We start from the raw sequence: 67,542 nt of genomic DNA, 5'->3' as shown, positions 1-67,542 counted from the left end.
GAACTATGCCCAAAGGGCTATAAAACTGTGCATACCCTTTGACCCAGCAATACCACTTCTAGGTCTGTATCCCAAAGAGGTCATAAAAACTGGAAAAGGACCCACAGGTACAAAAATATTTATAGCAGCTCTTTTTGTGGTGGACAAGCATTGGAAATTGAGGGGATGCCCATCCATTGGGGAATGGCTGAACAAGTTGTAGTGTATGAATGTAATTGAATACTATTGTTCCATAAGAAATGATGAGCAGGCAGACTTCAGAAAAACCTGGAAAGACTTGTATGGACTGAAGCTGAGTGAAGTGAGCAGAACCAGGAGAATGTTGTACATAGTAAAAGCAATATTGTGTGATGACTAACTTTGATAGACTTAGCTCTTCTTAGCAATGCAAGGATCTAAAACAATTCCAAAAGACTCATGATGGAAAATGCTGTCCACATCCAGAGGAAGAACTATGGAGTCTAAATGCAGATAGAAACAGACTATTAGCTTTCTCTCTCTCTCTCTCTCTCTCTCTCTCTCTCTCTCTCTCTCTCTCTCTCTCTCTCTTCTGGGGGGGTTTCCTCTTTCTCGTGGTTCCTCCCATTGGTTCTAATTCCTCTTTACAACATGACTAATGTGAAAATATGTTTAATATGATTGCATATGTAAAGCCTATATCAGATTGCATGTGGTCTTGGGGTGGGCGGAGAGGAGGGAGGGGGAGAAAATTTAGAACTCAAATCTTTTGGAAGTGAATGTCAAAAACTAAAAATAAAATAATTAACTAATATTTTTAAAAGATAGGCGCAAAAAAAATTTCTTTCCAAAAGTACATAAAGAGATAAAGATGAACGTGAAATGTAAAGAAATCAGATAAGTGACAGTAGAGTAGCAAGCCTGAAATCCCATGAACTAAATCTTGCAGGAGAATTCATGTATTTTGTGTGACTAAATTGCAAAATTGGAGTTCCTTCCCTTTGTTGGTAACCATGGACTTGATTTGGGTTCACTGCATATTCTCCATCTTTCACCTTCCCTCTCCTCTTTCAGGTACAATGGGTGGAACAACTTAGGATACAGTTCCATTTCTACCATAGGCAATCCTTCTCTCCCCTCAGTAACTGAGATTTCTAAGACTGAAGCACAACAGATAACAAGGTTGAAGGGCAAGACCTTACAAGGCAATAACATAGAAATTGGTTAGAAGAGGAAACTCCAGCTTAGTTCTTTAGAAGCTTTAATTCCATGAGGAATGCAGAGAACAAATGAGTATAAAAATGATGAATCCAAGTTTAGAATAGATGTAAAAAGAAGGGAATTAGTGATTACCAAGATTAGTAATTACCAAGGTAAAGAAATCTTTTTTAAGATGAAGGTACAAGGGCAGCTAGGTGGCGCAGTGGATAGAGCACTGCCCCTGAAGTCAGGAGGACCTGAGTTCAAATACAGCCTCAAACCAAACACTTGACACTTACTAGCTGTGTGACCCTGGGCAAGTCACTTAACCCCAATTGCCTAAAAAAAAAAAATTCAAAAAGATAAAAAACACAAACAAAAAAAATCAGAGGAAAAGAGATAGAGATTTTGAATTAACTAACTGAGAGGGGAGAAATAAGAAGGGAAGCATTAGATAACTAAATAAAAGGAAGAAACAAGATGGAATCAAGAAGTTAATTGAAACTCCAAAAACTAGGGAAAAGGCTAACAAAAGGGCAAAGGAGGCATTTGAAGGGCAAAGGAAGAGAGCTTGTAGGAATAGGCTTGTGCTAAAATAGATTCAGCAAAACTAAGTCAAGAGGGGCAGCTAGATGGCGCAATGGATAGAGCACTGGCCCTGGATTCAGGAGGACCTGAGTTCAAATTCGACCTCAGACACATAACACATACTAGCTGTGTGACCCTGGGCAAGTCACTTAACCCCATTGCCTAGCCAAAAAAACAAAAACAAAAACAAAAACAAAAAACTAATTCAAGAAACAAAGTAAAGAGAAAAAGGGAAACCAAAAAAATCCAAATTCGAAAAAACTACACACACACACACACACACACACACACACGTAAATATACACATATACATATACGTGTGTGTGTATGTGACAGAAAAAGAGGAAAATATAACCCTAACTCTAACAACTTTATATGTGAATAGATCAAACAATTCAATAAGACAAAAGAGAGTGAGCGACTGGATAAGAAAACAAAATCCCACAATTTGTTGCTTACAAAGGACACATCTAAAATCAAAGCCATACACAAAATAAAAATGACAAACTGAAACAAAATTCTATACATTAGGAGAATCCAAAAATCATACTATCAGACAAAGCAAAAAAAAAATTCTAACATAAACTGAGGTAAATGAGGAAATTATATTATGTTGAAAAGAACTGATAGCAACATTAAACTTACATGTTCCAAAAATGGCAGAGTATCTGCATTCTGATGAAGAAAAAAATATTAATACTAATAATGTAGTCTGTGATGTAGGCACAAATCTGCCAGGGACCATTTTATTTAATTTTATATGCAAAAATACAAAACACATTCTATACAGACCATAATGTACCAAAAATAGTAATCAGTTCACAGATCACAAACAAAAGACACAGACCCAAATGGACACTTAATAATGAAATCCTAAATGACTGAATCAAATAACAAATCATATAAATAATTAATAATTATGTGAAAGACAAGGTTAATGATAAAACAAAATTTCTGGGATGCAGCTAAAGTAGTCCTCAGGAGAGAAAATATATCCATAAAAACACATATTAACAAAATAGGAAAGAACAGGATTGATGGACTAAATGTACATTTAAGAAATTAGAAATGCCAAAAAAAAATAAAAAAAGAAATGAGAAACCCAACAAATAAACTCCAAATAAGCACAGAAGAGGAAATCTTGAAAATTAGAGGGGTAGCAAATAAATTAGAAACTAAGAAGACTGCAGAAATGACTCTTTGAAAAGATTAATAGCAAAATTGATCAACATTTAGCCAACCTGAGGCTAAGAGAGCAGAAAGGCAAATCAACAAAATAAAAAATAAACAAGGTAAAATCAAAATCTTCTATGCACAGCTATATACCAACAAGACTGAGAACACAAAAGAGACAGAGGAATACCTTTGAAAGTATAAAATACTCAAACTAACAGAATACCAAATAGAGACCTTAAATAATCTCATCTCAGAAAAAAATACATATAAAAGTAGCTGTAAAGGAACTACAAACAAAAAACCTTGTGGTCCTGACAGATTTGCGAGAATTCTACCAAATTTTTTTTTCTCCTTTATTGACTACAACACAATAAAAATATATTCATTAAAGGGCATTTGATGAAAGGATTGAAAGTTAATTGAAAACTAAATAATCCTAAATAGCTAGCATTTACAGCTAGGTTATGATTGATGCAAACTCAAGTAATACAAAATTTGATTAAGTGCAAATTATAAAACGATACTAGGTCACATTAAAGTTGAGCCAAAATTCAATTAATGTGTTGCCTGTAAGCTAGTCAAAGGCTTTAACATCTGATTATGTCATGAGTCTTCACTTGCCTATCATCTCATGTGGATGTGATATAAATGCAGTGCTATATATATACCAACTGTCTGTAAACTGCCCTCTCCTTTTCTGCTGTGGAGTTTTAAATCGCCCAGCCTACAATAAAAGAAACTGAGGCAGAACTCCATGCCATGATCCCATCTAATGAAGTGTACCTCAGATCTTCCTCATGATCTGAGACAAACTTTTAAAGAAAAACGAAGAGCAGAAATTACTCCCCAAATGGAGAAAGACACAGCATGTTCGCAGATTCCCATTTATGAGACAAATACAACCCTAACAGTTAAACCTTGAAAGTGTAGATCACAGGAGAACTATAGACCAGTATCATAAATATTCATTACCAAAAAAAAAAAGTCTAATGAACTCCAACAAGTCATCCAAGAAATCATTCATTCTGACAGAGCTGTGCTTATATTATAGATCAAAGAACGGTTCAACATTAGGAAAACAATCAATATAATTAATCATATTAAAAACAAACACACTCCCTTACCACATGATTATCTTAATAGATGCAGCAAAAGCTTTTGACAAATTACAGCTAATTTATGCTTTAAAAAAAATAAAGTGTAGCATAGAATAGATCTTTTTTTAATGGGCAGATGGATATCACAATATGTAGAACACTGGGCCCATAGATAGGAAGACCTCGAATTCAAATCTGGCTTAAGTCACTTACTAGATGTTTGATTCTAGGCAAGTCACTTAACTGTTTGCACTGGTTTCCTCAACTGTAACTGTCAGGCACAATAACAGCACCCACCTGGCATGGTTGTTGTGAGAACCAAATGAGATAATATTTGTAAAGTGCCTGGCACCTAGTAGGTTCTACAGAAATGTTAGCTATTATTATTAATGGCATTAAAATTCTCTCTCTAAAACCAAAAATAAATGTCATATGCAATGGGAATACAACAGAAGCTTTCCCAATAAATAGAGAAGGAAAAGCAAGGATGTCCATTCTCCCTGCATCTATCTGATGTAGTTCTAGAAATGCCAGCAAAAACAACAATATAAGAGGAAGAAATCCAAAGAATAAAGATATGCAAAGAATAGAGGGAACGTATTTCTATTTGCTGATAACAATAGTTTACTTAGAGAATCGTAGAGAATAAGCAAAGAAACTAATTGAAAAAATTAATAATTTCAGCAGTCACAGACTACAAAATAAACCCACAGCATTCCTATATGATAATAACAAAATCTAAGAGGCAACAGCAGAAAGGAGAATCCTATTCCAAATAGCTAGAAAATAAACAAAATATTTTGGAATTAAGCTATCAAAGTACACTCAATACTTACCTAGATTCAATTACAAAATGCTCCTTAAATAAAATAAGAACAACTTGAACAGTTAGAGAGTGTTCGATGCTCATGGCTGTGCCATCCCAATGTAATAAAAATGGCAATATTACCAATTACAATTTACATTTTAATGCTGTAACCATCAAACTTTCAAAGTGATACCTGGAAGACATTAGTTCTTTAGAAGTTTTAATTCCATGAGGAACACAACAAGAATAAATAAGTATAGAAACTATGAATCCAAGTTTAGAACAGACATAAATAGAAGGGAATTAATGAAGTAACTGAGGTAAAGAAATCTTTTTTTAAAGAAAAAGCTACAAAAAGAGAAAAAAATAACAACAAACAGAAAAATCAGAGGAAAAGAGGGGAAAATTTTTAATTGACAACTGAGAGGGAAAAAAGAAGGGGAAATAAGAGGAGAAGCATTAGATAATTAAATAAAAGGAAGAAACAAAATGGAATCATTAAGTTAAGTAAAACTCCAAAATAAACACGTTTATCCAAGCCAACAGCCATCAGAAATTAGAGAAGTTTCGTAGATGAGAATATGTCAGACAGTACATAGCTAATGAGTTCTCCCACAGGGGATGAGATATCTCATCTCAACTAAGGGAGTGTCCTAGATCTCACCCAAGAGAAACTCCCTGAAGTCTCAAAGCTGGAAACCTGAAGACTAGGATCTCTCTTCTCCCAAGCTCTCCCACATACATGGAGGCAAGTCCTGTGCAAATGGGCTTTGAGCGGTGAGTTACATCCAAAAATATAAATTGCTTAGGAAAATACCCCCCATCTGATAAGAACTTCTGAGAACACTTGAAAGTAGTCTGGCAGAAATCAGTTTTAGAACAACGCCTTATACTGGATACCACAATAATTTTAAAATAGATAAGTGAGCTGAATATTAAAGATCATATCAAACACCTTCCACACTAATGGTTAGGAGATATATTCCTAACCAAACAAGGGATGGAGGCAAATCCAAAAGATAAAACAGATCATTTTGATTATAAGAAATTGACAAGCTTTTGCACAAAAAAAATTAATGCATTTAGGACAGGAAGCGAAGTAGTCCAAAGGGAGGGATCTGTGCATCAAATCTCTTTTTTTTTGTTGGGGGGGGGTTCCCCTTTTTTGGCTACAGTTAAGTGACTTGCCCAGGGTTACACAGCTACTAAGTGTCAAGTGTCTGAGGCCAGAGTTGAAGTCAGGTCCTCCTGACTCCAAGGCTGGAGCTCTATCCACTATACCGCCTAGCTGCCCCTGCATCAAATCCTCCTTCTCCTCCTCCTCTTCCTCTTCTCCTCCTCCTCCTTCCTCTTCCTCTTTTCCTCCTCCTTCTTCTCCTCCTCCTCCTCCCTCCTCTTCCTCTTCTTCTTCTTCTTCTTCTTCTCCTCCTCCTCCTTCTCCTTCCTCTTCCTCTTCCTCTTCTTCTTCTCCTCCTTCTCCTTCTCCTCCTCCTTCTTCTTCCAAAATGACATCACTATGTTGGAGTCAAGGTATAGTGTGTCCAACTGTGGCTGATCAGACCAACATAAGCTCAGAAGGTTCTATCACAGGTCGGGCACACATCATCCACAACATTTACAGTGACAGGATTCTGGGGTTGACCATCATGTCCAAACAGGAGCATCTGAAGCTCTAACCTGCAGTGACAGAATAACCACAACTAGAAGTCTCTGTCAATGAGGACCACACAAAAGGAAAACTGAATGAAAATAAACAAACGAACTAAGCATCCCAATGAGGCTTGAGGGAGGAGCTAAAAATCCTTCTTTGGCCTGAAGCCAAGCTTTTGCTGGCTCCTAGGTTGATGGCTCCTAGGCTGACTCCTCCTGAGGAAACTCCCTGGCCTAATGTAGATCGCAGCCATTCTGCGCCTTATGGGCCTTGAGAGCTGGGGACTTGCCTAAGGTCACACAGCTAGGAGATGTCACATATAGCATACCACATGGCCTACCACTGATATGAAGCTGTCAATATTTCCTAAATAAGTTTCATGGGTCATATTTATGTTCAATGTTAAGTTCTTTTTTAAGCATTTAAAGCACTAAAGAAATTTTCACTCTTATTTTTAAGGCTATTGGTAAGGAATTCCACCTTCAACTTGGACTCACTGTTGGATCTTCTCCATGACTTTGGTGAGCAGTTCAATCTCAGCGGCTACAAATGAGCAAACCTTCCTGTGAGTGGCCACTAGTGCTCCGGGGCGGGCCCTGCTCGCATGTCCCTCTGGCTCCACCCTGGAAGGCAGAAGATGGCAAAGTCCCTCAGCATTTTCAAAGGACATTTTGCAATTTACAGAACCCTGCCAGGTTCCCCAAGCACTTACCAGCTTGCATACTAGTACTGTAATAGTCTCACAGGTTCCTGGAACCTTCTCATTCACTGGTGAGAAGATCCTTAAGTCTTCTCTCCGTCCTCTGATCCACTTCTCCCTCTGTGGGCCAGAATCTGACCCAGACACTTATCTGGCCTACAAGGTGGGTAACAGTGTTAGTCCCGCTTTCACTAATGCAGACGAAGGTTCCAGGAAGGAAAAGGTTGGGGCCCCAAGTGGTTTCAGGCTGAGGAAAAGATGGCAGGAACCTAAAGGATTGATACAAACCTTTGGGATTCCTAACAGTCATCCTCAAAGCCCAGAGAGTGGATAACGGCCTCCAAAGTTCTGGGAGTGAGGCCAGCCCACTTCCTGGGCCTGACTTTCTCCCTCTGCCATTTCTGTAGGTGTCATATTTGAGGTCCTCCCTCCCAACTCTGATGGTTTGTGAGGCTGAAAGCTGGTCCAAGTCAATGAGTGGGCGCATCTTATTGGACTCGGCTCCAAATTCTGTCCTATGGCAGAATGAGTAAGGCGCATCCATCCACAAGAGGGGTGTTCCTATCTCTTTCTACCTTATTCAAAATAGCCTCTCTTATCATTTAACAAGATGCATCCTCTCAACAGCTGTTTGGGTTCAAGGTTTTCAAAGTATAGTAATTGCTTTGAAGGCTAGATCTGTGAATGGTAAAGAAGCTTTCCCAGGGGCATTTCCAGTTCCTTCTCCTTCCAACAGATCCACCCTGAGACAATAAGAAGGGCCCTCAGGTTCCCCCAAAACAGCTAACAAGGCCCTGGGGGTGAACTGATTAATGAGTGCTCATTAGTAAGAGCTCTGGGAGTAATCCTAAGGAGGACAGAGCCCTGGGGCAGAGCTAATTTCTTTCCATCACTTCTCTCTCTTCTACTTTATAAATACTTCAGCTGGGATGACCCTGTCCCAGAAGCCCCTGCCTGGAGCCTGGAGCCTAGAACACCGAGCCCAGTGAGTACCCATCTCACAATCTCTTCCCTTTGCTCCACGAGAACAAGAAAATCTCAGACCTGGAAGGGCCCTTTCCCATTCTTTCAGAGGGAGGAAACTGAGGGACAGAGGGGGGAAAAAGACCTTGTCAGGGTCACAGGCTGGCCACAGGGCCAGGAGCCAAAGCCAGGCAGCTTTCTTTCAGTCCCGCCCTAAATCTCCTTCTTTATTGGATTATGGCAGTTTATTGAGCCACAGAAGGGAGGGTGGAATGGCCCTCTGAAGCAGGCTACTAGAGATGAGGAAACTGAGATGAAGTGATGTGTTCAGGGTCACATAGCCAGTAAGTGGGAAAGACACAGGTTCTTCCCTTTTTTTCTGAGTCACGGATCCCTTTAGCAGTCTGGTGAAGCCTACAGACCCCTTCCCAGAATAATATTGTTAAATATCTCCAATAAAATACAGAGGATTACAAAAGAATCCAAAGGTTAACGAAAATAAAGTTTTCAAAGATGGCAGATTAGGGGCAGCCAACATTCCACTCCAAGCAACTTTAAAATAACACCTCAAAGCAGAGCCAACAAATGTCAAGTGAGACATTTTTCCCACCTAAGAACACCCAAGGTTGGCAGGAGAAGTCTGTGGCCTCAGGGTGAAGGCCTGTCAGGATCCCACACCCCAGGCAGGAGCTCTCAGCCCAGAGATGGGGTGGGGGGCGTCATACAACTGCTCAGAAAGAGGTTACAGGGGCCCCTTTGCTGGCACTAGGTACACTTGGCACTGATTGGCAACTCTACTGCCCAGACGCAGACCTGCGTCACAGTTCCAAAGCAAAAAGAGCACTAGCAGATGCCTAGGACTGGGGCCCTTCCCGGGTGAAGACCAGAGCACAGACCAAGAGAGCAGTGACCACACCTCTCCCCAGATCACACCATCTTGGAAGCACCAAAAACTTGCAGGCCCCAGAACTACCTCTGAAAACAGTGGCACACAAAAGGCCTGAAGCTTGGGACAGGACCTCGCTGCCCCCAGGGGAGCAGAGCCTAACTTTGACCCAAAGTTTATAAAGTTCAAAGTCAAAATCATAGTCACAGGCTAGAAAAATGAGTAAACAACAACAACAACAAAAGAATGTGACCCTAAAAAGCTTTGGCAGGGAAGACAAGACATAGAGACAACACTGTGAAAACAGCTCCCAAAAAGAGCCTCAATGAAAATCAAGATGGCCCCTCTCACGGAGCCCCTGAGCTCTCTCCATGGCCTCAGCCCCGGCTCTGAGGCCTCTGACTTCAAGGTCATCCACTATGCTATGATACCTCTCAAAGGCTCCAGACAGTCCTGGAATTCCAGGTTCCCCCAGCAGAGTCCTGGTGCCCAGCCTGGACCAGTCTGGGTGGGCCTGCTGGTGTACAAGACTGAAAAAGAGTGTCCAGGAGACTGTTAAATAAAAAGACCAAAGACCCGAGGGGGGGGGCGGAGACAGGGATGAAAGAACAGGAGAAAAGTAAGTACCACCTCAGAAAGGTGTGGCCTAAGGTCACGGCAGGACTAACCTGTCTATGCCCTTAGTGATGGGGGGAAACTCAGAGGCAGGAAAAGAAAGAGAAGATGGAGAAAGAAGAGTTATAAGAGAAGTGGGAGAGGAAGAGGAGAGGAGAGAAAAACAGACAGAAGAGTAAAAAAGAGAGAAAGGGGAAAAGTCAGAGACAAAGATAAAGGTGAGATAAAGAGAGAAAAGAGAGGGAGACAGAGACACAAAGAGAGAGAGAGAGAGGAGCTAGAGAAAGAGAGAGAAGAGAGGGGGGAGGTGTCCATCTGGCAGGTTCAATGCAGTTCTTCATGCATTTATTTGGTGAGTATATACAGGACACCGAGCTGGGTGGTGGGGATAGAAAGCCAGTCCCTTTTCTACTGGAAGATACAACTTATGAACAAACAAATCAATACAAGCTGACTTGGCTTTAAAGTCCAAGGCAGGAGATGGAGGAGAGAAGGGAATGAATTTGAGGTGGAGGAAACAGGAAGTAAGACCAATGTCTAGGCCAGGAAACAGGAAGTAAGCTAGTTTGGTTGAGGACAGTGAATTACTGAAGAGGACTAATATGAAAGAAATCTGGACAAAAGTCGGAGAGCACAATTGTACAGGCCAACAGCTTGTATGTTCTCAAGGCAAAGGGCTGCCAAAGATCCTCAGGCAAGGACTTGCACGGTCGGACCCGTGCTTTCAGAAGCACGTTTTTGACAACTCTGAGAGGAGGAAGTAATTGGAAGTTGGGAGACCAATCCAGGCCCTATTACAATAGTCCAGGCCAGGGCTGACCGGAGCCTGGACTAGAACACGGTGGCCAGGGGATATACAGAAGGAAACAGTTGGAAAAGACATCCGGAGGCAGAATTGAGGGACTTGGCTAACTGGTTACAAAAACCCAGTCAGAGAATAGGTTCTGGATTGCAAGGATCCAGATTGCAGTACAGGAATAATGGGCTCCTGGCCAGGGACAGAATGCAACTTTAAAGGGCTGCAGGAAATGTGTTTACCTGAAATCTTGAAAATCTCACAGAAAGAGCTTTAAATTGAAAAGGGAAATGAAACAAGGAAACTATCTCTGGAGAGCTACCAAGCTAAGAACCTGGCACAGTGGCTATGAGGGAGGAAAAGGAAAAGTAGAGAAGACCAGAAATTCTTAGGAGACTAAATCCAAGAAAAGAGCCCAAAAACAATGACAACCACCCAACCATAGCCTTAGCTATTGGTCCACGAGTACGCCAAGCATGGGGTTTGAATGCAAGGGGGCAAACAGGGATTCCCAAATCTCACTGAGACCTGGCAGCAGGAGGACCCATAACTGGGCATATGGCTCTAGAAGGAGGTGCAAGGGATCCAAAGAGAAAGACTTTGTATTGGATATTAAGAAGATGTGCTCATGTTAGGAATTCTAGGAAGCAGATAAAGGGGGAAAACCGACAGAGGGGGATACAGAAGTCACAGAACAAAAATGATTAGCAAGGGTCAGAGGCAAGATAAGTGAGGAAACCATTAAAGAAAAAAAAGTCCTTGGCCCAGAGGAACCACACCCTTGGGTCCCGAGAGAACTGGCAGCCGTGACTGCTGAGCCTCTGGCAGGGATACCTGAGAGAGCCTGGAAGAGGGGACAGATGCTGCAGGAGCGGAGAAGGACAAATGTTGTCCCAATTTCCAAAAAGGGAAGACAGTAGAGCCTGTTGAGCTTGACTTTGATACTTGGGAAGATTCTAGAACTGATCAATAAAGAGGTCAGTAAACCTCAGGAAAGGGAAGCAATAATTACAGAGGGCCAGCATGGTGGCTGCCTCAAGAACGGATCATGCTAGACCAACCTCATTCCTTTTTTTGGACAGGATTACTAAACCAGTGAGAGGAAACCATGGCATAGTGGACAGAGAGCTGGCCTTAGAGTCAGGAAAATCTGGGTTTGAGCTCCTGACACCTACTGGCTGTGTGACCCTGGACAAGTCACTTAACCTCTCTGTGTTCCAGACAATTCTCTAAGACTAGAAGTTGCAGAGAGGGTGCCAACCTGCACTAGTAGAGGGAGTTTCCTCATCTGGGAGGGTCCTATATCAATGAAATCCTAGGTCTGGTCCCTATCTCTATCTCTATATAACCTAGCAGATGAGGGGGATTCTATGGCTATGGCTGGGGCAGAGCACTAGATAAAGTATTTCATACTATTCTTATGCAGAAGATGGAGAGATAAGGACTAGATACTAATACGATAATATGAGTTCCAAACAAGTTGTGAGTAGTTCAATGTCTCCATCGAGATGTCCCAGGGATCTCAGCTTGACCCTGTTTCCTATTTTTATCGGTGACTTGGAGAAAGGCACCCATAGTCTGCTCGTCAGATTTTCCAACAATCCCAAGCTGGACAGATTTGGGGTCCAAAAGAAGCTTGACAGTCTAGCATTGAGCTAAATCTAATTTAATAGGAATAAATGTAGTCTCACACATGGGCAAAAAAATCAACATAAGATGTGGGAGGTCTGGCTGGGCAGAAGTTTTTCGGAAATCAATCTGCAGGTTACAGTAGACTACAAGCTTAAGATGAGTCGACAGTGTAAGGTGGCAGCCAAAAATGGCCATGCCATCTGGGGCTGCATTAAGTAATGATCGGGCTGCCTGGAATAAGAAGGAGACAACCCCTCTGTCATCTGCCCTTGTCAGACATCAGCTAGAGGACTGGGTTCAACTCTGAGCACCATGGTTGAAGAAGGATATTGATAAACTACAGAGTGTCCAGAAGAGGGCGACCATGATGCTGAAGGTCACTGAGTCCAGGCCATATAAGGATCAGGCATAGGAACCAGGAATATTTGGTCTGGAGAAGAGAAGACCCATAAGAGCTGTCTTCAAGTATCTGAAGCCCTGACATGTGGATTAGGGATTGAACTGGCTGCCTTGGGAGGCGACCCCCCTCCAACTGTTGGTTAGGGTGGAAATTCCTTCTAGGCATTTGGTGGACTAGATGGCAGCTTCCAATCCTCCAATTCTGTGATTCTGAGTATACTAGAGGCTACCTGGACAGAAAGAAGAAATGGATGAAGATAGATGAAGAAATAGGGAAGGGAACAAGCATTTCTCAAGTCAGTCTGAGGAAGATGCCACAGGACAACTATGCGGACATGGCCAGTGGCCAGTCAGCAATTCTGGACCAAAGACTAGGACTGCCTATACACATCAGACAATCATCTGCATAGAAAAGACAGTTGAACCCATGGCAGCTAGGTGGCGCTGCAGTGAATACAGAGCTGGCCCTGGAGCCAGGAAGACCGGCGTTCAAATGGGACCTCAAACACTCACTAGCTGTGTAACCCTGAGCAAGTCACTTAACCTCTGTCTGCCTCAGTATCCTCAATCGTAAAATGAGGGTTCTGGTTGACAAATGAGATCATGTCTGTAGAGCACTTAGCACAGTGCCTGGTCCATAGCAGAGCTATATAAAGGCGCCCTCCCTTCCTCTCCCTTCCCTCTCACGGAAGATGATAAAGCAGCAAAAGAGAGACTAGAGAGAAGGGGGGAGGGCCCAGGATGAAGCCTTGGGGGGAAGTGGGGCAGGGATGAGAGTCCTACAAGGGTGCTCAGAAGGAGCAGCTCGAGCCCAAGAGCCAAAGAAAGAGAAGGACTGGGCAATCGACCAGGAGAAGGAAGCCAGGGTTAAAAAAGCCTACTGGATGTATTGTGAAGAACCGATCGGCAGCCTGGGGGGAGGAAGCTGTAGCCGCAGAGTGATGAGAATGAGGAAGCAAATGGGAGTGCAGGCAGCAAATGAGGAGGACTCTTTCTAGGAGTTTGACTGAGAAAAGGAAAAGAAATGAAGGGTCGAAAGTATTGTAGGACCAACTTCACATCTAAGGAGCAGAGCACTGAGTCACCCCTCTCGGGACCTCACTCCCGAACAGATAAGCTCCACCTTTCCTCACTGGCTTTCTCACCTTCGCAGATGGTTCCACCATCACGCCCCATAAGTCCCCTCACTGGCCCTTCTTCCCATTGGTCACATCCCCCAGGAACCTCCATTTGCAGGGAGAGTGTGGGCCAGCCCCGTTACTCCTTCCTTCCTCTCTCGGCTCCAGTCCTCACCTGGCCCCATATAGGTATTTTTTTCTCTCCCTTCCACTTTTCAGCTTCCTTTAATATGTTCTCTTCCCCCAGCAGAATTTAAGGAAGCTTCTTGAAGGTAGGGACTCTCTTTTGGTTTGTATTTGCACTCCTAGCCCTTAACACAGTAAGCACTGAATGAAGGCTTCTTGACTTGTCTTACATGCTCGGAGACAGAGGAGAAGAAGCGGATGGACATGAAAAAAATATTGAAGAGGAGAGAGATGCTGAGCATGCTTCACGCCCTTCCCTCTCCATCTGTCTCTATCTCTGTCTCTGTCTCTGTGTTACACACTCACTTAGCCACATTCTCCAGTAGCTCCATGTCACCTTTAAGATCAAACGCAAACTTCTCTCTTTGGCTTTTGAAGGCTTTCCCTCCTCTCCTCTGCAATCTAACCATCGTGGCTTCTTCCCACTGTTCCCCACATACTCTTATCTCCTGTCTCCACACCTCTGTACTGTAGGTCATTTGTGTTTGCAATGTAGTTCTTCCTACCCTCTGGATAGGAAGGGACTCTTTATATCCTGGATTTCCCTCTAGATTCAATTCAAATGCCACCTTCTACTGGATGCCTTTCTGGATCTCTCTGCTGTCAGTGTACATCCTCCCATAACCACCCTGTCTTCATTTTCTATTTGTTCTGTGCATATATGTATACAAATGAAGAATATAAGCTCCTCGAGTGCAAGGTCTACTTCCCTTTTGGCTTTATGGCTCCAGAACTCTGCATAGAGTAAGCATTCAGTAAATGCTTGCTGATCATTGCCTGAACGGTCAACAGGAAGAGTTCCCAGAAGAGAGGGATAGGAATGAGATCAAGAGCAGAAGTCCGGGACAAAAAATGTGGGCCCCGCTGGCTGCACAAGCAGTCCGGTTAAACAGACCAAGGGCCCAGCAGCCTTGTCCCTCTTCACTGACTGCACTTCTTGATTTCCCGTCATGATTGTCAGTCCCGCCTGTAGGCATATGCTGTGAATTGGCCAGATGTGCGGATGGCTCGATTAAAGGGAAGTGTTCATGAGCAAATGAGTCCCTGGGCTCAGGTGAGTCAAGCTGGGGCTCTGGAGGTCTGCTCAGCTCATTTACCAAGAACAGACATTGGTGTGGTGCCTCCAAATCATCTGCCCCCAGCAGGAAGCCGAGCTGAAGCCACAAGCCCCTCGGGATACAGGAAGACCCCTGAGCTGCTGCGGCTTAGCACCTTCTCTGCAGTGGACCGTCTCTGAACATCTTGTGCAGCACAGAGAAGGAGGTGACTCGCCCAGGATCACCTGGCCAGCCAGTCTGTGTCAGAATCCAGGGCAGCTCCCTGATTCTGCTGTCAGGATTCTTTCTAGCTGCTAAGCCACACTGAAAGCATGGGTAAATCCCATTGCTTCACTGTGTCTGCAAAGCTGGGCCTGCTTTCCACTCTGATACTCCACATTTCTAGTGAAGGGGGTACCTCCTTGTACTTGGGACTTTTTTTTCTTGTTATGGCTGAGGAGTAAGAAGCCTGGACACGACTAATAGGAACCTGCAAGTCCATGCTCAGAAAATTCCCACTCTGATGCCTTCAAGTTTTGGAAAGAAAGTTTCATAAGCTTCTATGTCAAAATCAGAGCCACCAAGGACAATCAACCAGGGGTGTTGTGCAAAGCTCAGAAAATGTTTTTCGAACAGTCTTCTATATTTTTCTATATATATCTATCTATTTATTATATAATAATATATTATAATAATATATATTCTATATATTTCTATTTTTTTTCTGTCTTCTCCCTAGTTTTCTATTTCACTCCCTTGTGAAACAAAACTAATTTCTCCCCATACCTATTTGGATCTGACAGCAATCTGGCACTCCCTGGCTTCTTTTGAAGATGAGACGTTGGGTGGAAACCAGCCAGGCTGATTCTTGATTTCACTAAGACATGAGTAGACTCTGCATTCTCACCTAGGCAGAAGATTCCAAGGGGATCTACAGTTGATGAAGAGCATGTTATTGAAAAGAGAGAGCAAAACACACACGCACGCACGCACACACGCACGCACACACACACACACACACGCAGGTACACATACCACATTGTTCATACCAGAAGGGGTGAGGAGGGATTTCCTAGCAAGGACAGGTTGGGTGGAGGAGACTAGAAGTTGGAGGGACATCACATAGTCCAAGCAAAGGGTCAAGGAGTGTTGGGTGAGACCATGGTTAGACCTAAAGAGGTAGAGACAGATGGCTGAGATATCAGATCTTTAATTTTAATTTTTTTTTTTAATTTTTAGGCAGTTGGGGTTAAGTGACTTGCCCAGGGTCACACAGCTAGTAAGTGTCAAGTGTTTGGTCTGAGGCCAGATTTGAACTGAGGTCCTCCTGACTTCAAGGCCAGTGCTCTATCCACTGAGATATCAGATCTTGATGACCAACTGAATCTGATGGATGGGAAATGTGAGAAGCAGAGATGCTGTTGAGAGCTCAAGCTTGTGGGGGGAGGGAGACGATGGGGCCCCAACTCTGAGCTAACAATTCTATTCTATTGTGGCTTCTACCTCAGCCAACTTCACCTTCAGCCATCTTGCTACTGGCCAAGGAGAGCCCACCCATGGACCTCCAACCTAGATATAATGTGACAGCTGTGACCAAGTTCATCTTACTGGGGCTGACAGAGAGGTGGGAACTGCAGCCAATCCTTTTGCCATCTTTCTCTTGGCCTATGTGGCCACAGTTGGTGGCAACCTGGGCATCTTGGCTGCCATCTCGGTGGAGCCTAAGCCGCATACGCCAATGTACTTCTTTCTGGGGAATTTGTCACTGCTAGATATTGGGTGTGTCAGTGTCACAGTGCCCCCAATGCTGGTGCAACTCCTATCCCGAGAGCAAGCTGTCCCCTTTGTTGCCTGCCTCTCTCAGCTCTTCTTCTTCCACCTGCTCGTTAGGGTTGACTGCTTCCTGCTGACTGCCATGGCCTATGATAGCTTCCTGGCCATCTGCTGCCCTCTCACCTATACAACTCACATGGGCCAAGGAGTCCAGGGAGTGCTGGTGGGTGCATCTTGGGCCTGCACACTTGGAAATGCATTGACCCATATGGTGGCACTATCCACTCTTGATTTCTGTGGCCCCAATGTGGTAAACCACTTCTACTGTGACCTCCCCCTACTCTTTCACCTTGCCTGCTCCAGTACTCACCTCAATTAGCTGCTGTTCTTTGCTCTGGGTGTCATCATGGCAGGAGACCCCATGATCCTCATTGTCACCTCCTACTTGCAGGTAGCAGCTGCTGTGCTGCAGATCCAATCAGCAGCGGGTCGGAGAAAGGCCTTCTCCACCTGCAGCTCACACCTGGCTATTGTGGGCATCTTCTATGAGGCTGGTATCTTCAGCTACATGTGCCTGGGTTCCATTGAGGCCTTAGACCAGAGCAAAGGGGTTGGAATCCTCAACACTGTCCTCAGCCCCATGCTCAATACACTCATCTACAGCCTCTGGAACCCAGAAGTGCAAGGAACCCTGTGGTGGGTTTTTACAGGGCAGAAAGTCTCAGCCTGAGGTGACCTAGGCCCTTGCTCCCACTGGTTTTAAGGTCTTTACTAGGTTCCCAGCGGTCTCCCAGCTCTCTCCTTGGCCTAATGACAACAGGTGGCATCTACTACCCTTTAGCCTCCAGCAGCCTAGGCCCTCATTCTTAGTGGCACTCCATGCCTTTCAGAGGGCATCAGGAGTCTCATAAGTCTTATCTTAGCCTGAAAATTATAGGAATGAGTACTGTTCCTTGGCCTGAGGTAATCCTGAGGCTAAGGCTCCCTTCCTCAGAGATCTCTGCTTATGGGGACCTTTGTAGTCAGTCCCCCATTTTTCTTCTCTCTTTGGCTGAGAGCTGACAGGGATGGATCTCAACTGGAGGTGACTTTTTTCCTCAGTGCTTTTCCAGATATCTCACTGTTTCAGCAGGCTCCTCACTTTCCTTGGCTGGACTATGACAAAATGAAAAGCATAGCTCAGCCTGAGGTATCCAAGTGCTCAGGCTTTTATCATTGGTGAGCCCTTTCTTCTGAAAGGCCCCTGGTCTAAAGTGATAGGTATCTTGAGCTCTCTTCCTTCGGGATTTCAAAACTCTCTCTCTTTCTCTTTCTCTCCCCCCCCCCCATTTCTCTCCTCGAATTAATGCTGACAAGGACGGGTGACAGACAGAGCTTGACCTGAGGTGACCATATCTTCCCAGGGAAACATCTAGGGAGCTGGGGGACTAAGAGAGAGAGAGAGAGAAAGGAAGGAGAGAAAGGCAGAGACAAGAGAAAGAGACAGAAACAAGCAAAGGGGGAGGGGAGGGGAAAGGGAATGATGGGAAGACAGTCTGTTTGCTCTAAGATCCTTTCCTGGGACAGATCACTCAAAAGCACTCATCCAGCCACATTCTTCACCCCTCTGGCGGGCTGCAGCATCACGCCCGCACCACCCACCTCTCAATCAAGTCTTCCCCCCCCCCCACTCCCCCTTCTCCTGGTCGGCTTAAGGAGCCAAAACCGACAGCAAGACTTAGGCTGCCAATGAGAGTGCACCAGCAGAGAGTGGGAGGAGGAAGAGGAGCAAGACGCCCTGACCAATGACTGCGGGCCTAGGAGGGGTGGGGAGAGAAACATCTAATGAACATTCGACCGAGGTGGGGGCTCCCAGGATTGAGAAGGTGGCCCTCGCAGCCAATGAACTGAAGAAAAATTGCGGCAGAAGTGACCAATAAGCGCTCGGGAGAGGCGGGGCTCCAGGAGAGTGAAGGATTGAAAGGAAAGAGGTAAACCCCAGAGTGACCAATCAGCGCCGTCGGCGTAAGAAGGGGGAAGCGACCGCCAATGAGCATGAAATTCTGGAGGAGCGGCGGCTCCTATGGTCAATGAGATTGTGGGTAGGGGCTTCACCGAAGCTGAAGCGGCCAATGGGATCTCGATGGGGGCAGGCCTGACGGAACCGGGGCCTTGGGGCGGCCGTGGCCGGTTCCACCCTCCGGGAGAGGAAAGACGGGCTCCAAGATGGAGGAGGCCACTGTGGCAGCACCGTGACAGGTAAGGTGACGCCAGGCTGAAGCCACGGTGGCCGTTCCGTATTACTTCCTGTCTTGTCCCGTGCGCCCCCCCCTTCACGGAAAAAGAATGGAATCTCCCGTCTCTGGGAGGGGTAGCTGGACGCAACGCGCAGGCGCAAAAGGAAGGGGGAGGGGCACGGGAATTGGTTACTTTAAACTGTCTGGCTGCTGGCGCCTGCGCACAGGGCCCCCCAGGGTGGGGTCATTTCTCTTCCCCCCCTCCCCCGATCTTTCCATTCCACCTCCCTCTCCCCTTTTCTGGCGCTTGGAAATCCCCAGCCACTGTCGGGAGCTTCGTTTTCCCTAGTGATGAGAGCTTCCTGGTAATGGCTCTGGAGATCTCCGGCTAACCCCAACATCTAGGTCATGCGAAGGGTTTTCTGAGATTTTCGGGCCCCACCCCCTTCGGCCGTGCCTCGCCCCTCCCGCTCCCCGAGTCCACGTCTCTTCGAAGTGAAGGCCCAGGGACACCTGGAGCACCTCTCGATTGTCTCTGGCTCGTTGTCCCCACCCATCTGGAGTCTGGGAACCACTTGAGTAGCCACTGGCTCCCCTTATAAGTACTCAGGCTCACAAGGCTGACCACAGAATCACGGAAATTTCACACACACATACAGTCACTCATAAAGAGGAACGCACAGTGCACACGCCCCTCCCCCCATCCCAAAACAGTGTGTTTGACTTATGATACTCCCCTGGGTGGGGCTCCAGCCAGAGTAATAATGCCAGGGTTTGCTCTTCCTAACCACTCTGCTCAACAGGTGGTGGTTGTTTCTCCAAGACCCACTAGCTGTCCACCATAGCTCCACCTCTGTGTTCCTTTGCTGATGTCCATAGTTCTACCATTCTACATCAGATGGCACTTGTTGCTTCCCCAGGGGCCCGGCTGTAAACACTGATCTATATGGAGTGACCACTCTGAAGTCCCTGCTTTACTCAACTGTGTTTACAGCTGAAAACATGTGTAAAGAACTGTGGGAGGGTCAGGATACCTTTGAAAACTTTTTTTTTTTAAATTCTTGGATCCCACAGCCCCTGCCTTGGCACAACAAAAAGGCTCTTAGGGTGCTGTGGAAATGTTCCTTCCTTGCATTGTTCAAACACGTCTCTATCTGCAACCCCATACCAAGTTCTGCTGACTTTCCTTGCCAGCACCCAGGCTGTGCTGCTCCTGCTTCTTTCTGTGGCAGCCCCACTCCCACCTCAGAGTTTTCCCTGGCATCATGTAAACGCCTTCACAGAAGATCCCTAAGGATTAGAATTAGGGCTGGAATTTGAGGATGGGATGGATGGCACCAGCTGTTGGGGGCAGGATTCATAGTCTCCTATCCCATCATCCTTGGCCCTCTAACAATGCTCAGAGATTGCTATCTCCAACTCCATCAACCTCCTTCATGGGAACTAAAGCTTTCCTGACTCCCCCCCAAGAGTTCGAGGTCTTCAGCTCTTCCCCTGCCCCAGATATTTTAACCCCATAAATGGTAATGAGGGATCTTAGGCCATCCCAGCATCATTATCATTCTAATGGTGCTTGGACATCACAGGGGCCATAGAGCTAGAACTGGACAGGAAGAACCTTATCATTTGACCAAAGGAGGAAACTGAGGCAAGCAGAGGTGAAGGGACTTGCCCAAGGTCATCCAGCTAGTAAATGGCAGAGTCAAGATTTGAACACAAGGGGCAGCTAGGTGGCACAGTGGAGAGAGCACCGGCCCCGGATTCAGGAGGACCCGAGTTCAAATCTGGCCTCAGACACATGACACTAGCTTGCTGTGTGACCCTGGGCAAGTCACTTAACCCCCTTGCCTAGCTTAAAAAAAAAAAAAGATTTGAACCCAAGGCTTCCAAGTCCAAAGTCAGCACCCTTCCTGCCGCACCAGTTTCCTCATCACCTCAGTAATGTAGAGAGATTTACAGCCTACCCCATCATCTTTGTCGCCCAACAGCGTCCATCCTCACCTTTCAGGTCGCCTTTGGATGTGGGGGGGACAAGATGAGACGAGGCCCGACTGCCACCCCAGTGGAACCCTCCAGGGGCCTAACCCCGCCTGAGGATTCTGATGCCATCCCTCCCACCAGCAGTCGGGTTGGGGGCACTGTGAAGGTCTATCTGCCCAACCAGCAGCGCACAGTGGTGAGCAACCCAGCAGGGAAGGAAGATCAGGGTCCTTGCCCAGGGAAGGGTGAGATTCCGAATCTGGGGAGCTGGGACGAGAAGGGAGACTTGGGAAGAAGTAAATCACAAGCATCTGGGGGAATCGGGGCCTGGTAGGTAACTGCGCGGGATGGCATGACCGTCTCCGACTCGTTGGACAAGGCACTGAAGGTGCGGGGACTGAACCAAGACTGCTGCGCTGTCTACCGCCTCGTGCAGGGGTGAGCTCCCTGTCTGCCCTCCCTTCTCCCAGCCCCCCTAGCCTGTCTCCTCCTCCTTGGCCATCACTGATCCTTTCCACCCCATATGTCTCATCCTCTCGGGTCCCTTAGACGGAAGACCGCAACAGCCTGGGACGCAGCCATTGCTCCCTTGCACGGGGAAGAACTGACGGTCGAGGTCCGGGCTGATGTTCCGCTCGCGGCTGCCCATAACTTTGCCCGGAAGACATTCCTGGCTCTCACCTTCTGTGACTTCTGCCGCCGCTTCCTCTTCCATGGTTTCCGTTGCCAGACATGTGGTTACAAGTTCCACCAACACTGCAGTGCCCGCGTCCCCACTGTCTGCGTTGACATGGCCACCGCCCGCCAACCGTGAGGCCTGTGGTCCTTTCCCAAGCCCCTGGGATCTCCTCTCTGGGGTGGGGAGGGATCTCCCTCATCCCAGCTGGCCTTTCCGGGGGCTCCCCATCCTCCCCAGCCTTCCTAGGGTCTCTTTTTTCTCTTCTGGCTCCAGTTTCTACCGCAGTGTCCAGGACTTGACTGGAGGCCCTGGTGCTCATGAGCCCCAGCCTGGCAGGCAGACCCTATGTGAGCCCCTCGCCCCAAAGAGCCCCAGGTAAGACCAGCAGGAGGGAGATGGAGGGGGAGGTCATAGGTCATCTTGCCCCAGGGTCTTCCACCTCCTCCTCCTCTTCCCCATTCCTTCCCCCCCAGGACACAAACACAGGCCTCCCATGGGGAGACTTTTGCTTTCCCTGGGCCTGGAGGCCCACCCCTTCAGAGGATCCGCTCTACATCCACACCCAATGTGCACATGATCAGCACGACATTGCCTGTGGACAGCAGGCTCATACAGGTAGGGCAATCAAGAACTGCCCTCCCTTGATCGTGACCCAGTAAGAACTCCCCAGGGGCAGCTAGGTGGCACAGTGGATAGAGCACCAGCCCTGGATTCAGGAGGACCCGAGTTCAAATCCAGCCTTAGACACATAACACTCACTAGCTGTGTGACCCTGGGCAAGTCACTTAACCCCCACTGCCCAACCAAAAAAAAACAAACAAAAAAAACCAATAAGAACTCCCCAAGGAGGTAGTCTGGGGGAATTGGGTTAGAAACATAGGAGGCAAAGGAAGATCTGGAGGGTCAGGGACAGGGACTTGGGATGGTGAGACCAGAATGAGGCCCCTGGCCTGAGGGAGCTAGGAAGGTCAGGGAATCCCTGACAGAGGCTCCAGGAGTTCAAAGACAAGGCTGACCTCTGCTCCTGCTCTTTCTTCCCACAGCAGGCAGCCCAGGCCGTTGCTGCTGAAGGTGAGTGTCTGATTTCCTTGACCCCAGGCCCTGCTGCCCCCCTCCCCTCATACTCTGGCCTTCCATTGCTCTCTGGTTTCTTATCTGTGTTCTTGCCTCTCCCAGGAACAGTGGGGGAGAAGACCCCCCAAGGCAGTCCTGGCCCCAGCCTCGTGTCCTCCCCTGGAAGGAAATCCCCACACCCCAAGTTCTCATCAGAGCCCCCTGAGCGCAAGCCCCTTAGCTTCAGCTGATGATAAGAAGAAAGTGGTGAGCTGGGGAACACACACACACTCTCACACACTCTCACTCACTCTCTCTCTCTCTCTCTCTCTCTCTCTCTCTCTCTCTCTCACTCACTCATTCAAGAAGAGGGGAATAATGGGGGAGATGCTGGGGGAATGGGCAGCTCACTGTCCCCCCTGTCCTCCCAGAAGTCTCTGGGCTACCGAGACTCAGGCTACTATTGGGAGGTAGCCCCAGGGGAGGTGCAACTGCTGAAGAGGATCGGGACAGGCTCATTTGGGACTGTGTTCCGTGGGCGATGGCATGGGGATGTGGCTGTGAAGGTGTTAAAGGTGGCGCAGCCCACAGCTGAGCAGGCCCAGGCCTTCAAGAATGAGATGCAGGTCCTCAGGTGAGCATGTGCACTCCTGCCAGCATAGAGCATGAGCCAGCTCTGGGCAAGCCTGAGCTAACCACCACCCTCCCCACCTTGGGCAGGAAGACTCGCCATGTGAATATCCTCTTGTTCATGGGATTCATGACAAGGCCCGCCTTTGCCATCATCACCCAGTGGTGTGAGGGTTCCAGCCTCTACCACCACTTGCACGTGGCTGAGACTCACTTTGATATGGTACAACTCATCGATGTGGCCCGGCAGACAGCTCAGGGCATGGAGTGAGTTCCTCTGAAGCCCTCTGCATGCACTGTTCACACGTGGCTCAGCTCAGAGCTATTCCACAAGTACCCCCCCCCAGCCCACGTGCTACAAACAGCTCTTCCTAACTCATATTCCCTTTCCTTCCAGTTATCTCCATGCCAAGAACATCATTCACCGAGATCTCAAATCCAACAGTATCCCCCTGGCACTCCCTTGAGGAGAGACTGCAAAGAGAGGGCATGTGTTTTCCAAGGGGAGTGGGGGTGGGAAATGCAATGTGTACTCAGGGGTTTTGAGGTAGGAAGATATAGGGAGGGTAGAGTGCCCAGAGAGTGCCGTCTGTGGCCCTTGACAAGGATGTAGATATCTTTCTGCACGAGGGGCTGACAGTGAAGATTGGAGACTTTGGGCTGGCCACAGTGAAGACCCGATGGAGCGGTGCCCAGCAAGTAGAGCAGCCCACTGGCTCTGTGCTCTGGATGGTGAGGCGCGGAGGGGGGGGGGTGTGAACACAGATGACAGGATAGGATGGGGGAGCAGGCCAGTGTTCAGTAACTGGCCAGCCAGCTCACCTAGGCTCCTGGACCTCACAGGCCTCAGAGGTGATCCGAATGCAGGACAAGAATCCCTACAGCTTCCAGTCGGATGTCTATGCCTACGGGGTGGTCTTGTATGAGCTCATGAGTGGCAGTCTTCCCTATAGCCACATCAACAACAGAGATCAGGTGGACACTCTTTCTTCTTCCTTCCTCTCTCCCTACCCCTGACCACTCTTCTGGCCTGACTGACCCTCCACACTCCGGTTTTCCCTTGGCCTGAGAGCCTCCTTCCAGGCCCCTACCAGGGGTGGCGCTGTCCCTAGTGATCTGATGCTCACCCCCTGCTCTGGTTCCAGATCATCTTCATGGTAGGACGAGGTTATCTGTCGCCAGACCTCACCAAGGTCTCCAACAACTGTCCTAAAGCCATGAAGAGACTGCTGGCAGACTGTCTCCGTTTCCAGCGGGAGGAACGGCCCTTGTTCCCCGAGGTCAGAAGACCCCCTCCGGGCGGGTGTAGAGCTGGAGCAGGCCCCGGGAAGGCTCAGGCCCCAAGGCTTGCTTCTTTTCTTCCCTCTAGATCCTGGTCACCATTGAGCTGCTGCAGCGAGTGCTGCCTAAGATTGAGCGCAGCGCGTCAGAGCCCTCGCTGCACCGGGCCCAGACCGAGGAACTGCCTTCCTCCTTGCTGGGAGCCCTGCGCCTCTTCGGGCCCTAGTGGCTCCGGCCAGCCCTGGGGCAGTGAGCCAGGGGCCCCACGTTGCGTTTCCCAATGACTCCAGTTTCCCCAGAAGCAGGCGGCCTGGGGTGGGGGATGACGGGTTCAAAGGCCAGAGGGGAGGAAGGGCGCCCACCCCCACCCCCCACTCCTGCGCCTGCTTTCTCTCTCCTCCCACCCCCCCACCCCCAAGAAGCACAGGAGGCTGCCCAGCTCTCGCTTTGATCACTTAATTACGTTTCTTGACTCTTCTCTGGTCAGAGTAACAGATTGGGGCAGGGCGGGGAGGGGCCACTATAGCTTCACTGCACGCATCACAGGCTTCACAAGAAATTCCAATACACGCCAAGCGGCGGCACGAGGGTCACGGGCAGGCACACGGACGGCACACTTACACGCACGCGCACAAGGGGGGGGAGAGAGGGAGGAGCGCCCCGGCCCCGCCCGAGGGCACGGGAAACGCTCGGTGATTTGCATATTTAAAGACACAGCCATCCCGGGTGCTGGGGGCCTCGGAGGCCTGGGGGGAGGTCACACCTGGGGGGGAAGTCGGGGAGGGGGGAATCAGTCGGAGAAGAGGCTCGCGAAGGATTTCCTCAGGCTGCGGATGGTCTCCGCCTTCACCTCGTCCTGGCTAAGGCTGGGCCGGGGTGGGGCCGGGGCCGGGTCTGGAAGGTTGAAGGTATTGGTCAGAGACTGGGATTTGCTGAAGAGAAACAAGGCGGGCGGGCGGGCGGGCGGAGGAAAGGAGGACGGGGCGGGGGCGGGACGAGACCAGGAGGAGGAGGAGGGAGAGAAACGCAGAGTTACCGCGGGGCGGGGCCCAGGCGGCCCCGCTCCGTCCGATGCCCCGCCCCCTGCCCGAGGCCCCGCCCTTACTTCAGCTGCGGGGCAGCGGCCGGCGCGTCCTGGCTCGGCTTCTGGGCTAGCTGGGACTTGGGCTGCCCAGGCCCGGCGGGAGCACGGCCCTGGCCCTGGGTGCTGGGCCGTGGCTGCTGTGTGGTGGGCGGCCCGGAGGCCGGGCCCGGGCGGCCCGCCTGGCTCAGCTGCCGCGTGGGGCCTGCCGGAGGTCCGGGCGGCGCTCGCTGTGGAGCTCTTTGCGGGCCCCCGGCCGCCTGGCCCCGGGCGGGCCCGGCCTGGCGCGGCTGCGGCTGCGGGGATTGACTGCCCTGGCGCGGGCCCTGCGCCGCAGCCGGCTGCGGAGGAGGAGGCTGTGGCTGCTGCGGGGGGGGCTGCGGCTGCGGGGGTTGCGGCTGCGGGGGGCCGCGCGCCTGTAGGCCGGCCCCCGAGCCCGATGGACGTGGCTGGCGGCCGGAACCCGACGGTGCCTGCCCGCTAGGGCTGGGGAGGCGCGGCTGCGCGGCCACGGCCGCCTGGGGGCCCAGGCCCTGGAGCGGCTGGCCCTGAGGCGGGGGGCGCTGCTGGGAAGGGGGGCCGTGGCGCTGAGGTCCCGGCCCAGGCTGCTGGGGGCCCCCTGCGAGTGAAACAGACGCGCGCGTGCGCATTTAGATAGAGCTGCCTGACCCTCACCTCCCCTCCTCTCCGCAAAGAGGCCAGCCCTTACACTGGGCATCTCCAGTCTTGGATGCTCATCTCCCTCAACCAGAATCCCTTCCCCTCCATAAAGTCGTCCAACCACCAGGAAGGCCCTTGCTTACCCTGTGGTGGGGGGCGCTGCTGAGCTGGAGGCCCCATCTGGCGACCCCCAGCCTGTGCCCCTGGTGAAGGAGCCTGGGTAAAGAGTGGGATGAACACGGTGTTCAGACTCTTGATGTGACCCCCCCCCCCCAGCCACTTTCCCTTCCCATCTTAGTGGAAGAACTGCTGGGGCCTAACCTGCGAGTGGGATCCGCGGCCAGGAGAGGCTTCCCGGGGCCCGGGCAGGGCCAAGCCCATCTTGTTAACCACAAGCTCCACAATGAGCTGCTTGTCCTCATCCTGATGATCCCCGATGAGTGGCATGGAGGAGCCGACCACCTAGGGGCAAGGGAGAGGTTGGAAAGGCCTGCTCTGGGGACAAGGAGGCCGGCCAGATTCACATGGGGGGGGGTTGGGAGGAGGAGCACTGACCTCGATGATGTGGTCACGCCCATCCTTGCCATGCAGGGCCTCCACAGCACAGATGTCCAGGCCCCCAAAGATTTCGGAACATGTGTCCACCCACAGCTTGTACCTGTGAACAGAGGTGATCAAGGCTGTGCCAGAACGTCTCAGAAAAGTAGACAGCTGGTCACTCTACTGAGGCAACTCACTGCACTTTGGGACTGCTCCCAGGCTTCCAAAGTTTTGCTTTTCACCAGGTTTAACTTTGCCTCTGTGCTTTCTCCCACCCCACCCCCACCCCCAAGCACTGCCAAGCAGATCCAGTCTCTTCAACATAGGAATTGGGTTCAACACACTTGAAGGGCCGGCCTATCTCCCTAAAAGCTTGTCCAGGCTAAATATCCCTGGTTTCTGTGTGGACCGGGTTGAGCTTCAGTGTACTAGCTGTCTTCCTAACACTGCCGCTCCTCCCTGGCCCCCTTCCCGCGCCGGCCCCACCTGTCAGACATGGCGATTTGCTCCAGCATGGCTGAGCTTGTGTTGGTTTTCCAGTTCCCGGACACTGAGGTTCTCCTGGGAGGGAGCAGAGAAGCGTTTCAGGGAGCGTTCTGTTAAGCCAGTTTGGGGGGGGGGGAAGAGTAGCAGATTCAGGAGAAGGACACTGAGGGGAGGGGCTCCCATGTAAGTTAGGACTGTGGAGAAAAGTAAAGGGCCAGGAGTTAAGGCGGTGATGAGACCAACCCAGGGCATAACTTAGCACAGGAGCCACCCCCCTGCACATCTAAGGAGGACATGAGGAGACAAGCTGAGGCCCACCCCACCGAGCTCCAGCAGTCTCACATGTAGGCCTTATAGCTGCGGCCGATCTTCTGCACCCGGACATCATACTTGGCATCAATGAAGGGCTCTGCTGTGGCATAGGTCTTGGTCAGCGCCACCACACTAGCAATGTCCTGGAAGTCATACTGATTCTCTACTTTCACCTGGAGGCCAAGGTTGAGAGACCAGGGTCAGGGTTTCCTGGACTATTTGGCACGGGGCCTGTTGGTATACCAGGGCCCATGAGCAGAAACTCAAGTATGGAAGAGAGCTCAGAGCCCTCAGCTGTGATATCCCCGAAAAGGATTCAACCAGTCTCCAATTAGAGTCCTCTGGGAAGAGGAGAATCCTGGCCTTTCGAGGCATCCCAGTGAACTTTGGACAGTCTCATTATTAGGGTTATTAGGCTTCAGGGGGCCACCAGTTCTCAGTGACGGACGGGGAGGGAGACTCACCTTTCCCATGCCTGAGTGAGCATGGCCCATCTTCACCACTACAGGGTATCTGGCTGTGGTGAGCTGGCAGACAAGGACAATGGTAACAGTTAGTCTTGTCCTGGTCCTAAGCCCAGAGCTGCCCTGCTCCTTCCTCCCCCAACCAGCTAACACTCAGCCTTCCCTCACTCTAGTGAATTCAGGGTCTACTCTGTAACTTGGTGCTTTTATGAACCTGGGCAAGTCCCTCTCTGGGCCTCCAGCTTCCCCATCTGTACAATAAGGGGGTGGATTGGATGGTCCTTCTGGTTCCAGGTCATCGATGACCCATTTCAGACTGTGTCTCTGACCCTGGCTCCTCCCTCTCCCCTCCCCTTGGACCTGCATGCTGATTCTCCTAATTCCTGGCAGACCCAGGAAGATGGAACCCAGCACCCCGTTCACCAGGCTTTGGGGGAGGGTCGGTGGCCAAGGGGAGTCCACCAGTCCGACTAAGTTTGTGAGGAGGAAGAAGAACAGAGGTGATAGAAACCTTCACATCATAGACTCAGAGGGCACAAAGTGACCTTGGCATTGACAAGGGGGGGAACTGAGGGGGGCCCAGGAGGGGAAAGAGTTCACTCATGACCACACACAGCTAGTAAGCAGCAGAACCCAGGTCCTCTGCCTCTACATCCCAGAAAGGATGGACTTTGCCCAAGGTCACACCCACTAACTCAGTGGCTTAGATGGGACTCAACCCAACATCTGGATACCACCCACACCCAAGCTTTTCCAGCTCTCCAAGTAGGGGAGGGGGGTGACTTCCAGAAAAGAGAAAGTTGATTTTCCCATAGAGGAAGCCAGTAAGTGAGTGAGTGAGTGGCTGCCTACATCCTGGCTCTGACTTGACCCCAGCTCAGCCACAAAGAAAAATGCAAGAATCCGCCAGGAGCTGAGGCCAGAACCTGCCCCACCCAGCAGCTGAGACAACAAGCCTTGCATCACAGATGTCCACCAACACACATACCCAGGCAAGAGTAAGCACACGCACACACGCACCCATCTCCTCAAATGTGCAAAAGAGGAAAGCTGGCGCCCTCCTGCCTTCCCATCAGAAGTGCCCCGGCCCTCCCTCGGTCTCCTCCGAGGCAGGAAGGAACACGAGGACACTTGAAGAAAGTGACATCTTGTTTTTGTCCCACTTGTCTCACTCGGCCATATTTGCCTTCCAGGAATCACGTCCTGGACTTGGACACTGCTGATGTGATCTTGGGCAAGGGCCATCCCTTCTGGGCTCATGTGTGGTCGTGGGCAAGCTCTTTCCCCTCTCTGGGCCCCTTCAGTTTCTCCATTTGTCAAATGAAGGTGCTGGACTACATCAATGCCAGGGTCCTGTTGTTCCCTTTAAGCGGCTAATGTGAAGGTTACTTTCACTAGCCTGTCCCCAGACTCTGGCCTTTGAAAGCTCTCCCAGGACTGACAGGGGAAGGGCCCTATGGGATCCTCTAGTCCGTGCACATTATTTTCCTATCTGGGGTCCCTCTTCGCCCTTCTGTGTTTCCACAGCATTTAGCAAAGGGCCTGGCACCCAATAAATGAGTAATACATGCTTATTGGATGACTGAAGCCCACAGAGGTGGGGTCAGTTGCCCGAGGCCACATAGCTCGTTAGAAGCAGGATTCAAGCCCAGGTTCCCTGGCCCTGATGTCTCTTGTGCCCAGTGTGGTTTGGAGGCCCGTTTGACATTAATCTTTTGTTTAAGGCATACATGCATATATGTACATATGCGGACATGTGCTGTTCAAGCTAGGGGAGGAAATTACTTCATTTGGTCTACCTTCATCTTACAAAGGAGTAAACTGAGGAACAAGAGGTGTGATGACTTGTCCAAGGTCTTTTGTTTAGGGCTCTTAAGCTTTTTTGTGCCAGGCTGGGGAAGAAGCCTATGGACCCCTTCCTAGACTAAGACTTGTGGCCTACATTCCTAATGAAAGGAAATATGTCAATTTCAGTTGGAGGTTAGTAAAAAGAAAGATGCCTGGTTTGGTTCGGTTTGGTTTTTCCATAGAAGTTCACGGACCCTCTGAAATCTATCCACTAGCCTCAGGTAAAGGAGCTCACTTTAGCAGGAGGGGCCCTAGCCTCGGAGTCAGGAGAGACCCAGCTTTGAGCTCGGGCATTTGCTGGCTCTATGAGCCTGGGCCTCCCAGAATCTCAGTTCCCTTCTCTGAAGAATGCTTGAATCTGCTTCCCAGGAAAATGCTCTAGGAATAGCAGGTGCTGATTTATCAGAAGAGGTAACACTAAGAGAAAAAATGGGAGCGTGGGGGGGGTGGATGGAGTTCTGAAAGACTACTAGTTTTGGAGTCAAGGCACCTGGATTCAAATCCCAGCTCTGTCATTCACTAGCCCTATGACTTGGTTTCTCTGGGCTTCCTTGGTTTCCTTCTTTTGAAAATGAGCATATTGGACTAGATGGATGCCTTCTAAGGTCCCTCCAGGCTTTAAATCTATGATCCCATGAGACAGCGATGGAAGAGGAGGAAGGGAAGAGACATTGGGGTAAAAAGAATAACATGAGAGGATTCAGAGGAAGGAGGGGACACAGGAATAAGAGAAGAGGTGAAAGGAAAGACAACAGAAGTGCAAGGAGAAAAGACTCTGGAGTGAGAAACTCCAGTGAAGGGAGAGGAAGAGGAGAGGGGGAAAGAGGGCAGGAGATGAAAGGAGAGGAGAAAAGAGGGCAGGAGATGAAAAGGGGAGAAGAGAAGAAAAGAGGGGAGATGAAAAGAGAAGAGAAAAGAGGTCAGGAGATGAAAAGAGAGGAGAAAAGAGGGCAGGAGATGAAAAGAGGAGAAAAGAGGGCAGGAGATGAAAAGGGGAGAAGAGAAGAAAAGAGGGCAGGAGATGAAAAGAGAAGAGAAAAGAGGGCAGGAGATGAAAAGAGAGGAGAAAAGAGGGCAGGAGATGAAAAGAGAGGAGAAAAGAGGGCAGGAGATAATGAAAAGAGGGGAGGAGAGGAGCCGGGGTGAGACTTGAAGAAGACACTAGCCTGAGGCAAGGCAAAGGCAAGGGCGGGGGTGGGAGAAGGGAGGCTAGAGCTGGAGGCGGGGAAGTTGTTCCCATCACTGCGTCAATGTGATGCAGCTTGCTGGCTGACTGGAAAGTTCCCCTTTCCTTTCCTTGGGCCCCCTCTTCCCTCTCCCTTACAGCCTGACACCTGAGTCCCAAGAGTCTTTCCCTGGAGTCCAAGGGCCTGAATTTGAATCCCGGCTCTGTGACCTTGGAACTAAGAATGGGGCTGCCTTTGTCCATTATCTCTGAGCTGGAGGGTCTGACAGATGTGAAAACTGAGGAGATGGGATCAAACCCAGGTCACCTCAATGCCCTCACAGCACATTCTCCCTCCATGGACCTCAGTTTCCTCTTCTGTCAAATGAAGGGGTTGGACCAAATGATCTCTAAAGCCAGGATCCAGGATCTGCAGTCATTCTGGGCAGGATTTCTCCCTTTGGCTCTGACTACGCTTCTATGATGCTCTCTAGGCTTTGTGCCCCTAAGCCTAAATCTTAGCTTCCATGCCAGTTTTGAGCGGGGACAGACCTTAGAGACCACTGGGGGAGAAAGGAAGAAACTGGATCCAGGGAAGGATAGGAAGTAGTCCAAGACCACACAAGGAGTAAGGGGCAGAACCAGGATCTGAACCTGGGTCTTTGGACTGAACCAAATCCAGTGTTCATGACATGACAACAACCTTTTCCATTCCACAGTACATAAGTGACTGGCCAGACAAGACTACAGCCTGAAATGAAGCTTGGGTCTCTCTGACAGCAGGGTTCAAGTCCTGCCTCTGCCGGTGACTAGGGACCCTCAAGTTACTTTGCTTCTCAAGGCTCCAGGCAAGTCTCTCAGAGTGTAGCTTGCTGAGACCTGCACTGATGGAGGAAGATTCCTCACCTGAGAGTTCCCCACACCAAGGAAATCCCAGGTCTAGGCCTTGTCTCTAGAGATATAATAATAACAATAATAGTCATAGTAATAATAAATCAAATTAATTGTAAAGCACTTAGCGAAGTACCTGGCATGTAGTAGCACTTATTCCCTTTTCTCCCCTCCCCACCATAATAACTAACTTTTCTATAGTGCCAGAATATTGGCAAAGTACTGGACAATGGGGGCTTCCTACTCCAGGAGCTCCTGTGATGCCACTGGGTCCATCTCTGGGGGCTGCTCTCAACCTACTCCAGATTTGGGTCTGCCCTCTGGAAGAGGTCAAGTCCAAGGGTGCAGCTCACATGCAACCAGGACAGGGGCACTTGTTTACACCCCATCAAGTTCCAGATGTGGCACTAGTGGGGGTGTCAATGCCCTATATTGGGAAACACCTGTTGAAGTCGCACCCTAAATCCACCTTGCCAGCTCTGACCATGGATGGTTTCCCAGCTTGGACAAGTTCTCTCTCTCTCTCTCTCTCTCTCTCTCTCTCTCTCTTCTCTCTCTCTCTCTCTCTCTCTCTCTCTCTCTCTCTCTCTCTCTCTCTCTCTCTCTTCCCTTAGCTCTGCCTCCTAGAATCCCAGGGTTTCTCCAAAGCAGTTGACCACCTCCTCCAGGAGGCCTCGGTAGCCTTAGGACCTGGTCCATACCAGCCACTTCTAAGCACTCCTCCTGGTTACATCCTCAGCAGTTATCCAGAAACCCTGGGTGGTCTCAGGAGAAACCCCTCATTGGAGGGCAGAGCCTCCACCTCTGCCTCTTGCTCTAAGTCAGCTACTTTGACACGGTCCACAAGCAATCAAAATGAGGGGTATCAATTGACTGTGTGATTGTGAAGATTGGAGGTCAGGAGAGTCAGAATAATATAGCGCTCCAGGGTGTGCCTCATGCCTCCCACCCTTCTGGGCTGGCTGGGTGACCTGTGCCAAGCTATTTGACTCCACACAGCCCTTTCCTTATCTGTGCAATGGAGGGAATAAATACCAACTAGAGCACTTTCCCTCCCCCCACCCTCCAGATCAGGCTGTTGTGGAGATCAAAGCAGATCAGAGCTGTCCCTACAACTCTTGGCAAACCTTCCAGTTCCATCTAATACAAATATTCCTTACTGTTCCCCCTTTTTTTTTGTCCTATCCAAATGAGTCTCCATTTGCCAAAGTCTCCATGACCCCTTCTCATGTTTTCCACGGCCAGAAGCGCAGAATCTGAGAGCTGGAAGGGTTGGACCTTTCTCGCTATGAAGTCGAACTCAGATCCTAAGAAATGGTTACCCAGCCTCAGCATGGAGCCTCCAAGGGGAGGCAGAGCACCCCCTCCACTGGCAGCACATTCCACTCTGGGACAGCTCTCCAGTTAGCCAGCTCGCCCAGCCTTCTGGCCTCAACCTTCAGGCTCCAAAGGCTCTACCCTCGGGGTCCAGCAGAACCAGCAATCCATCCTACTCTGGACAGGCCTTCAAGGACCTGAGGCCCCTCTCCGGGTCCTCAGGGCTTCTCTTCCTCAGGCTAAACATGCAGAAATCCTACAACCAAAGCTCACTTCGGCTACTCTCCAGCTCACCTGTGTCCTTAAGAGCTGATCTATGTACATGCCCCAGCCAATAGCCCGAGGCCATCTGGGGGATTGGCATTGTGGACAGGACAGTAAGTGCTAGCAGGTTTTACAGGCTCGGATTGTAGACTGCTAAGCCTCTCATGTTGTAAGTAGCACAGCTGGGATTTGAACCCAGAGCCTCCAACTCTACCCTGCTGCCTTCCCTAGCTTTCTGAGTGACAAGGAGCTTTCTGGGGCAGAGCCACTGGACCTGAGCCAGGAGGCCCTGTCTGCACAACCTGAGGAAAAAGAAGGCGCTCAGCAGACAGGTGGGAAAGATCTCTGCTTGCTCACACACACAACTTGGAGTGCATACGTGTGTGCGCACACATGTGTGAGTGCATACACAGGTACACACACACACACACAACTAGGCACGAGCCCATTCACACACATGGTCGTTCCATCAGAAGTTTATGCCAAGCTTGGCCTCCTCCTCCTCCTGCCCAGGTCACCAAATGGGCTCCCATAGGGTGCTGGCTGAGAAGAATGCTATGACCCTAAGGCCAAGGGGAGCCCTGAGGCAGAGGAGTCAAGGCCACTGCTCCAAGGGGGAGCAGAGGGAAAGTCCTGGGACTGATTCAGCCACCAGAGACGTCAGAGTCTCAGGCGTTGCTCCACAGTAAGAGGCCAGTCAGGGGTCACTGTCCCACCGGTGACCCTTCTGACCCCAGGGCAGCCCCTCAGTTCTCCCTTGGACCCCCAGGGCTTCCAGTGGCCCTCCCTCTTCCCCACTGACTGGAGCTCAGTCCACGTTTGGACTGTGTGGGATCAGGCTGAGCTAGGGTGGGGGGTGGGGAGTGACAAGCCCCCAACTGCAGCCTAGACTAGCCCTACTGGGCTGCCACAGGGGTGTGAGTAAGCGGAAATGGGGGGGGCCCTCTGCCTGTGGTTTCCCGCCCCCGGCCTGCCCGCTGCCCCGCCCCTCCACCCCCTTCCTCGCAGCTGGGTTAAATAGGAGCCCGGAGGCCAGGCAGCAGCAGGGCTCTCCTCTCCCAGACTTGGACCTGCTGCGGTTCCTGCTGCTGCTGCTGCCTCCAAGTCCAGGTAAGGGGAGATCGGCCTGCCATGCTGGCAGGCCTTGGAGCAGCTGGCCCCCTCCTGGGCCCAGCACTCAGTCCCAGCTCTGCCAGCCTGGCAGCCCTGGCTGAGCCCCACAGAGGAGCAGGCAGAGCTGGCTCTGTCTTGGGACCAGAGCAGAGGGTGGGGCGGTAACCTTTTCCCTGAAAGACTGAACAGAGAGAGCTGCAGTACTCCACTCCATCCCCTTCTTCCATGCACAGGCTCCCTGAACATCCTGGAAATGGGTATGTCTGCTCTCTTTCTGGCCTTGACCTTCCTACTCCTGGCCACTACAAGGCAGCCTGTGAAGGCCTGCAGCTGTGGCCCTCGGCATCCTCAAGAGGATTTCTGTAGGTCAGATGTGGGTGAGTAGGACACTCCAGGTTCCCTGGGACAGGGACACACACATACACACACTGTCCCCCAGGCCTCTCCTCCAGCTTCAGGGCACATGGCTGAACTGGGGGTGGGGGAGGGAAGAGGGGAGTCGGAGTAGGGGTGGTGCCTAGGCTCACTAACCCTTTCCTTTGCCCCGCCAGTTGTCACGGCCAAATTCCTGTCAGTCCCCCAGCTCAACCACACCCTCCATCATCTGCAGTATAAGATCAAGGTTATCAAGGTATTACAATGCTGCCCTCCCCTGCCCCTCCCCAGCCATACTACCTCTAGCCTCTCAACCCTCCACTGAAATTCCTCCTCCTTGATCTATAATTCCGTCCAGAAGTTCAAAGGCTTTGACGCTGTGGGAGGCATTACGCTGGTCCCGAAGTTCCTTACCACCCCAGCCGAGGAGAGCCTCTGTGGCTACAGGCACAAAGCCCTGTCTAAGAACCAGGAATATCTGGTTGCAGGTAAGAATCATGCTTAACACCTACCCTGGCTGTATCGTTTTGTACATGAGGCAAGTGGGGGAGGTAGATGTACAGAGACTCCTCCAAGGTCACACAGCTCACACTTGAACCCAGGCCTGTGAAGGGATCCTTCTTTCCTAGTCACATGATCCTATTTGCTGGAATCTCTCTAGACCATGATGTAGGTATTATGATGTTACAAATCAGGGAATGGAGGCTTGGAGAGGTCACACAGCCAGAGGTGGGAATCAAGCTCACTGTGCCCTTCTGTTGCTTGAAAATACTGAGTAGGAGGGGCAACTAGGCAGCGCAGTGGATAGAGCACCGGCCCTGGATTCAGGAGGAGCTGAGTTCAAATCCAGCCTCAGACACATAACACTTACTAGCTGTGTGACCCTGGGCAAGTCACTTAACCCCATTGCCTAGCTTAAATTAAAAAAAAATACTGAATAGGAAACTGATCCCAACCTCCTCATTTTACAGAGCCCAGGAAGAGGCAGGAACACTGCAAAATCCTCTGATTCCAAACCCAGTGCCCCTTCCTAGGGAAAGATATACAATATTCTTCTAACTGAATCCAATAGAAAGGGACACACCCCAGCAGCCCCTTAGCTTATCTGAGCTACAGAAAATACCAGACCCCTCCTCCTTCTCTTGCCTTCTGGTTGCTTAGTAACAGGGCAAGGGGTGGCTGAAGAGAGATGGAGCGACCCAATCATCTCCCAGGCTAGCACCATCCTGTCTGCTGGGTTGCTTAGGAACAAGGAGGGACCTGGTCTGGGAGGGGGGAATTAAACGCACTGCGGCTGAGCCCAGCCAATCAGGAGACACTCTGCCCCATTCTTCCCCTACCCACCCCCCCCCTCCCTAGCCCGCCTACTGGAAGGCCAGCTCTACGTCACCACCTGCAGCTTCGTGAGGCCCTGGAGTAGCCTGAGCCCAGCCCAGCAACTGGGCTTCAATCAGACCTATGCTACTGGCTGTAGCTGCCAAGTGAGTATTCTCTGGGAGACCCGGCAGGGGAAGCTCCAGGCTGGCAGCCCTACTGACTTGTCACTTCCTCCTCCAGGTGCAGCACTGCCTGAGTGTCCCCTGCAGTGTGGAGAGCGACACTAACTGCCTGTGGACAGATTCCCTGACGTCCTCCCCAGGCGAGGGCTCCCAGAGCCTCCACATGGCCTGCCTGCCGAGCAAGAGCAGCTTGTGCTCCTGGAAATCTCTGGGCACTGAGGCACCAGAGCTAACAATGTGAGCTGGCCCAGAGCTCCATCCTCTCCATCTAAGAAATCATGGCCAGTAAAATACATAGAAACCAGACCAGTGGCTCTGTGTGTATGTGTGTGTGTGTGTGTGTGTGTGTGTGTGAGTGAGACAGAGAGAAAGAGAGAGAGAGCATGAGCAAGTGTGTCCACAACAGTCCTGCTGCTTTGGGTGAGGTGCCATTGGGGTACAGTATTGTTATTCCCATTTTAAGGACAAGGGGACTGACGCTCACAGAAATGATGACTTGTCCGTGGTTATCCAACTTTAAATTTGGTCTCCCCTGACTCCAAAGACACACACCTTGTGACCTTGGGTGAGACTCTCCTTTCCTCCGTCCGCTATCAGGAGGCTTAGGAGCTAGAAGGGCCATTTTAGAGGTAAGGAGAAGCTTTGACCAAGCCAGGCTTCCAACTTATGTCATCATAACACAATCTCATGTCAAAGTGAGAAAGGACACTAGAGAGCATCTAATCTGATCCTCTCATTTTACAGAGGATGAAAATGAGGCTGAGAGAAGTGACCAAGCTCACACAGCTTAGCCTTTGATTTGAATCCTGCTTCTTTGACTCCAATACATCACAGTTGCCTCCAACTGACTTTGACAGAGTCACAAACGTGACCACATGAACTCCCCAGGTCAGATCAAGTAAACCTCCTTACCCTGACATTCAAAGCCTTCCACAAATCTTGTTCCCACCTCCCTTTCTGGCCCAAATTTCTTTTTGCTCACATTTATGAACTCTAGGTTCCAGCTAGACCAGCTTCCTAGCTGTTCCCCAAACTGAACATCCTATCTCCCATCTGCATACATTTGCTGAGCCTACACCCCTTGCCTGGAATGCCTCTTCCAATTCCCCAGCTGTCAATTCTCTTCCTCCTCCGAATTTATTTCTTGGTGCACGTGCTGGGCTTCCCAGTGCACGACAGGGGCTGTTTCATTTTGCTCTTTGTAGCCCCAGGACCCTGAATCCAGGTGTGGAAACTGAGGTCCCAAGTGGGGAAGTAACTTGCCCATCCTGGCACCAATAGTGATGCCAGAGCTAGGACTTAACCCTCAGTGCTTTGGCCTTGGCCTCATAGAGCCCATTCTTGAGCCAGCTTCTCCCCCAACACACTCACCATCTCCTTGTGGTTGGGATAGTAGGTCTGGTCAATGAGGGGAAACTCCTCAGCTCCCAGTTTCTTGTGCAGCCGAACCATCTGGGCAAACTAGGTATGGGAAAGGGAGAAAGAAAGGGCAGTGAGGAGGAGAAGGCCCTTCCTGGCAGCCCCACTGTTCCCCAAGGATGGGGACACTCACCACCCATGGCTTGTCGCAGAAGTTGTATACTGAGTGCAAGGAATTGACGCTGGGGATGCCTGCATACTGCAACCCAATGACCAGGCTTCGATAGTCTCCATTTCGGGCCATGCTGAAGGCATGCTGTCGGATCAGTACGAAGTCTGGCTTCAGGGACCTACAGGAGGGGGTGGAGAAGAGGAGGAGGAAGGGGGGAGGGAGGAGGGAGAAGAGGAGGGGGAGAAGGAAAAAGAGAGACAGGAGGGAGGGGAGGAGGGGAGGAAGAGGAAGGGGAAGAGAAGAGGAAAGGGAGGGAGAGGGAGAGGAAGAGGAAGAGAGGGGAGAAGGAAGAGGAGGGGGAGAGAGGAGGGAAGGAGGGAAGGAGGGGAAGGGAGAGGGAGGGAGAGGAGGGAGGGAGGGAATGTAGAGGAGGAAGAAGAGGAGGAGGAGGAGGAGGAGGGAGGGGAAGAGGAGAGTTAAATGGCATCAAGCTTGAACTTACTCTCTGTGTTCCTAAAGGCCTTCTATCCCCCACATTCATCCTTCCCCCCACAGTATGCTCCTTGATGGCATGCTTCTATGCTGTTTAGTATTAAACCTAAGGAAAAAAAACTCCCCCCACCCAAGGGTTGCCCCCAGCCTGGGCCACTCACCGAACCACCTTCACTCCATTCCGAATCACCTCCATGTCCACAGAGAAGCTGCCATTAGCGTGAGCCACCAGGTTCAGGTGGGAGAACTCAGCCTGGGAGGCAAGAAGAGGGCGGGGCTCAGCCAATCTGTAACTGGACTCAACCCCACCCAACACCTGCTGCTATCCCTCCCCACTCCACCAGCATGGCATGGTGAAAACCTTGCTGGACAGGGAGGCAGGCCAGACCTGGGTTCACTTCCCAACCTTGTCGCTCATTTGTACTGGGAAAGGTCCTCAGTGAATGACAGCCTCCCTGCTCCATGGCCATCCTGGGGAAGGAAGCCCAAGGCCCTGACCATGACTGCCTTCGGGCCAGATACACAGAAGGCGCACCTGCTCCACCTTGATGTCAATCTCCCCGTGAATCTTCTTGCCCTTGAAGTACCTGGCCCTGGAGAAGGAGGGATGAGATATGGGGAGCGGTCAGCTCTGGGTGAGGCCCAGGAAAGAGAAGTCTGAGCCCTTCCTTCTTCATCACACCTGATCTGGGAGGGAAACAGAGCACTCCCAGCCAGGGGCTTGTTCTTTTTTGCCCTCAGATGGGAGGGCTAGAGGTTCTGAGGATTTGGCAAAGCTGGGGAAACAAAAGTCCCCTCACTTGCTCCTTCGTCCTTCTACGTGATGATTCCCATGCAGGAGGGGGGTGGGGGGTGGAGGGATCGAGGAGCCAGGTTCTAGTGTAAAGGCACCTGCCTGCCCCTGCCAGAAGGTCAGCATCTTGAGGGCAGGGGGTGGTTCAGATATCAACTTCTTCCCTCCCCCCTCAAAGCGCTGGACTCATGCAGAGATGAGCAGATTGGGAAGGGGAGTGGAGGAATCTTCCTTGCCCTGGGCCAGGCTGAGTGCCATGGCCAAATGGCAGGGCCCCTCTCCCCCTCCCCTCCAACTCATCTTCGATGACAGAAGCCATCATAGTGCCAGGGCTGCTGGGTGCAACCTTTGCTGTGAGCATGCTTTTATGAGGCTTGGGGTGCTGGTGGTTTTGCATGTTGTGGGCTGGCCCCTGTGCTGATGGCATCTGGGTGTATGTATTCAAAGAAACCCCTTGGGGAGGGGAATCCTGGGCTTGGGAGGGGGATGGGGAGGAGGAGGAGGGGGATCCCAGGCTCCAGAGAGGTGAGGGGGATTCTGGGCTTCAGGAGGGGGAGGGGAATGAAGGAGATGACGAAGCAGTTTCCTCTCTGCGGCCTCTCCACCCCCGCTGGGAAGCCTGATGCAATCCAGCCTCCCCCCTGCCCAAACACAGCAGTCCTAGGTAAGGTAGAACAAACAGGGAGCTGAGTTTCTTGGCAGCTCTCTAGGTGAGGGCAGGAACCCTGGCTAGGCTGCACTCTCTTTCCCACCACAACCTCTGCACAGAGTAGCAGGAAAAGGATAAGGACTGGGCATGGAATTTTATTGGTATGGAGAGTTCCCAGGTGAGGAACCTCCCTCTACCAAGGCAGGTTGGCATCTTCTGCACAACCTCTAATCTGAGGTCAAATGACTTAGCCTGGGTCACATGGCCTGGCCTGTCAGAGGTGCGGCGCTTGCTAAATGCGGGGCCCTGGGCTCGAGACACAGTAAGAGACGTGTACGCCTCACGAAGCAAGAGCTGAAGGGCGGGGGACGCCTCCGAGCTAGGCTGCAGTATGTGCTAACCACTGAGCCCTCGGGCCCAGCCCTGCTCTCAGCCGCCTCTTCATCCTCCCCTGACTCAGAATAAACTGCGAACCGGCACCTTCGGGTCAGGGCCGCACAAGGGAAGGCACTAGCTTCTGGGGCGAAGGTGTGACCCGTAAAAGATCCTGGACAGGGAGCGGGGCGGGGCCCCGCAGGGTAGCACAGAGGGCCTGGGCGGGAGAAGCGCCTCACCAGTCCGTGGGTCCCTCGTCGATTACCAGCAGGGTCTTGCTGCCCCGGCTGGAGCCCCCGGAGCCCCCGGCCACGCCCCCCACCTGCTCGCTGAAGGTGGCTGCAGCCGCCGCGGTGGTCTGCTTCACTGCGTTGGACAGCGACGAGAAGAAGCCGCCTGCGCCGCCCCCGCCCAGCCCCGAGCCAGAGCCGGGGCCTGGGCCGGGGCCGGGGCCGGGGCCGGGGCCAGGGCCGGGGCTGGGCGCGGCCGCAGGCAGGGGCCGCTCGGCAGGCGACACGCTGCCCGAGCCTCCCGAAGGGGGCGCTGGGCCACCGGGTGGGGGCGGGGGCGGCTGAGGCCTCTGCAGATCCGTCATGTAGCCGTTGGGTAGGTTGGCCATGAAGTTGCTGTCGGACAGGCGACGCCGGAGGTAATTCATGGCGCCGGCCGCCGGAGGAGACAGCAGGGGCCGCCTCACTGACCCACAGCGGGAGGCAGGGAGGAAGGCGGGGAGGGATGCGGGGAGGGGTGAAGGCGGGGATGCGGGGAGGGATGCGGGGAGGGATGCGGGCGAGGATGCAGGCGGGGATGCGGGGCGGGGTGCAGGCGGGGAGGGATGGAAGCAGGCTTCCTGCCCGCCAGCTCCGGGGCTCCGAGGCTGAGGCTAGCAGCTATCCGACCCTCTGCCTAGCGAGAGAGGCAAGGCAGCGTCGGGGGCTCCGGCGCAGCAGCCAGTGCAGTGGCTACCGCCGAGCCCTGGAGCCGACTGAGCGCAGCGCCGCAGCATCGACGCACTGCCTGCGCTCCCGCTTGCTCCCTCCTTCCCTGCCGCCCGCCACCCCACGCGTGTGGTTCCGCCCAGCGCAGCCAGTCGAGGCTCCCCCTTCTTCGCAGCGCGTGGCTCGCGCCATCACGGCCCTAGGCGGCTCGGAGCAGCCCATTTTGGCTGGGAGCAGGGGGAAGGGGGAGGGGGGACGTGTTCCTCCCCACTCCCTTTCCCTGAGCCTAAGGCGATGATTCCGACGGGTGGGGGCTGCGGGGGTGGCGCTGGCCCTGGTGCTGATGAGGTCTCCGCCAAAGCTTTCTGGGCTGCACTGGGACCAGGGAGAAAGGGCGCGGCCCGGCCCGGCCCAGCCCAGCCCAGTGCCGCAGCCCCAAGTCTCAACCTTCACCCCGCCATGTCCCTCCATGCCTCCCGTTGTCTGTCTCTGGCCTTTCTGTCTGTATCTGTGTGTCTATAGGTCTCTTTCTTTGTCTCTGTTTCTGTTTTTCTGTCTCTGTGTCTCTCCTATCTTCCCCACCTCTCTGTCTGTCTGTCTGTCTGTCCGTCTCTCTCTCTTTCTCTCTCTCTCTCTCTCACACACACACACACACACACACACACACACACACTCCCTATTTTGATTTTATGTGAGCATTTATTCTGTGTGAGACATAGTGCTAGGAGCTGGGGATACAGACACAAAAATGAAACATTCTGCTGGGGGAAAACATGTTCCCAGATAAAGAAATACCATAGATATAGATATAGATATATATAGATATAGATATAGATATAGATATAGATATAGATATAGATATAGATGTAGATGTAGATATAGATATACACATACACATACACACATATACATATACATATATACATACATATATACATATATACATACATGCATATACATATATATACATGTATGTATACATACATATACATATACACTGAATAAATCGCAATTATGATATGGGGGGAGAACACTGGTAGCAGTGGGCTAGGAAGCAAGATGAACCTCCAGGAGGAGATGATCCTTGAGCCAATGATGGAGTCCAAGAGGCCCGGGTGAGGAGAGAGAGCATTTGTGGCTGGTGCAACAGCCAAGAAAGGAGACTGGAAAGTCACCAGAATGTGACAGTGCAGAAGTCTGGATTTTATCCAAGTGGCAAGAGCTTGTGGAGCCGGGGAGTGGCATGACCAGGCCTGTCCTTCCAATAGTGTAGGTGAGAGGTCAGGGAGACCTGAACTCGTCTCAGAGGCAGTGGCCGTGTGGGTGGAGAGAAGGGAACCCAGGTTTGAGTGATGTGGTAGAAACAGAACTACAAGACTGGATGTGGAGGATGAGGGAGAGAGGAGAGTCAAGGATGGAAACGAGGTTATGGAAGGACATTAGTGGCCTTGACAAGAATCAGAGATTTTATGGAGAATGAAATGACAAGATTTGGTAACTGATTGGACATGGTGGGGCGGGGAAAGGGGGAGGCTGTAGAGAAGACAAGGATGACAGCAAACTGCCAACCTGGATGACTGGAAGATGGTGGTACCCTTGATGATCATAGAGAAGAGGGGAGGGTTTAGGGGAGCAAGATAACAAGTTCAGTTTCAAATATGGTGAATTTGAGATGCCTACTGGACATCCAGTTGGAAATGCCTAATAAGCAGAGGCCAATTCAAGACTAGAGCTCAGGAGAGAGACTAGGACTGGATATCTAGGCCTACAGAGAAATGATAGTTGAATTTATAAGCGCTGATGAGCTAACCAAGAGAGTGTGTGAAGAAAGAAGCCATGAGGACCCAGGAAAGAAGCACAGGACACCTACAGCAAGGGAAACACGGATGATGATCCAGCAAAGGAAAGTGAGGAGTGGCTAGACAAGTAAAAGAAGCAAGGGAGAGCGTGACACAGACAAATGGATGGGCAACAACGTTCAACACTGTAGAGAGGCCGAAGAGAGTAGAGACTGAAAAAAGGCTAGCCTTGAGGAGAGCTCTTTCAAGTGAGTGCCGAGGTTGTAAATTCAGCCGGAAATGAGGGCAGCAAAGAGAGATCATTTCCCCAGAAGTTTGGCTCTGAAAAGGTGGAGAGATATGGAATGATATCTTGAGGGGATATCAGAATTAAGGGAAAGTATTTTATAGGTAGGAGAAACGTAGACATATTTGCACAGGCAGCATGGAAGGTGATGATGGGATCAAGGACACGAGTGCAAGGGAGGAGAGGACAGGACATGAGGCCAAAGGGTTTGGAAGCGAAACCAAGAACAACTAAGAAAGTGCTTTACAGACATCATCTTGCTTGATCCTCACAACAACCCAGTGAAGTAATTTTTATAATTATCTCCATTTTACAAATGAGGAAGTGGAAGGTGAAAGAATGGCTTGCCCTGGTCACGCAACAAAGAAGTATCTCAGGCAGCATTTGAATTCAAGGCTTCCTGACTCCAGATCCACAGTGCTGTCCACTACACCAACCATACAGGATGGAGAAAAATGTATATGTTCTGTTTTGAAATGGTCATTGCTATCTTGTGTTTTCCACCATGTTCATTTCTGAATACTATACCCCTTCCCTCTTGCTTGTAACAAAGAATAAAAAAAGACTCAGGATAAAAGCCAGTGCAGCAAAACAAGCCCATGCAACCATTAAGTCTGGTGGTCTCCCCAGTGTTCCACTGCCCTAGTCCCTCATCTGTTTCTCTGAGTTCATGTGCATCATTTATGACCCAGCAATACTCCATATGTACCATATTTGTTCAGCTATTCTTTAATCGGTGGGCACCCATTTTGTTTCCAGTTCTTTGCTATTAATATGTCGGTGCCTATGAGGCCTTTCTTTTTGTCCCTGACCTCCTCGGGCTCTGTACCTAGGGCACAGTGATTTCTGCATTAAAGGGGAGGGCCAGCCTTTTAGTTTCCCTTACTTTATTTTTTACCATAATTCCAGGTTGCTTTCCAGAATGGTTCCTGCAACACTGGCTAGTCTCTTCAATTTGCAGGATGTACAGGGAAATCTTATGGTTGATTTGATTTGTGTTTGTTTTTTTTTTTATCATTAAGGATTTGGAGCATCCTTCCCTACGCTTGTTAATAGTTACTAATTTGTCTTTTGAGAACTTTCAGTTCATATCTTTTGACCACTCATTGAATGGCTCTGGTTGGTGAGCATTTCACTTTATCTTATCTGATCTCCAGCCACCAGATCACTTGCTATCACCATCCATCCAGGACCACCACCATCTTCCTTGTCCAAAACATTCCTCCTTTATCTGTGTTGTTTTCACCTCTTGAAATGGAAGCTCTTGGAAGGCAGGGATTATTTTCTGGCTTGTATTTGTGTCCCTGGCATTTAACTTAGCACAGGTCCTAGCACAGGGTAGGGCAGCTAAGTGGCACCATAGTGCGCAGAGCACCGGGCCTGGAGTCAAGAAGATTCATCTTCCTGAGGTCAAATCCAGCCTCAGACACTTCCTAGTTATCTCACTTCACCCTGTTTGCCTCAATTTCCTCATCTGTAAAATGAGCTAAACACCAATAGGGATAAATGAAAAGTCTTATGGGTGGGTTCAGAAAACCAACTGTATGAGAGGTGGCAAGACAAGTTCACATGAAAAGATGTTGGGGTTTTTGGTGGACAGCAAACTCACTACAAGGAATCCAGCAGCCCCAGAGGTGCACTGTGTGATCTGGCTCCAGCCAAACAAACTCACCCAACTCCCATTGCTGCAATCCCTCCAGGAGCTGCTGTGGCTGAAAAATTCATCTCCCTGCAGGGTTCTAGTGATGAGGCTCTGAGGTCCTTGGTTACTCTGCTGGACTAATCTTCACAAACCCAGGGTCTGACCAATCTCTTGGAGGTCTCAGTGGAGGACTAGAGTGGAATCTCTGGCTGTCTTAATAGAACCAGGACCTGAAATAGAATAGAAACAGGGCCCAAACAGGCCAAGTTAGGGTAGCATCACGCTGTTCCCCTTGACCAGGGTAGATATGGCACACCAGGCCCAGTTGTGGGCACCCATCTTAGGAAAGACATTGGAGAAGGGAAGGAAAGGAAGGGAATGAGCATTTATAAATGCCTCCGATGAGGCAGGCACTGTGATGAAAGCTTTACAGATAGTTCATTTGATCCTCACAATCTTGAGATGTAGGTGCTATTTTGATCCCCATTTTAGAGCTGAGGAAACTGAGAAACAGAGGAGAAACTACTTGCCCAGAGTCACACAGCTAGGAGGTGTCTGAGGCTGTATTTGAACTCAGGCCTTCTTGACTCCAAGCCCAGTGCCGTCTCTAATCCTAACCCAGTGCTCTATCTGCTTTACCACCTGGACTGCCTTGGGGGTGAGGGGAACAGCTAGGTTTGACTGCAGTGGTTAGAGCACCAGCCCTGGAGTCAGGAGGACCTCAGTTCATATCTGTCCTCAGACACTTACTAGCTGTGTGACCCTGGGCAAGTCACTTCACTCTGATTGCTTCAAAATACAAACAAACAAACAAAAAAGAATTCATCCAAGGAAATGATAGGGAAAAGGGTAGGAGGCAGAGCTGTCTCAGCTCACTGACTCCTTGGCCTGGCTTCTTCTCAGAGGCCATCGCCTCTTCCTGTCCTCTTCTCCCCACTGCCTAGGTGGGGGATCTTGGCTTTGGAAACACTACCAGGTGTGGGGAACCCGCAGCCTTGAGGCAGCACGTGGCCCTCTAGGTCCTCAAGTGAGGCCCTTGGGCTAAATCCAAACTTCACAGAACTAATCCCCTTAACAAAAGGGTTTGTTCTGTAAAACTTGGACTCAGTCAGAAGGCCAGCACCTGAGGACCTAGAAGGCCACAGGTGGCCTCAACATGTTCCCCACCCCTATACACTCTCTTACTACTCTAACCCAAACTCTTCTGCCCAAGGAACCCTTCAGACTCCCTTGAGGATTTCCTTTGCTTCCAAGGCTCCATCATCACCTTTCTTCCATGCTTCAGCTGTTCATCTCTGATGGCCTACAAAGGACCATTGCAGCTAGATGTCCCTCGAGGACCTCCTGTTCAACAAGTCCACAAGAGTGGCAGCTTTCTGCTGCTTCCAGGATCTCCCCAGTCCAGTCCATCCTCCTCCCCTCCCCAAGCAGCCAAAGTGATCTTCCCAAAGCACAGGTCCCATCATGTCACTCCCCTGCTCAGTCTGCTCCAGTTTGTCTCCCTCTTGTCTCCAGAAGCAAATACAAAAGGCTCTGCCTGACTTCCAAAGCCCTTCACAATTAGGCTCCAGCCTCTTTCTACATAGATCTCACATTCTTCCCCCTCCCAAGTTGTATGCCCCATCTCTAACTATCTTTCCCTCAGCCAGTGAAGGTCAGAAGGGGGCAAAGATGGAGACATTGAAATGGAATTAAGGTCAAGGTCAGGGACGTATCCTGGAGCTGCAATAGCAGTGGGCCCACCCAGCCAGTAAGCTTTGCTTTATTCCCACCTTGGCCTTGGATGGCTGTGCTGTCTGGCTACATGAGAAAAGGCCTTCCCCAGACTTGACCTCTAGGGCTCAGCTTCAAGCACTTAGTTCCCAAGAGTTCCCAAGGACTCTGGTTGCAGTTCCTCCTTACTGTCTTTTTTAATGTTTGTTTGGGTTTTTTTGAGGCAGAGTGAAGTGACTCGCCCAGGATCACACAGCTAGTGGGTGTTATGTGTCTGAGTCTGGATTTGAACTCAGGTCCTCCTGACTCCAGGGCCAGGGCTCTATCCACTGAGCCACCTAGCTGCCTCCCTCCTTAACTCTGGCCAGTTCAGGCTTTTGGAACCCCGTTGTTCCCCGGCCTCACTGCCAGGCAAACACCCCACATAATGGAGCACCCAATCTCAGGCCAGGCCCCAGGAGACTCTCCCTCATAGAAATGGGTTGGGCTGATGGCCCAGAATACTGTCCCCAAGAGACCTTAGAGATCTTCTCTTTTGGGGAAATACTCTCATTTTATATGGGCCCAGACAGGAGAAGGGACTCAAGGTCACAGAATATTAGAGAGAGAAAGGACCTTAGAGAGCAAATCTATTTTGCAGATTAAGAAACTGAGTCACCTATAAGTTAAATGACTTGTCCAAAATCACACAGATAATAAGGGGCAGAATTTGAACCTGGGCCTCATGACCTTACAGCTAGTGCTCTTACCACTGAGAGAAATGATTATTTCTCTCTCACATTAATAACTAAGGTTCCCCCCCCCCTTTTCTATTTCCTCTTTCTTATTGAGCTAGCATCTGAAGGACATTGCTGATAATGAGATGAGATTTAACTTTATCCTCAATCTTATTCAGACCCCACCCAACTGGGCAAGTTTAGAGCTGATCAAAAGGTCCGGAGAGTTGAGTCTGGATGAACTCCAGCCCACTGGGTTCTACTCAGGCTCTGTCTAGATGGGCCCAGGCTGGGTCGGGGATGAGGGTTGGGGTTCTAGGAGTGAGAATGACCTAATCAAAGGCCCATTCTCCAGCTCCACCTTCATTAGAATGTTTGTACTTCTCATTAACTGTTAATCAATTAGAGGTCAGAAATACTCACTCTTTTTGGCTTGTAATTCATCGTTCTTTCCACTATGCCAGACAGTTCACTATTAAGAAGCTATCAGTCCTTTTTTTTTTTTTTAAAGGCAATTGGGGTTAAGTGACTTGCCCAGGGTCACACAGCTAGTAAGTGTCAAGTGTCTGGTTTGAGGCCAGATTTGAACTCAGATCCTCCTGACTCCAGGCCTGGTGCTCTATCCACTGCGTCACCTAGCTGCCAGGAATACTCACTCTTCCAAGGGCATATAGGTGTCAATAGGCTGTCATGATCCATTTTTGGATCATGAGAGAAGGCCAAATGACCATCCTTTTATTAATTATTCACTAGTGATAATTAATAAAAATGACTAATTCCCCAGAAATTATCTCTCCAACTTTTGATATGTCACACCACTGCACCATCATTTTGCAGAGGAAGAAACTGAGGTCAGGAGAGCTAAAATAGTTGGAATAACCTTAGGTATCACATTAACCTCAGTCACTCTACAGGGTCAGCTGGTCCAATCCCCTCACTTCACAGAAGCCAAAGCTGGGGCCTAGGGAGGGCAATGAATGTCCAAGTCTAAATTCAGATCCATCTGCTCCATCTAGAACCTTCTTGTTCATCTCTGACCCCCCCACACACAGTGGATATTCAATAAGTGGTGACTTTGGAAAATCATTTTTATTGAGATCTTTTGTTTTACCTCACCAGAATTTCTCCCAGTATCCCTTCACTCCCAGAGAACTATCCCATATAACAAATAATATGTTTTAAAGAAAAAGAAGCAAAACCAATCAATATATCCAAACCATCGATGATGTATGCAATGCTGCATACCCATGGACTGCCCCACCCCCCGCCCTGCCCCCACTTCTTCTCACTTTCGGTTGTTCCATGCTTGTCCTGTCTGCTGAAGTTGTTCTAGTCGTTGTGTACGTTGTCTTCTGGCCTCTGCTTCCTTGCCTCTGCATCAGTTCATGTAAGTCTCCTCACGCTTCTCTGTGTTCCTCACCCACATCCTTTCTTACTCTGCGGTGATATTCTGAGAATCACGTACCCCCATTTGTTTAGCCACGCCCAAGTCAATGGGCACAGATCACAAAAGGTGCTGCTATAAATATTTTGGAGTATGTGAGAACTTTCTACTTCTCTATGGATCCTTAGGGTATAATCTCGGGGTCCAAAAGGGACACTTTTTAGTCACTTGATTTACATAATTCCAAATTCCTTTCCAGAATGGTTGTGCTGAGTCACAGCTCCGCCAACAATGCACTTGTGTGCCTGTTTTTACAACCCCTCCCACATTGACTATTCCCATCTTTTGGCATTTTTTGCCAATTTGCTAGGTGTGACATGAAACCCCCGAGGTGCTTCAGCGTGCATTTCTCCCATTATTAGTGATGTGGAACGTTCTTTCCTATGGTTGTTAACACTTTGCAATTACTCCCTTGAGTTTGTCCGTTTGTATTTTTGGACCACTGATTTGAGCTTGGCAAGGCATCAGTAGTGACAGAACTAGGGGCCTAGAGATTCAAGAAGAAAGTAGACTGTGTCCCTGAATGTCCTGGGATTGGAAAGGGAAGGAAAGACACACATATAAACACTCTGAATACAAACCTCCTGCAGGCAGGCTCGTGGGGATCCAAGTGTTTAGAGCTACAAAAGCCCTCAGAGATCTAGTCCAACCCAATGGTTTTGTTCATGAGGAAACCTGGGAAGTCTAGAAGGAAAGGGGCAAAGCCAGGATGCTTCCAATCCAAAACTCTTCCCGGCTGCATTCTCTCCTGTTCCCCAGTGTGTTTCCCCAGGTTGGTGACAGGCCTCAGAGGAATCATCCTAAAGAGACCACAACTTGCCACCAAAAGATCTCTGAGTCCTGGGTCTGGATGACCATGACCACGTCCCATCTCCTTCAGTTTCCTCACTTGTAAAATGAGGAGAATGATGCTAGCCCCAGCACAGTGCACCGAACAGAGTCCTGGGAGCTACAGAGGTCACTTAAGGGTTGGACTAAGTGGTATCCAACTAAGGACCCTTCCAGTTCTAAATATGAGCCTTTGAGCCCTCATCAGCACCCACAGGTGCTGGTGGGCAGCCACAAGCTCTCATTTGAGCACCATTTGCCACCCCTGGGCCAGAGCACTGGAGAACACCAGGGTCAATTGTTTGATTTGACAGTGGGGGAAACTGAGGCTCAGAAAGGGTGTGGACTTACCCAGGGTCCCAGAGTCAGATTCAAGTCTCATGACTCCAAACTCAACGCCTGAAGATGGATCATGCCCATCCGTGGGTCCCTCCTCCTCACTAGCAGACTTTGTATTTGTGAGGGATGAAAAGTGAAGGGAAAGACGAGTGGGAAGGAGGAAGGGCAGAGGGAGAGGGGAATGAAAAGGAGGAAGTATAGATGGGGGAACAAACTGGTTCCATGTCAACTGGGACTTCCACATATCAAGGACATACCCTTTATTCCGCTCTCCACAGCAGCTGTTGAAGACCTTCTCTTCTCTCCTCAGGCCTGGCACCCTCTCACTAAGGACCTTTAACCTCCCTACTCTCTTGAGGAAATAGCCATTCAACATCCCTCCTCTCCCCCATGCTCCATGGCACAAGCTCTTGACATCACCCCCCACCCCAGCAGCCACTGGCTCCTCCTTTCCTTCAGGTTCTAGGTTCTAGTGAAGGGATGGGATGGCCATCCCACTTGGGCCTTTGTTCCTACGCCCTTCCATCACTTCAGGAAGCTTGCCTAATTGCATCTCTGTTTTCTTTCATTTTCAACCTAACTCTGGCTACTGGCACTTTCCCTGCTGCCCTCAGAAAAACCTCACTAGACCTTCCCACCCCCACAAACTCTCATTCTCTACTGAGCCTCCTTTAACAACAAACAGCCAGAAAGGCCTTGACTCTCATTTCCTCTACTGTCACTCACTTTCCAAGCTCTTGGGATCTGCTCTCTCATCCTACCACCTGAATCAAAGTCTCCCAAGTTGGCAGGCAGCGCTTCAGGACCAAAGCCAATGGCCTTTTCTCAATCCTCATCCTGTCCTCCTGCTTCTTCCTGCTCCCAGGCTACCTTTGCTGGCTCACTGTCCATGTCCCAGTCCTGAGGGGGAGGGTAGCCCCAGGTTCCATCCGAAGCATGGCCAAATATGGGTCATTTCCAACTATCTCTTACAAGCAGCCCAAAGCTACCTCCACAAGTGCCATTTTGGACTATCACAGTTCTCGTAATATATGCTGAATGTCCCCCCCTCGAGAGCAGGAAGAGAGGATTCTGACTTTGTCTCCAGATCCCTGGTCCCCAGCACATCATGGGGGTTAATAAATGCTATTTGACTGACCCAGTGTGGGTGTGCAGACTTTCCTTAGTAAGCCATTGCCTATGGCCCAAGCCTGGGAGTGATCGTACATCACTCCTCCCTGCCCCATCCCCCCCCCCACATGCACTCCACATGCACTCCACACACACAGACACACACAGACACGCACAGACATGCACAAACACACACATGCTGCCCCTCTGCAGCACCACTCCCCTCAAAAGTCAGACTTTCAGCTGAGAGAGCTCAGTTTATTGGGGGTGGGGCTTAGCAAGCCTCGGTTCTCTGGGGCCTCTTCCCGTCCTCCCTTCCCCAGGATGCTAGGTCAGGCTCCCTCCGCCAGGGGGTCCATGCAGGGTGGAGGGTGCAGGCAGGCCTTCTTCTCCTCCACCTTCCCCCTTTGGCCCTGCAGCTCGGAGCAGCGAGGCCTGGGGCTTCCCCAGAATGTCACGTTCTTCTTTCCCTGGCCTTCCACCATGGTCACCGTGGGCCTAGATCAGATATGGGCAATGGTTCTGAGCCCCCTAATCTTTATCAGCCTGAGCCCTAACTGTCCTTCCACCCTGGAGGTCATGAGCCCATGCCAGCTGGGCAGTACAGTGAGGCTCCTAGGCAGGCCCCAGCTTCTTGGCCCTGTTGCCCCAAGAAGGCCCCTCACCCTCTCCTCTCCTTGAGTCCCGAGCTCCCCTAGGAGGACCCCTTCCTCCTTCTTGAGGTGGGTCCCTCACTCACGGGTAAGCAGGCAACTTGGCAGTGCAGTGACGCTGTCGGGAACGGGTGGGAAAGGGCCCACAGGGGGGCATGCAGAGACCCCAGGGCCCCCAGGCTGCCCAGTAGCCATCCACTGAGGGAGAAAAAGGAGGACAGGGCACAGTGAGAACCTTGTAAGATAGGCCCGCCCATCCCCTCCAGGAAGGGGGCACTTACAGGGGCACAGGTGGATGTTGTAACAATGGCGAGTCTCCTGGAAGCGGCCTGTGCAACGCCGGCCATTGTGGAGCCGACCCTCACACACTCGAGAGCGCTGCTGCTGGCCTGGCTTATCCTGACACGCGATGCTGGAGATTGCGAGCCGGGTACAGGTCTCCCAGGCCCCCCAGGGACCCCAGTGACCATCAACTGGGCAAGGCTGGCCTGTGATACACAGGCCATCCCGGGTTGCATCTCCACCACAGGGCGCACCTCCATGCTGAGGTGGGGGGTTGTTGCACAGACGCTGTTCCCGGGTCCGACCCAGGCCACAGGTCACTGAGCAAGGGCTAGTAGGCCCCCAGGGGCCCCAGCCACCCTCCACTGTAGAGACAGGAGCAGAGAGGATAAGCCTAGACCCAGGGAGAAGGGGCAAGGTGGGGGGGTGGGGGGGACAGGAGGGAGAGGAAAATGATGGAAAAGCGGAGAAAATGATGGAAAAGAGGGGTGTGGGAAGGAAGGGCTGGGCCCAACCCTGAAGGACCCTAATTCCCTTCAGTACATACCAGGGCATGGTGGGAGGCTTTTACAACCGTGCTGCTCATAGGCCTGCCCAGAACAGGGGTTCCCTGGGGGCTGGACTGAGGGGGCCGGAGAAGAGCATGTTCTGGTTCTACGTTGGGTAGGGGCCTGGGGTCCTCCATGACAAGAGGCTGAGCAGGGTCCCCAAGGCCCCCAGGCTGCCCAGACCCCATGTACTGAAACAAAAAGGAGGGCGTCATGTAGAGCCTGTACTCCCCAGGCCCGGGTCTAGGGCAGGGCAGGTCAGAGCACTCACTGGGACAGAGGGTCTCTGTGTCACATGGCTTAGTCTCAGTTTCCCCACCAGAGCAGCTGCCCCCACACTTTGGGACTGGCTGGTCACAGGCCCTTCTGCGGCTCCGCACACCCCGGGCACAAGATACGGAGCATGCACTCCATGGTCCCCAGTCAGACCAACCACCAGCCTCTGAGAGATAGACACACAAGGGACCTGGGATCAGAAGCCAGGCTCCATTCCCCTATCCCTTCCCACCAGTGGCTTCCCTGGGCCTCACTTACCTGGGCAACAGTCCTGGTCCTGACATGCCTGTAGCTCCCAACGAAGGCTCCCAGGCTGCCCCTCCCCAGGGCACAGGCCTCCCTGGCCCAGGCAGCGTTGATGACGCAGCTGGGAACCCTCCGTGCAGGACACCGAACACGGGGACCAAGCAGACCAAGGTGACCAGCGAGGGGCCCTGGGGTGTGAAGGTGAGGTCACTGGGGTGACTGGGTCACCAAGCTTCATTGCCATCTGCATTTCTAGCTCTGCCTTCTGGTTGTCTGGTTGCTGGGCCATGCTCCTCTTCCCGCCCTTTCCTTTCCCCTCCCACCCCCCTGCACTGCCCATATACTCCCACAAAGAAGCTGGTGGAATCCTGGCCCAGACAGCCCCTCACCCGCAAGCCTGGCAGGTTGGGCTCCCTGGGATCTGGAAGCCGTGGGCAGCGTTGAGGCAGCAGGCATCCTTGCTGACACCCTCGCCCAGGAGCCCTTGGCATTGGCTGGAAGCCTCCTCAAAGTTGGAGAAGCAGTGCACAGACTCCCCGCCTACACCAAAGAACATAGCACACATGTCACCTACATTGCGGGGAGTTGAGGAGACTGGACTGAAAGGGTACGGGAATGCAGTGCCAGTCAGGGAATGTGGGCAGAGAGGAAGAAGAAGCAGACAGGGTCTATGCCAGGGACAGAGTCCAGGTTACCTGCCCTGTGGGGTGAGAGGAGAAGGACGAGGAGGAGGAGCTGCAGCAGCATGAGCCATGGACAGATGGGGCTGAAGGCCATGGTGACCGGTTGGAAGAGAAGGAGGGAGCTCCCAGGTTTTAAAGCTCTGCCTCCATCCCCTTTGCCCCCATCTCTGGGTCAGCCCCCTGACTCAGCAGAGAAAGAGGAAGTCAAGTCTCAAAGAGGAAGGAACTAGAGGAAGAAGGCTCGAATTGGCCCTTTCCCCAATGGGGCCCTGAGCTTCTGCCCAGCCCTGGTCCACTCTCAGTGCTCTCTCTATGTTCTATCTGTCTCTCTGTCTCCCTTCTCTCTTGCTGGGATGGAAGCCGCATTGACTGTCTCCTTCGGGCTTCCTCCCACAAGGTCAGCCTGTTTGAAAGGTTCCCAAGAGTGACCAGGTCAACAGCCTCAGCCACAAGGGAAGTGTTCTGGGGGATGGGAAAAGGGAAAAGTTGGGAAAGGGTCCCCCAGAGCCCTGAGCAGACTCTCCCTTTCAGCCCCTCTAGCCCCGCGTGTCTCCCCATAAAAGCTGGGCTCAAGGGCTCAGGCCAGAGCCACGAATCAATTCCAGAAACATTTGTGAAGTGCCAATAGGGGCGAGGCCCTGCACGAAGGTCTGAGGGGGTTACCAAAACAAGACCAAGAATCAATTCAGGTTCAGCTGAGGGGCCTGAGAACACCAGCAAGTGGAGAGATCAAGGGAGGTTTCCCAGGGGAACTGAACTGAGCCTCGTAGCTGAGGAGAGGAGGAGCACCTGGCCGGGGGCGGGGGGGGGGGGGGGGGGGGGGAGCATCAAGTCAACTGGCCAGCTGTGAAGAGGAGGAAGGCAACATAAAACATGAAAAAATGTTGGATGGAGGGCCTGAGAAATGAGGCTGAGGCCTTCACAGTTGATCCCAGAGACAGTCCTGGGCCTTCAGGAAATTCTTTTGGGAACTAGATGGAGGACAGATTGAGAGGCTATTAGAAAAGGCATGAGTGGAGAGAAGGGGATAGTCTCTTTGGGACCTGTTGAGACTGAGATGCAGATGAGCTGCCTGAGTGAGGTCCAGCAGGCCTGGAGCTCAAGAAAGACAATGAGGGTTAGGGTTTGAAAGATTTGTGAGTCATCTGTAAAGATGAGATGGAGTCCATAGGAGAGGGTCTCCCAAAGTGGGAAGACAAGAGAGCATGAGCCAGTACAGAGCCTGCAAAGGAGATAAGACAGGGCAGCACCAACCCAAGGTCAGGGGTCACTGGACTGTCTCATTGGGGTGTCGGCTCAGAAGCCACAAGGCAAAGGACTGAGGAGCTGGGGAAGCATAGGGCAGTGACTACAGATGACTTTCCCTAGGATTTGAGCTGGGAAAGAGAAAAGGCATGGGATAGTAGCTAGAGGGGATGGAAGGGCCAAGTGAAACTTGCTTTTGTTTTAACTCTGGGGGAGACTTGGACTCTTGGTAGGCTCCAGGAGGCACAAGGAGCCAAGATCAGAGACAGGGAGATGCATGGCCCACTGGAGAAAGAGGGGAAAGCATCAGGCTGAAGAAGACAGAGGTCTGATAGAGAATTAAGTCAAATTTATAAGAATACAAGTCATTCCCCAATTGATAAATGATCAAAGGATCTATAGTCATATGGAAAAATGCTCTAAATCACTATTGATTAAAGAAATGCAAATCAAAACGACTCTGAGGTACCATATCACACCTATCAGATTGGCCAACATGACAAAACAGGAAAATGATAAATGTTGGAGAGGATGTGGGAAAATTGGAACACTAATGCATTGTTGGGAGTTGTGAAATGATCCAACCATTTTGGAGAACAATTTGGAACTATGCCCAAAAGGCTATAAAAATGTGCATACCCTTTGACGCAGCAATAGCACTTCTAGGGCTATATCCTAAAGAGATCATACAAATGGGAAAAGGACCCACATGTACTAAAATATTTATAGCAGACCTTTCTGTGGTGGCAAAGAACTGGAAATTGGGGGGATGCCCATCCATTGGGGAATGGCTGAGCAAGTTGTGGTATATATGAATGTAATGGAATACTATTGTGCTATAAGAAATGACGAGCAAGCAGACTTCAGAAAAACCTGGAAAGACTTGTATGGTCTGATGCTGAGGGAAGTGAGCAGAACCAGAAGAACATTGTACACAGTAACAGCCACTTTGTGTGATGACTATCGTTGATAGACTTGGCTCTTCTCAGCAATACAAGGATCTAAGACATCACCAAAAGCCTCATGATGGAAAATGCTGTCCACACCCAAAGAGAGAACTATGGCGTTTGAATGCAGATCGAAGCAGACTATTTGCTATTTTTTTTATCTTCTGTTGAGTTTTGTTTCCTCTTTCTGGTGGTTCCTTCTATTCATTCTAATTCTTCCTTACAACATGACTAATGTAAAAATGTGTTTAATAGGAATGTAAATGTATAGCCTATATCAGATTGTGCACCGTCTTGGGGAGGGTGGTGGGGAGGAAGGGGGAGAAAAATTTAAAGTCAGAAGCTTCTGGAAGTGATTGTTGATAAAGCAAAATAAATTAATTAAAAAAAAATTTTTTTAAAGCAGAGGCCTGGAGAAGGCACTGAGGCTGGCAACTGAAGGACTGGCCTTGGGTAGTTGAAGCCACCTCTTCCTGCAACAGTGGGGGAGATAGAGATGAATGAGATGAATGTTGTCTGTAAAGGAAGAGATTCCATCCTCTGCCAAGGAGGAGGAGGAGGAAGTGGGATTGGTGCAGGCTCACCCTCATTGACATGCGAAAACAGGAATTTGTAGGAGACCTAGAGTCCAAAGCATTGTGTAACTAATTTCCTGCACTGATCAGCAGCTTGAGAGCTGGGCAGCAGCCAGATGGTGAGTGAGACCCAAGGCTCATGCCTGACTGGCATGAGCATCCCATGGACACAGGGTCAAGGGAAGACAATGCATCCTTGGAAGTGGAGAGCCATGGGATCTGCAGTGAAGGGAAGGGAGGCACACTGACCAAAACGGGAGTGAGGAGGAAGAGAGACTTAGGCTTGAGGTAGACAGAAAGAAGGTAGAAATACAGATTGTCATCAGAGAATTAGAAAGGTCTGAGGGTTTAGATGACCACGAGGGCTACAGTGCTTAGGTAGAGGTTAGGTTAGGCTGGGTATAGATGGAGTCAGGGATGAGACCGAGCCTGGACTCAGGCTTTGGAGTTTCGTCAAAGATCACGGCTCTGTGTCAGTGGGGTCATGGTTCCTTGTGGGACCAGGATCAGAAGCAAGGTTTGATCTGGGGTGAAGGCTCAATCTTGGATGAGGGTTGGGGCATCTAGGCCAGGCCTTACTAGGGTCAGTTCTTAACTCCCAAACCAAACCTCAGGGCTGAGTGGGGTGTCATTCTGGGGTTTGGCCTCAGTCCAGGGCAAAGGTCAGGGAATGTCTGAGGGGAGGTCTGGCCTCTAGTCTGCTGCCAGGGCTGAGCCTGTGGCTCAGATCAGGCTTTATGTGGCACCAGGAGATCCTTATACTTGGGATCAAGAATTCCATTTCCATTATACAAGCCCCTTATGACTATCACCAAGGTCACCAGGAGTCAATAGTGTGACATAGAAAAGCAGAGTGTGGGAGGGGGCGGGGGGTGACAGGCCCTAGGGGAGGACTGGCTACACTTCTGGGCACCACCTTTTGGGGTAGCCATTGAGGAAGCTGGAGAAAATGCAGAGGACAACCAGGAGGGTGACAAGCCACAAGGAGCAGCTGAAAGCGGTGCAGAGTAGGTTGATGTGGGGGGGGGGGAACGAGGTGGGATACCAATGGGCAGAATGAGTGGGGTTCAGGGTGCTTGCAAAGGCACAGATTTAGGCCAGCCATAGGGCAAGACTTGCCAACAATGAGACCCAGCCCAACAGGAATGGGCTGCCTCTGGAGAGAGAGCAGGCAGTCCTTCCCTCACTGGGAGCCTTCAAGCAGAAGCTAGAATACTTGGCAGGCACCTTGGACTAGATGCCTTGGATACGAGGTGTCAGGGCTCAGCTGAGGATCGGCTCTCCATGTGAGGCAGGTAAGGGCTAGAAGCAGGGTGCTGGTGGGTGCCCAGTTTGGGGCACTGTCTAGGGTGTGGAGGAGAGCCGGGTTGGAGACCAGGACTTTGTATGGTGGTGGTAGAGAGAGGGGCCTACTCTGAGGCTGGGCTCAGGGTCTGCTATTATTATGGCTGTGACTGAGGTTCAGTGGAAGACCATACTCAGACCTTTCTTAGGCCTCAGCTTGCAGTTGGGGCCTGGGTGAGGCCTCATTCTAGGACTAGGGTTGGCTGGCAGTTAGGGGCTAGGGGATTGTCTGGGTTTGAGGTCTAATACATTCAAGTCTCAGGATAAGGCTAAGTTCAAGGCTCAGTGCACACATCAGTACTGAGTGGTGTAAGAGATAGAGCCCTAGGCTGAGAGTCAGGAGGACCTGAGTTCAAATCTGACCTCAGACACTTATTACCTGTTTGACCCTGGGCAAATCATTTCCACTCTGTAAATCAGGGATAATAGTACCTCCCTCCCAGGGTTGTTGTCAGGGTCAAATGGGGGAATAATTGTAAAGCACTTATGTGCCTGGAATATAGTAAGTGCTATGTAAACGTTAGCTATCACATCTATATACAGGGATGTATGTGCATGTGTGCATATATATATGTATAGAAAATGTGTGTATGCATATGGTCACACCCAGAACTGCCACCACCTCCCCCCCAAACACCCTGGTGAAGGAGGGGGGACAAGAATTCAAAGCAACATCCCACCAGATCCCAGGTCCTTGGTATAAAAGAGAAACCCTCAGTGGGCTACCTGGTGAGAAGGGAAGACCCTTGGCCATGAACATGTGAAGAACCTTGTTCACAAAGCTACTGCCTCAAGTGGTAGCCCCACAGCTCAAGGCTGGCCTGTGGGGGCTGGCTCCCTGGCCAGGGCATCTATTCCAGTGAGCCCAGGCGGCAGATCAGAGGCCTCTCTCTGCCATCAGAAGGAAAACTTGGCCCGACTTTCACTCCCAATCACCAAGTCCAGGCTTAAAAAGGGAGAGGACAGCTCCTGACCACACCCAGGATAAGAGTCTGCCCTTCTGATCAAAGGAATGGACCTTGTCTTTCCATAGTCAAAGCAGTTCCTTCTGTTCAATATTTCCTGGACAGTAGCTGACCTTCTTTCCTTTCCTGGAAGTCAAGGCAGGGACATCACCCCATTCCTATGGGGGCGGGGAGAAGAGGGAAGACATTCTTCTACCGTCGGTTGTTCCCCTATAGTTTCGTTTGGTTTGGCTTGGGGTTTTTGTCAATGTGTTAGGCGTTTTAAAAGAAAAAAAGGAAAAAGCAGAGGGAGCTCCTAGCGGCTCCCCTCTGGGGTGAGTGGCTGGCTGGGGCCAAAGAAAGGGATGCTGGGGTTGGATCTTCCTCCTTTCCACTCCGCAAATCTGGGCCTCGGGGCACCTGAAAATAAAGAAACGCCCCTCCCCCACCTTCTACCTCCCTGCATTAAAATGGCCCTGGAAGAAAGCCAGTCGTGTTCAGGAGCAAGTGGGGTTAGGCAGCCAGGGGGCGCCACAGTGCGCAGAGCGCCGAGCCTGGGGGCAGAAAGCCCAGAGTTCAAATGTGACCTCAGGCACTTCCTAGCTGCGTGACCCTGGGTAAGTCACTTCACCTCTGCCTGCCTCGGTTTCCTCATCTGTAAAATGGGGATAAAAACAACACCTACCTCTCAGGGTTGTTGGGAGGATCAAATGAGATCATATTTGTAAAAGGGCTTAGAACAGTGCCTGGAGCATAATAGGTGCTCAATAACTGTTTATCCCCTCCCCTCCCCCCTATCCCGCTCCGGGCCATCCAGGGACCCACAGTCCTCCTTTGAATTAAAGCAGTCTTTTAAGTCCCTGGGAAAGAAAGAGTCATGGCTTCTGGGGACCTGGGGAGAGGACCACAGGGGTGGAGAGGCCGTCCATGCTGAGTGTGGGGACAGACACATGTGCCTGGGAGCTGCTGCTGCTGCTGCTGCTGCTGGCCGGAAACTGGGAGGAGAGAAAGACAGAGACAGAGACAGAGAGGAGAGTGAAAGAAAGAGTGAGTGTGAGAGAATGAGAGAGACGAGTGAGAGAATGAGAATGAGTAAAGACTGAGAGAGCCCGGAGATGAGAAGAGACAGACAGACAGACGGACGGACGGACGGACGGACTGACAGACCAGAGCCCACCAGAGGAAGCCGTGAGGAACAGACACACATAGACCTGGGTGGGGAGAAGTCGAGAAGACAAGAATTGACACGCCCCTCCAGGGGCCGCACCTGGAAGGAGAGGCGGGCAGGGCTGCGGGGCGCGATGGGGCTCAGGGTGCTCCAGAAGTGGATGCTGGGGGGCAGCGCACTGGGCGTCAGAAGCACCGGGGTCTGCGGTGGACGGGAGGAGGGCAAGGGACGCTGGAGCAAGCCCACTTAAGCCCCTCCCAGACCCACCGCCCCCCGGACCCGCCGCCCACCCCCCCGGCCCCCCGCCCCCCAACCCCACGCCCGACGGCTTCTCCGACTTACCAGGGCGTGGGAGGTGAGCAAAGAAGGCGTGAGTGCCTGGCCGAGGCCGGAAACCGCGGCCGGCTCGGGGCTCGGCCCCAGCGGCAACTCCAAATCGCGGGGTTTGCGACCCTTGGAGGGGGCTGGGGGGTGGGCCTTGGATTCTGGGGTCGGCGCGGGGGCGGGGCCCGGCGACTCGACGACCTCCAAGCCAGTCTCCATGACGACAGCAGTCCCCTCCTCCAGAGGCCGCTCCCCCTTCGATTCGGATGGAAGAATCAGAGATGCGGCTGTGGTCGAAGCCTCGGGCTCCCCGGCCTCCGCAACGCCTTCGGCAGGGGCCATTAGGATGACCTGACGGCGGAGAAGGAGAGGAAGCTTAGGACTGGCCGAGGGTCACCCTCCTCCCCGCCCCCCACCGGCTCCGGAGTCAAAGCCCCCCTCACACACACACCCCGCCCCCAGACAGCGACACACAAACACACATGCTAACCTGCAATGGCATTCGGGCCTCTGGGGCCTCAAGGCTGGCTGGGCTAAGTGGCTCCGGTACTGGCCGAGCAGGCCGGACTGGGCTTAGCTGCTGCAGGGACTGGATGGTGAAGGTGGAGTAGAGCCCAGAACGCATGTACTCATTCCGGCTGCTGCGCACAGGGGTGGGGGCAGAGGACCCAATGCTCCCTAGAGAGGCCTTCAGCGGCCGCAGGGGCTCTGGAGATATCTCAGCCCGGACCTGGCCCTCCTCCCCTTCGTGGCCTGGCCCCTCCGGGAAGGATACGAATTTGTAGACGAACTTCTGCCCACTCACCTTACGGATGATATTCTGGGAAAAGCGGGAATTTGGGGGGCAGAAGTGTTCAAGGGTAGGCCCAGCCCCTCCTCCCCCACCCCACAAAACCCCTCTCCCAGTGAGCAGGCCTTCCCAGGGTAAGCCAGGGCCCCCCTGAGCCAGGCCAGGCCGGGGGAAGCACACCTTGTCATAGTAGTACCGAAGCGCCCTGCTCAGCTTGTCGTAGTTCATGTTGGTCTTATTCTTTCGCAGACCCCAGAGCCGTGCCACTTCCTCAGCGTCTACCAGTTTGAATTCCCCGTCGCTAGATGTCCAGGCTATTAGGTGCCCATTACTCTGCTCCTTCAACAGCTGCAGCAGGAACTGCCACAGGGTCACAGATGGGTCCATCACTCCAGACACAAGGTCATGGGCCAGCCAGCTGGTTATCACGAAGGTGGGGAGAGAGAGAGGGCTATGGATGGTTCCAACACAACAATGAGGCAAAGTATAGGGGGAGCTGTGGGCCACTAGCCATCCCATGACTCCAAAGGGAGAAAGAGGGGCATGAAGACACAGGGGAAGAAGACACAAAGTACGGATATAGGGGTGAAATTGTCTGGGAGCACGGACATGGGGGTGAAACTAGGCCTATCCTGGTAGGGAGGGGATATGGGGAATTGGCACAGAATCAGGGCTTCACCCCTTATTACAGGTGCCACAAATAGAGCCATTAATTTGAAGATTAAGATGAAGGTACAGCCATGAGTTAGGCTTATTACTGTGGGTGGACAGCTTGGCCCACAGTCACAGACAGCCATAACGATAGAAAGACTTGGAGGATAGTCATTGAATGTTGAAGTTACAGGAGCACAGGACCACATAACCTGGTCCATCACTGCGAGAGGGGGCGGGGCGGATGGCACCATTACTGCAGAAAGGGCAACGTGAAGGACAGGATGTCTGGGGCGGCCTATTAGCATACAGGGGCAGGCGCCATGCAGAGGGACTACAGGATAGGGACAGAGGAGGTGGGTCCCTAACTCCTAAGGAATAAAAGCCGCAGCTACGGCCATTGCTGCCTACGGGTCGCATAGAAGGCCACAAATGGGTCCGTTCTCGGGCTATTACAGGCGCTAGGGGCCTCCAGGCCAGCCCTGTCTCCCTCCCCGCACAAATCACGCCCCCCCAAAAAAAATACAGAGAAGGCTCGCCCTTCCCCTGCAGATGCCCTCCCAATTCCCAGACTGTCCCTGCCTCACCTGTGAGCAACCCGATGGCAGCTCCGGGGAGCGAGGGCTCCATGGGGGAGTCCCAGCCCGGTAGCAGCCACCCTCCCGCCCCTAGCTCCTCCTTCTTCTGCTGACACCGATCCCCGGCCCCTGGCCACTCTGTAGCCTGTTATCCAGGCCCGGCCTGGCTTACACCCCCTCCCTCACTCCCCCTGCGATCTAAGCCTGCCCGGCCCAGAGCAGCCCGGAGCCAGCCCAGAACACCACCGGGATAGGAGAGCCGGGGCCTGGCTGACGTTAGTAATCACGTGGTAAGCGGAAATCTGAAGGGGCGGGGACCTGGAATCAGAGTAACCAAGGAGCCAAAGCTAAAGCCACTAAAGAAACGCATTGTGCGCCTGCGCAGAAATAACCCCAGCGCCGGGACAAGAACGTCTTCACGCAAAGTCTCCGCCCACAGAGGAGAGGGACTAGCTTGAATGCAACCAAAGAGGAACAAACAGCAAGAGACCTAGACAGTGGCTCTGCAACTGCAGAGAAGACAATGGTAGGGAGGTAGGATGCCCCATCTCCATGGCAACAAAGATTCCCCCCCCCAAGCCTCATTCCCAGCTTTTATTAAAGGGATTTCTGATTTCAAGTAACAGAGTTGGTGCCTCAGTAGCAGTCTTATTAGGGCAAGGAAATTCTCAGCATCCCCATCAGTGTCCTGGATCATTTGGTAGCTCCTGTAGTCCCTGCAGCTCCCGAAGGCCCTGGTAGAGAAGAGAGCACATAGGATCAGAAGAAGTTAGGTTCTAAACCGAGCTTTCACCTGGACAGACCTTCTGGCCCTCCTTCCCTCCTCACCTCTAGTACCAGTCGGATGTGGGCCTTGATCCTAACCGAATCTCGGGTGAGGCTGTCACTGAGCCTGGAAAAGGTGGCTAGAGCTTGTCAGAGTCCCTCTCTCCTCTGTTCCCCCCTCTACTTGTTCCCCCCAAACCCTGGGAAACCTACGAAGTGAGCAGGTGGCTCTTCCGATCAATGAACTTCAAGGCCTCCATCAATGTCAGTTCCAGGAAGAAGCCATAGCCGAGTGCCACAAATATCCGGGAAGGGTCTGGCCTGGAAGACAGAGGCTTTTCTCAAGGGGCTCCCTACGGACCTTGTGGCCCCTGTGGGGTCCCCCTGTATTTGGGATGGGCTCTGGGATGAGGAGGTAGGGTGGTCCTTATGGAACAAGGGTTTTTAAGCCAGTCTGTGAACTTAAAACAAAAAGCCCCCCTGCTATCTGAAATGTAATGGAACTGATCTCCTTTGGAGTCCCAAATATTCTATTTCATGCATTTAACAACTTTGCTGGGGGCAGGGGCCCATAGGCTTCCCTCCACACTGCTCCAGGGTCCAAGACAGCAGAAGCTTGAGCCTAAATCTACGATGATCCCCCGATTGGGGGGGGGACACTCACACTTCCGCATTCACGTAGAAGTTACACCCCAAATCCACCTGTGTGCGCAGCCTCTGATCCCCCGATTCCTGCGGGGGGGGGGGGTTGTGCTTAGCGGGCCGACCAGCCCTCCGACCCAAGGGCCGAGGCCCTCGAGCTCCGCTCCCCGCCCCGCCCCTCTCACCTGGAGCCGCTCCAGGACGTTCTTCAGCTGCAAGTAAGCCGCCAGCTGTCCGTACACCTCTTCTCGTTGCGCCAGCACCTGCCTGGGGTCAAGGCGGAGGGGATGTTTAGGGCCCCGCCCGCGGCCGGCCTCCCGCCACGCCCCCCCAGGCCCCAAGCCCCCTCGCACTTACCTCAAGTCTCGCTGCAGGACGTCGCTGACGAAGGTTTCATACTGCAGAACCTTTGCCTGAGCCCCCCGTGGGCCCGCCGCCATGCTGGCCACCCCACCCCCGCCGCAGCCCCGGCCGCTCGCCAGTCAATCCAGTCCAGCCACAGTGCCAGCAAAAGGACGCTTCTGATTTCCGGGAGTGAGCCGCAAGGGGAATGCCTCACTTCCTAGTGGTGTTACGTCACTTCCGGCACCGCGCTCCCCGCCCACTCTGTTACGCGCTTGGTTGCGTGATCCTAGGTTCGCAGATAGGCGGGCACTGCCAGGCTGCGAGCATGCGCAGAAGGCCCGAAGAAGCCGCTGTTTCCTCTGGCGCCAGAGAGCTGCGATTCTCTTGGTCTTGTGACCTTGTACTTTCGAACTTTTGCGCGGCTTTGGCCCGCGTCCCTGGGACGCTCTACACCACGGGCAGTCAATAGGACAGCAAGCATTCGTTAACTGTGTGCCAGGCACGGTGCGCGGTGCATTCTGGCTTCCCTCACTGCTTTCACATCTCAGTTCAAATCCAGCGTCCAGCAGGAAGCCTTTCCTCCCTGAGATTGCCTCCCATTGACTCTACTTTGTGTTGACCTAGTTGTTTGCTACTCCTCCCTCCCATAGGACTGTGACCTCCTTGAGAGCAGGAAGCCTGTTTGCCCGGGACTTAGCACAGTGCTTGGCACCCAGTGGGGCTTCATAAATGCACCGCTTGTCTCTATGTAATGGTGGAGGGTCTCTAAACACCCTCAAGGCCTTGGGTACCCAGGGCTCTCGAAGCAGTCTTTACTAGGACGAGTGATTTCATGCTAATTATTTCCCCCACCCCCTGGCACACTCACCCTCGATGTAGGCCGTTTTCTGAAGTGGAAGAGGTGAAGGTTCCACACTTCAGTGTTATCTGCCTTTTCCCCTCACTCAGCCTCAAAAGCCATTAATTGACAAGTCTTATTATTTCTACCTACACATTTCTTGCGGTAAAAAATATCGATATGTTTTGGGTGTTTTTGATACCACCAAAATTTCTCCTAGTATCTTTCTACTCCCAGAGAGCCATCCCATATAGCAAATAATGTTTTGTAAACAGGAGGGGAAAAGGGGAAATCAGCAAATGATCAATATGGGGGGGGGGAGTCTGAAAATCTATACACTGCACCATATACCTATGGACATCTCCCTGGTTGCAAGAATTTTCAGGGTCCTTGCTAGATATTTCAGGAATAAGTCAGCACAGCATACAGATAGACAGGTATGCTGCAGTCTATTCATCCACTCGAGAGTGTGACACATTCTATCAGTATGTGTTGGCTATATGTATCTCACAATTCCACAGATAACATATATACATATATATGTTATTTTATATATTTATTTATAATATACTTGTGTGTATGTAGATTATACCCAGATAGCATACAAAGCAGTTTGGGATCAGATCAGGTAGGGCAGTAGGCAGGAGAAGCCACTTTTATTAAGAAAATAAAAAGGGATGCTTAACCTATTAGCATAGCTATTTATACCAGACCAAAGCAAATAATATCTTCTTTATCAGTTTAACAAATTAACATTTGTTAAGCTCCTACAAGCTTTATTAGACAGGAGAAGGAGATGACTTCCTAGAAATATTCAAAGTCCAATGGATTATCTTTTGTAATCATAAAGTGGTTGGGGGAAGGGAGTTACTGAAGGAGACATTCAGTGTCACACAGAAAAAGAAAGAAATATAACAGAAAAATATGTCACAAAATGGAGTCAGTTACATTCTCCCCAAAGTCCATTTTTGACACCACTTTTGCAAAGGGGTAAGGGTGTCTCCTCATAGCTCTCCTCTGGAACCATGTTTGTTCTTTATTCACTTTTTATTGTTTTCTGGTTCTTTCGTTGTTGTAGTCATTCTGTAGCTTGTTCTCCCAACTCAGCTCACTTTTCTCTGCTTCAGTTCACAGAGATCTTTCCATGCTTCTGTGTATTCATCACATTGATCATTTCTTACAGCAGATAAACACTCCATGACATTCCCATACCACGATTTGTGAGGTTATTCTCCAGTGGATGGGCACCCACTTTGTTTTGTTAGGGAAATAGCCAATGGTTCCTTGACTTGCTGTCAATCATGCTTTTCAACAAGCAGAGAGCTAGGAGGTAAAACCAAGGTTTGTTTTATGTGCTTCAGTATAGGCCCAGAATTTAAAAATATCTATCAACCAGGAACAAAGATTTCCTAAAGTTTATGTCATTTCTAATTACATCAGAGAGACAAAGAATACAATTTTTGTATTATAGCTGCCACAAGGAGAGAGGAATTTATAGCCACTGACAGGAGAAAGTAAAGATTTACATGACAAATATTATGCTGGTGTGATTTATAGTTCAAAGATAACTGAAGAAGACAATCATATCAGATCTAGTTTATCAAAAAAGCACTAATGAGTGAGGAATCTGGGATGTACAGCCACTAGGTGGGTATCATGAATTCTTTCACCCCCATATGTTTTTTATCTAGATCAAAAGAACTGGGAGTCTTGTGAAAATCGTAGCCAGCTATGTGACTTTCCTTACGATTAAAGCAACTTAAATAATAATAGAGAAAAAGGAATAAAAAATTCCTACACCTCCTTATGGTCCCAGAAGTAAATGAAATACTTCTCTATGACCATCTTCTTATACATTGTCAATCTCCTTAACATTTCCACAGGCAGATAAAAGTATTGGACAACACTGAATACAGCAGCAAAACAATTTCCTTAATCCAGCTTTTTCCTGGCAACCGACCCCAAATGCTCATTTAAACAACATATTTCTTTTTCTATTATCATAAGTTAAGCTGTCCCATAAAGTCATCCTTTGGAAAGTCTGTGCTCAAATGGTCTGTCCGAGACCAGTGTTCACAAAGTGTCCAGTTCAGTTTAAATATTCTGATGTCCTTAATTAGAATGTCACTTGTTAACTGTAGCAGGAATAGATCTACTTCCCGAGTCCCAAGACACTGTGGAGAAGTAAGGCTGCTCAAATCTACTTGTTTGTCCTTTTTTTTTGGGGGGGGGCAACACAATAGGATGAAATGACTTGCCCAGAGTCACACAGTAAATGTCAAGTGTCTGAGGCCAGATCTGAACTCAGGTCTTCCTGCATCCAGGGCTGGTGCTCTATATCCACTGTGCCATCTAGCTGCTCCCTGTCCTTCATTTTTAAAGAGGTCCAATGACATCCCATAATGATGTCTTGACTGGTTCATGAATTGGACTAAAGTGAGGCAGTTTCACAAAGTTGTCAGCCTCACTCTCTCTTTCAGAGTCATCAGAATCCAGCAGGAAGACAAAAGTCTGCTAGCTATAAGACCTAGTAGAATTCAGTAGAACCTGACAAAATCTAATCATATTGGCCTTCCAGTAATTAGTCCATGTGGTGAAAGCCAGTT

At 51.0% G+C, this 67,542-nt stretch overlaps 6 protein-coding genes and 1 long non-coding RNA gene across 13 annotated transcripts; 4 read left to right on the top strand and 3 right to left on the bottom strand.

Moving 5' to 3' along the window:
* Nucleotides 1-16,366: 16,366 nt before the first annotated feature.
* On the top strand, nt 16,367-17,313 carry LOC110201069 (olfactory receptor 3A1-like). Its single transcript, XM_020976546.2, is given in 2 exon segments — nt 16,367-16,451; nt 16,454-17,313. Coding segments are annotated over 2 exon segments (945 nt in total).
* Nucleotides 17,314-18,655: 1,342 nt separating this feature from the next.
* ARAF (A-Raf proto-oncogene, serine/threonine kinase) lies at nt 18,656-24,876 on the top strand. The gene is given in 16 exon segments (XM_078147942.1): nt 18,656-18,821; nt 20,788-20,975; nt 21,114-21,217; nt 21,329-21,589; nt 21,732-21,833; nt 21,932-22,073; nt 22,502-22,529; nt 22,635-22,756; nt 22,758-22,778; nt 22,943-23,145; nt 23,232-23,408; nt 23,539-23,585; nt 23,755-23,873; nt 23,985-24,116; nt 24,287-24,421; nt 24,511-24,876. Coding segments are annotated over 15 exon segments (1,872 nt in total). The 5' UTR covers nt 18,656-18,821; nt 20,788-20,834; the 3' UTR covers nt 24,649-24,876.
* On the bottom strand, nt 24,865-41,437 carry SYN1 (synapsin I). 3 transcript variants are annotated; one of them, XM_020976461.2, is made up of 13 exons: nt 40,517-41,437; nt 38,996-39,053; nt 38,622-38,713; nt 37,990-38,146; nt 37,809-37,898; nt 27,966-28,028; nt 27,532-27,674; nt 27,190-27,264; nt 26,719-26,821; nt 26,485-26,625; nt 26,307-26,379; nt 25,528-26,122; nt 24,865-25,354 (listed from the first exon to the last, which is right to left on the bottom strand). In XM_020976461.2, the coding sequence occupies exons 1-13, from the start codon at nt 40,933-40,935 to the stop codon at nt 25,213-25,215; spliced, it is 2,151 nt and encodes a 716-aa protein (XP_020832120.1). In that variant the 5' UTR covers nt 40,936-41,437; the 3' UTR covers nt 24,865-25,212. The 3 variants fall into 3 exon arrangements, with proteins under 3 accessions (XP_020832120.1, XP_020832121.1, XP_020832122.1); XM_020976462.2 differs by having other exon boundaries at nt 24,865-25,316; nt 40,517-41,433; XM_020976463.2 differs by lacking the exon at nt 25,528-26,122 and having other exon boundaries at nt 24,865-25,316; nt 40,517-41,386.
* On the top strand, nt 26,819-31,989 carry LOC144455035 (uncharacterized). The gene is made up of 2 exons (XR_013483677.1): nt 26,819-26,948; nt 31,698-31,989. It is a non-coding gene; the product is annotated as an uncharacterized LOC144455035 (long non-coding RNA).
* TIMP1 (TIMP metallopeptidase inhibitor 1) lies at nt 34,452-36,743 on the top strand. Its single transcript, XM_020976465.2, has 6 exons — nt 34,452-34,560; nt 34,797-34,940; nt 35,115-35,194; nt 35,297-35,426; nt 36,298-36,419; nt 36,496-36,743. The coding sequence occupies exons 2-6, from the start codon at nt 34,817-34,819 to the stop codon at nt 36,676-36,678; spliced, it is 639 nt and encodes a 212-aa protein (XP_020832124.1). The 5' UTR covers nt 34,452-34,560; nt 34,797-34,816; the 3' UTR covers nt 36,679-36,743.
* Nucleotides 41,438-52,249: 10,812 nt separating the features above from the next.
* ELK1 (ETS transcription factor ELK1) lies at nt 52,250-62,444 on the bottom strand. 4 transcript variants are annotated; one of them, XM_020976491.2, is made up of 10 exons: nt 62,356-62,444; nt 61,298-61,535; nt 60,818-61,147; nt 60,346-60,678; nt 60,103-60,204; nt 53,487-53,637; nt 53,110-53,285; nt 52,847-53,017; nt 52,575-52,766; nt 52,250-52,392 (listed from the first exon to the last, which is right to left on the bottom strand). In XM_020976491.2, the coding sequence occupies exons 2-10, from the start codon at nt 61,502-61,504 to the stop codon at nt 52,345-52,347; spliced, it is 1,710 nt and encodes a 569-aa protein (XP_020832150.1). In that variant the 5' UTR covers nt 61,505-61,535; nt 62,356-62,444; the 3' UTR covers nt 52,250-52,344. The 4 variants fall into 4 exon arrangements, with proteins under 4 accessions (XP_020832150.1, XP_020832148.1, XP_020832152.1 ...); XM_020976489.2 differs by lacking the exon at nt 62,356-62,444 and having other exon boundaries at nt 61,298-62,294; XM_020976493.2 differs by lacking the exons at nt 52,250-52,392; nt 52,575-52,766; nt 52,847-53,017; ... (1 more) ...; nt 53,487-53,637; nt 62,356-62,444 and adding an exon at nt 59,530-59,830 and having other exon boundaries at nt 60,033-60,204; nt 61,298-62,336.
* A 70-nt stretch (nt 62,445-62,514) lies between these two features.
* UXT (ubiquitously expressed prefoldin like chaperone) lies at nt 62,515-64,303 on the bottom strand. Of its 2 annotated transcripts, XM_020976494.2 has the most exons (6): nt 64,111-64,291; nt 63,939-64,020; nt 63,776-63,843; nt 63,325-63,432; nt 63,175-63,238; nt 62,926-63,080 (listed from the first exon to the last, which is right to left on the bottom strand). In XM_020976494.2, exons 1-6 carry the CDS (start codon nt 64,191-64,193, stop codon nt 63,027-63,029), a joined length of 459 nt encoding a protein of 152 aa, XP_020832153.1. In that variant the 5' UTR covers nt 64,194-64,291; the 3' UTR covers nt 62,926-63,026. The 2 variants fall into 2 exon arrangements, with proteins under 2 accessions (XP_078004089.1, XP_020832153.1); XM_078147963.1 differs by lacking the exon at nt 63,175-63,238 and having other exon boundaries at nt 62,515-63,080; nt 64,111-64,303.
* Between the last annotated feature and the right edge of the window lie 3,239 nt (nt 64,304-67,542).

The sequence above is a fragment of the Phascolarctos cinereus genome, unplaced genomic scaffold (assembly GCF_003287225.1).
Source record: "Phascolarctos cinereus isolate Bilbo 61053 unplaced genomic scaffold, phaCin_HiC Scaffold_8;HRSCAF=390, whole genome shotgun sequence".
NCBI classification, from domain to species: domain Eukaryota; kingdom Metazoa; phylum Chordata; class Mammalia; order Diprotodontia; family Phascolarctidae; genus Phascolarctos; species Phascolarctos cinereus.
Note: the sequence above shows the minus strand (reverse complement) of the source record. Positions and strands in the feature narration are given on the sequence as shown.

Excerpts from the sequence above, each read along its gene's own strand:
- TIMP1 (XM_020976465.2), top strand. The coding sequence starts at position 34,817 with ATGGGTATGTCTGCTCTCTTTCTGGCCTTGACCTTCCTACTCCTGGCC. Across the intron at positions 35,195-35,296 it reads ATAAGATCAAGGTTATCAAG|AAGTTCAAAGGCTTTGACGC; the intron begins GTATTACAATGC and ends AATTCCGTCCAG. Across the intron at positions 35,427-36,297 it reads CCAGGAATATCTGGTTGCAG|CCCGCCTACTGGAAGGCCAG; the intron begins GTAAGAATCATG and ends CCCCCTCCCTAG.
- SYN1 (XM_020976461.2), bottom strand. The coding sequence starts at position 40,935 with ATGAATTACCTCCGGCGTCGCCTGTCCGACAGCAACTTCATGGCCAAC. Across the intron at positions 37,899-37,989 it reads TCTGCGACAAGCCATGGGTG|TTTGCCCAGATGGTTCGGCT; the intron begins GTGAGTGTCCCC and ends TCCCATACCTAG. Across the intron at positions 26,123-26,306 it reads GCAGCGCCCCCCACCACAGG|GGGGCCCCCAGCAGCCTGGG; the intron begins GTAAGCAAGGGC and ends TTTCACTCGCAG.
- ELK1 (XM_020976489.2), bottom strand. The coding sequence starts at position 61,636 with ATGGGATGGCTAGTGGCCCACAGCTCCCCCTATACTTTGCCTCATTGT. Across the intron at positions 53,286-53,486 it reads CCAACCTGCCAGGCTTGCGG|GGCCCCTCGCTGGTCACCTT; the intron begins GTGAGGGGCTGT and ends TTCACACCCCAG. Across the intron at positions 53,018-53,109 it reads GGACCAGGACTGTTGCCCAG|AGGCTGGTGGTTGGTCTGAC; the intron begins GTAAGTGAGGCC and ends TCTATCTCTCAG.
- UXT (XM_078147963.1), bottom strand. The coding sequence starts at position 64,193 with ATGGCGGCGGGCCCACGGGGGGCTCAGGCAAAGGTTCTGCAGTATGAA. Across the intron at positions 64,021-64,110 it reads GTCCTGCAGCGAGACTTGAG|GCAGGTGCTGGCGCAACGAG; the intron begins GTAAGTGCGAGG and ends CCTTGACCCCAG. Across the intron at positions 63,844-63,938 it reads ACGTCCTGGAGCGGCTCCAG|GAATCGGGGGATCAGAGGCT; the intron begins GTGAGAGGGGCG and ends CCCCCCCCGCAG.